Source organism: Macaca nemestrina, chromosome 20 (genome assembly GCF_043159975.1).
Source record: "Macaca nemestrina isolate mMacNem1 chromosome 20, mMacNem.hap1, whole genome shotgun sequence".
Taxonomy (NCBI): Eukaryota; Metazoa; Chordata; class Mammalia; order Primates; family Cercopithecidae; genus Macaca; species Macaca nemestrina.
In genome coordinates this window covers 50,860,051-50,930,833 of record NC_092144.1, presented here as the reverse complement: position 1 = coordinate 50,930,833, position 70,783 = coordinate 50,860,051, and the positions used below count along the sequence as shown (strand labels likewise).

The 70,783-nt window shown below is 45.9% G+C and overlaps 2 protein-coding genes across 4 annotated transcripts; one reads left to right on the top strand and one right to left on the bottom strand.

The window, feature by feature from the left end:
- Window positions 1-10,078: 10,078 nt before the first annotated feature.
- Window positions 10,079-28,700, bottom strand: LOC105495621 (CEA cell adhesion molecule 5). Of its 2 annotated transcripts, none has more exons than XM_071088193.1 (10): window positions 28,520-28,700; window positions 27,271-27,630; window positions 22,085-22,363; window positions 21,430-21,684; window positions 19,597-19,875; window positions 18,942-19,196; window positions 17,106-17,384; window positions 16,443-16,700; window positions 12,235-12,363; window positions 10,079-10,719 (listed from the first exon to the last, which is right to left on the bottom strand). In XM_071088193.1, exons 1-9 carry the CDS (start codon window positions 28,581-28,583, stop codon window positions 12,275-12,277), a joined length of 2,118 nt encoding a protein of 705 aa, XP_070944294.1. In that variant the 5' UTR covers window positions 28,584-28,700; the 3' UTR covers window positions 10,079-10,719; window positions 12,235-12,274. The 2 variants fall into 2 exon arrangements, with proteins under 2 accessions (XP_070944294.1, XP_070944293.1); XM_071088192.1 differs by having other exon boundaries at window positions 12,239-12,363.
- Window positions 28,701-44,754: 16,054 nt separating this feature from the next.
- Window positions 44,755-60,298, top strand: LOC105495286 (CEA cell adhesion molecule 7). Of its 2 annotated transcripts, none has more exons than XM_011764639.3 (4): window positions 44,755-44,936; window positions 45,817-46,176; window positions 49,625-49,903; window positions 56,124-58,960. In XM_011764639.3, exons 1-4 carry the CDS (start codon window positions 44,873-44,875, stop codon window positions 56,213-56,215), a joined length of 795 nt encoding a protein of 264 aa, XP_011762941.2. In that variant the 5' UTR covers window positions 44,755-44,872; the 3' UTR covers window positions 56,216-58,960. The 2 variants fall into 2 exon arrangements, with proteins under 2 accessions (XP_011762941.2, XP_011762942.2); XM_011764640.3 differs by having other exon boundaries at window positions 44,756-44,936; window positions 58,867-60,298.
- Window positions 60,299-70,783: the final 10,485 nt, after the last annotated feature.

Below are 70,783 nucleotides of genomic sequence, written 5' to 3'. Positions count from 1 at the left end.
TTATAAGAAGTCCCATCTATAAGGGGTTTTTGTTGTCCCAACCCTTGTTGCCTGGTTAGTGCTGTAGAAACAAGAGTCTTTTGCTGTCCTGTTCTATTCCTGGGAGGGAATCTTTTATTCTGTTGGGGGGCAGATCTTTGGGATTGCTTCATCACTGAAGAAACTGCTGGATTGAGTCATGATTGGGATCAGTACACCACTGGAAATTCTAATTGCTAACGGCCAGACGATGGATCCTTTAAATTGGACTCCTACTTTAAAAAAAGATTTTGGAGATCTTTTATTTCAAATAAGTGATGGAAAGATAAAACTAAAAGAAAAAGACACATCATAGTGTTATGGCTAGCTTTAAAAATTCCTCTTGAGTAAATTACAAAAATTTGACCTAAAACAAAGTTAAAATCCTTTGTGAGCTCAAACTACTTGCTATAGATCTTCTGAGAGAATATGAATAAAAGCCACTCCACGTTCTCTTCTAATAGTTAAAAATCTATGATTTAACTACTGCAGCCTGGGTTTAATTCTAGGTCAGGAAACTAGTCCCTTTTAGTTTTATATTTGTGTGATTTTTTACTGTTTTTGGGGGGTACTCATTCATCTCTTTGGATATGCCTTGCACATCTGTGGTTAAGTCACAACCCTGGCTAAGGCTTATTAGTTTTAATTGGGAGTGTGGCTTTGGTAAAACAAAATTCAAAAAATCAGAAATACCAGTTGTTTGTCCCAGCTAAAATCTGATAACAAGGAACCTAAAGGAATTTTTTTAAAAAAGAGATCTATGGTTAAAAGTCAGCTTAATTAAAAACCAACACTCAAGACCTCACTTTTTCTTTTTTGTGTCCTTTTAAAAAATTCTGTCTCCAGTTGACTGAAATATTTTGAATTATGTGTTTTGCCTTTCTTTTTGCTTCCTTTCTTAAAAATTATTCTTCCATTGATTTCTATGTGCCCCTCCTTCCTGTTGCTACCCTGGATGCCACATGAGTGGACCTAAACAATTTCTAACAACTTGAGACCCCTTAGGGAAAACAGAAAAGATGCCACAGGCTCCTAGTTTTGGGAGAAACCTCTGTTTTCCCTCATGGAGCCTCAGGAATTTTAAATAAACAGATTTCTGTTAGATCTCACACTCTTTTCTGTTGTGTTATCTGATGTTTTTTGGCTTCTGGAGGCATCAGAGATTACTTCATACTGTAAAAATATTTGAGCTTGTGTGTGTGATGGTTGCTGGGTCAGGGGTGAGAGCTACAGTTTTGGAGATGACTGACAGTGGTTACAATAAATATGATTACTTCAGAGGGCTACTCATTTCTTTGCATGTTTAGATAAGAAAGACACGGTTTAAACAATTAGAAAAATGCCTTTGCAGCAAAGTACACTGTGGAAGCATTGTACAGCATGGTCATTTTTGCATTTTACTTTTTTGAGGGGGACCTGGGATTCAGTGGAATCCTTAATGTTTAAAGATCTAAATACTCTGCTTTCCAACTGTGCCCACTTTTCCCATATTTAAATTATTAGGCCCCACAAACTGCAAGTACTTTTTTGGCCCTTCTCCTTAATGGGCTCCATCCTGAGCTCAGTGGTCCAGCTGGAAAACACACACCTATCTAAAGAAAATAAATCTCCTCGTAAAATCCTAACGTAAATATCTATCATTTTGTGTTAACGGGTGTCTATTTTTTTCTAAGCTAATTAACACAGGTGGCATCTATTTTTAGTGTTCCTTTAACACACCTTAATTCCTTGAAGAGGCTTAAATTCTCTCTCAGTGCTTTGAGGTGTAAATTTGTTACCCATTTTATCTTAAAACTTGGTGAGGACTTCTCCAGATAAATGTTAACTATTTCCATTTATCCAACTGCTCTTTTAAACCAGTGAGTTCTACTGGTCCCATGGCTAAAGAAAAGCAAAACTCTGAAGTCTTTGTGTCTGTCTCTGTCTTTATGTGTGTATGTGTATGTTAAATGTTGTGTCAGACATATAAACATATGTCCGTACATATGTTTATACATTGTCTACACATGGTATCAAATTAATATAAAGATAAAATGAGTACTCATAAATTAAACAAGACCAAATGCTTTTCAAGTTCATGCGATTTTAGCAATCTTTGGTAAACAAGAATAGTTTCAGAATTGTTGGTAAAAGAAAGTAGAAATGTCTTCAGAATTTAATGTAGACACTTTTGCCTGGGTCTATTGGACAGACAGGCCTATACTCTCTCTAATAGATGTTTTAAAGTCATAAAATTGTTGCTTCTATTATGTTTATATACATATATACATAAAGCAAAATATATATAAAACAACAATTATATATAAATTAAGCAACAGTTACATATATTACATATTTATATAATAAATTGCTTAATTTGTCTGTGAGTGTACGTATTCGGATACAAAGGACCGTGATGAGGTCTGCGGGCAATACCGGGCCTATCTCCCAGCTGTGCCTCTTGCCCATGCTGAAAGAAATTAGACCCTCCAGGCATGATCATCAGAGGTCTGACATTTGTCCTGCATTCATTCTACATCTGGTACATGACTAAGATTGCTTACTTCCTATGTTTTTCACTGAAAATAAGGGTGTCTAAGAGTTAACAATGTAAAGTAGGTATTTAAGACTGTTAGATATAAGAGAAACAATTCTATAGCAGTGTATAAGGAAAGTTAGGATGTGTTTTTGGTCAAACAAAATGTATAAGAAGTGATAAAAGTATAATATTTGTTAAAGGAAGAGTAATTTTGCCTAGTTTAGAGCTTTTTAAGGATTATTTTAAATTGAAGGAATAAAAAGAATGGTGGGTAATACTGAGTGGAGTCAGAAAGTTGGAGAAAGAAAGAGAATGAACAAAATTATAAAGGCTATAAAATGTCTTATGGAAATCTTACATTGTAGTCAAAACTGATACAAATTAAATAGACTTGTTTATAAGGTTTTATTAAAATTAGCTTCAGCATTAATGATACATTAAAACAAAGGTAACACTTGTTTTTTTTCTTTTGGACAAGATTTTCATGTAGCATTAATAGGAGATAGTAAATTCTTTTTGTTTACCTTTTGAGAAAAAAGCGGGGGCAGAGACAGATTCAGTTTGCCTCGTGATGTCTTTATTAAGCCTTATGATTATTTGGGAAATAAAATCTCCTGTCAGAGTACATTTTCCTCAAAGAATGAAAGTTTTTGCCGGTCAGGCATGGTGGTTCAATGCTTATAATCCTAGAACTTTGGGAGGCCAAGGCAAGGAGATGGTTGGAGTGCAGGAGTTTAAGATCAGCCTGGGCCACAAATAGAGACTCTGTCTCTAGAAAAAACAACAATAACAAAATTAACAAGGTGTGGTAGCATGCACCTGTAGTCTCATCTACTCAGGTGTCTGGGTTGGGAGAATTGCGTAAGCTCTGAAGGTCAAGGCTGCAGTGAGGTATGATGGTGCCACTGCGCTCCAGCCTGGGTGACAGAGCGAGACCCTGTCTCAAAAAATAAACATAAATAAATAAATAAAATAAAGATTTTTCCCTCTTAAAATTTTTGAACTATCACTTTGACTAAATTAATAACTATTATTTTACAGTGACCTATGACCAATTTTGAACAGGTGTCTTAAACCTTTGATATTTGACAAACTTTCCAAAATCAAAATTTCAGGCCAAGTATAAGACTAAAACTTATTTTGCAAATAATTTGGGTCCTACTACAATTTGCCTTTGGTACAAATGGGGAACTGGCAAGAGAAAACATTATGTTTCAGAAGAAACTACAGTACAGCTGTTATTAAATTCTGGTGTTGCTCATTGTTTTTGAGTTTTGTTATTTCCTTACAATTTGTACTGAATCCTGAATTCTTTCCTGGATACAAGTCTTGAAACTAACATTTTCTTTTTTCTTTTTCTTTTCCTTTTTCTTTTCTTTTCTTTTTTTTTTTGTGAGACGGAGTCTCGCTCTATCGCCCAGGCTGGAGTGCAGTGGTGCGATCTCAGCTCACGGCAAGCTCTGCCTTCCGGGTTCATGCCATTCTTCTGCCTCAGGAGCCCGCCACCACGCCTGGCTAAGTTTTTGTATTTTTAGTAGAGACGGGATTTCACCGTGTTAGCCAGGATGGTCTCGATCTCCTGACCTGTGACCCGCCCGCCTTAGCCTCCCAAAGTGCTGGGTTTACAGGCGTGAGCCACCGCACCTGGCCGAAACTAACATTTTCAAGTTTTTCTTCCATTTTTCTGACTTGGAATCATTAGAAATTAAAACTGTGCTTTTTCCTAAAGCCATGCAACCTGAAGCTAGACAACTTAAGTGAATTTCAGGAGAAATTACAACTTATATAGCAAGAACCTTCGTGCCTGCTAATATATGGATGACTCAAAAGGTTCACTTGACATCTCGTTCGGACTACAATCCAGAGCAACCTGCCACTGCAATCTGAGGGTGCTTCAGAGGCTCTAGAAAAACTAGTCTGTAGGCTGCTCCAGATATTACAATTGAGCCAACATACAACTGAAACGGTTGGGGTGATGATTGCTCAAAGAATTGCTTTAATCGAAGAGGCAGCTGTGTAGCCTGAATAGGGCTCCACGATTACTTTCCCTTTGTTCCTGTAACTTGGCTTTGGTCCTTTTCTGAGGCGACTTCACTCTCTTCTCCATGAGACACAACTTCCTAGGAATGAGCCTTCCTAGTGATGTGGGATCAGATGAAACATACAACCACAAACTCATATTTTCCATAATGCGTTCTCTGAAAGATTTTGAGGAATAGGGGTTGGCCAGGTGCAGTGGCTCACGCCTGTAATCCTAGCACTTTGGGAGGCTGCAGTGGGTGGATCACTTGAGCTCAGGAGTTCAAGACTGGCATGGGCCTGTAGTCCCAGCTTCTACTTGGGAGGCTGAGGTAGGAGGATTGCTTGAGCCTGGGAAGTGGAAGTTACAGTGAGCCATGATTGCACCACTGCACTCTGGCCTGGGTGACAGAGTGAGACCCTGTCTCAACAACAACAACAACAAGAAAAAAAAAAAAAAAGAAAAGAAAAGAGAGAGAGAGAGAATAGCAGATCAGGGAGCGGGTAAATGTAAAGGGAAAGAAAAACTTCAGGACCCTCTTCAGGTCACAGGGAAAGTTAAGCTTTGAGACTGAGTCGTGAAACACCATCATCATTTCCGCAGATGGATCGCTGTTACTACAAAACCTTTTGTAAAAATGTTGTGCATTAGCCAGACCTCCATAGGAAGGCAAAAGGCCTTAGGTATTTCTGGATGACCGCCCTCACAAATTGCTCTTTGCTGGCCTTAAAACTTTCAAGATGTATATCCTCCCATATAACAAGGACATGTCGATTGTATCTTCGGTTCTAAAATCTAAGTCTGGTTCCTGAGGCTTCAGTCTTAGTCCTTAGGATTTCAGGCTGATAATGCTTATCTTTCTAGGCACAGAACAAGGACAAGAGCAATCATTCTTCCACCTACCTGCCTCTTCCTACCTGCCTCCCCCACTTTAAGGCCTCCTGAAAACTTCTTCAGAGAGAACACAAGCCACAGAGATTTTCTGTGACTTGTGTTTTCCTAGGGCGTACCCTCAAGGTCTGGCTCAGTAAACAATTCATTTAGACGCTTGCCTCAGTCACTTATTTTGGGTAACCACCATTAGTTCTGCACAGCCCTTCAATAAACCATTCCCTGCCCAGGTGACGTGTACCTAGGTGACTCAGGTCTCCATAAGTCAAACACGCTTCTCCCTTTTCAGCTCCTCCACCCCACCACTCAGTGCTGTGTGCACTGGTCTGGCCCCGATTCCAAGCTGATAGTATTGGCTTAAGAAAGCAAGGCCGGGTGGGGCGGGTTGAGAAGGAAGTCAGAGGCCACCAGCCATGGAAAGAGGCAGGTGGGGCTGTCACTGCTTAAAGATCTCACACTCTAGGTGTGTTTTATGACTGTTTCTGGATTTGAAATCTCCTCTTTGTGACCATTCCAGTGACTCATGCTTTTCCTACTTCCTTCTCATTACACTTACTGTTCCTAGTACACCTCATTTATGGACAGGAATGGCTGGGCAAATAGTTGACAGTGGAGTAAAAATGACTTTATGATGACTGGGAACCTGGACCTATTTTTTCTCCAAAGAGACTGAGGTTCATAAAAGCTAGTTCTTATTCAGGGCTGTGCAGTTGTGAGTGTGGCGTTAGGGAACAGCTGCATAAGTGAAGGGTGAGACAGAAAACAAAATGCTGGCTGTTTGTCAAATCCTGAGAGTAGAGGGGGCAAAAATCACTCTGGAAGGTGGATGTCATTCAGGAGACCTTGGAAATCTTAGGATGTCCTCTGCCCCATGGGGAGGGGAATGAGGTTAAATTATGGGGCTGGGTGACAATGGGTACACTACTTCACGTCTCTCCCTCAGTTTTAAAAATCTGTAAAAAACGGGGATGGTGGCACTCAGGATGTTTTGTGAGGACTGTGCTAGCTGGAAAGCTCTTAGGATAGTGCCTGGTGCATAGTGAGGGCTGCATCAGTCTGAGCTATTATAATAATGGGAATAGGCAAAGGTACCACCCTGGGCATGGAGGATGGGGAGGTATTTCCCAGCCATAGTCCTGGCAGGCCAGCTGGAGATGAAGATGGTGAAGGGGGAGGCTTAACCTCCAGGAATGGAAGGATTGGGAAACAGTAACTCATGCACAACATTCTGTGAAAATGCAGCAGGTATACTTGGAGTGGGTGTGGCTTCTGTCACAGTTATTACCTCCTGGGGTCTAGAATGTGTCCTAGAGTCAAATGATTTTTCTAAAAGCCAAGCCTAGAAACAGGTTTCTGGGGTGCCTTGCAAATTAGCATTCTTTACGCCAAAAGAAAGCATTCATCTTTTTAAAGGGAAGCATTCATCTTGCTAAAGGAATCCCCTCTTTTGGCCCAGCTCGTTATTTTTGTACTATCCAAATGTATAAGGTGTTAAGAGAAAGACTGAAGAAGAGTGAAATAAGAAAGTGCATGTATAAATTAACAGGGCAGAATTGGGACTGGTATGTGTAAATTAAGAGGAAACATGTATAGGTTTTACATGAACATAAAAAGGACTTGTTTTAACCAGACATCTCCATATAAATAATGTGGGCTCTCTCTCATGGATAACAGACTTCATCATGAGAACATTCCAGCAGAATCATGAGAGAATGGGAAGTGTGGCTTCTTTCCCAACTGGCAGCTTAGACTGAGTAAGTCACTGAAGAGAACGGAGATGAAGGAGTAGATGGATGAGGGTGACAGAAATAAGGTGGTGAAAGTAAAGAACTGCAAAGAATGTTTACCAAAGGCTCATCAGGTACCAGGCTCTGTGTCTAATGCCTTACACATCTTAGTTTACCCTTTCATGTAAATTTTCTGATGCAGTAAGAATCACTCTTGTGCTTCAGATGAGAAGAGGCTGAGAGAGGTGGAGTGAGTGGTCCAGGGTCATCCAGCCAGTTCATAGCAGAGCTGGTGTGTTTCACCCTCAACTTTGTGCAGAGACAGAAAAGTGAGACACAGAAGGCAGGCAAAGCAAATTTTTGTTGTGGGTGAAGTTTATAAAAGGTACCTGTGTTGGGCAGAATAATGACCTCCTAAAAATGTCCACATCCTAATCCCTGGAGCCAAGGCATAATACTTTTATTTGGCAAAAAGACTTTCCAGATGTGATGAGGTTAAGAATCTTGAGATGGGAGGTTATTCTGGATTATCTGTGTGGGCTCAGTGTAATCAGAAGGGTCCTTGTAAGGGAAAGAGGAAGGCAGGAGGGTCAGGGTGAGAATGATGCAGCCTGAGAGACTCCACTGGCCATTGCTGGCTGTGAACTCATATCAAAAGACAAAATTACAGCAGCTTTGGTTATAAATCTAATTGGCTTTTATTTGGGATTTATAATTTGGGGCAGGTCCCACTTTACAAAAACAGTGATAGTTCCCCTTTGGCAATACAATAAACAGAACAGTGGGTTTTGTCAAATTTGAACAAGAAAAGAGAGCAGTAGAAATAAATGTATTGGTTAACATCAGGTTAATTCAGGTTACTTTTTTATAAAAATTAAAGTAAGGGGGACCTCAAGTAGATTGGAATCTCTTTTTTTTTTTTTTTCTGAGGTGGAGTCTCACTCTGTCATCCAGGCTGGAGTGCGGTGGCGCAATCTTGGCTCACTGCAATCTTTGCCTCCCAAGTTCAAGCAATTCTCCTGCCTCAGCCTCCTGAATAGCTGGGATTACAGGTGTGTGCCACCACACCCAGCTAATTTTTGTATTTCTAGTAGAGACGGAATTTCACCACGTTGGTCAGGCTGGTCTCAAACTCCTGTCCTCGTTATCCGCCTGCTTCGCCCTCCCAACGTGCTGGGATTATAGGCGTTAGCCACTGTGCCTGGCCATTTTTTTTTTTATTGATCTGTTTTGGGATCTATCTGCTTTCTTAAAATTTCAGTTGGAGTATGTAACATTTAACATCAGTGGCCCTATTTTGGAGTCTTTATACACTCACTTAGGTGAGAGTGTGACCGAAACTTAAAGCATTGACATTACTCTCAGCTACCATCATTTTGGGCTTCCATCATTCATAGGTTATGATGTCTTCCTGATCACACATTCCTTTGAGTTTTGTCACCAGCCAAAGAGAGACCATTTGACATTTGATGGATAGCTGCATGCAAACATTTAAAGCTTTTAGAGATTACAGCACACCAGGGAGACTACTAGTGTGACTATCAGGAGAATAATACCAAGAGTTTGGAGTATGCACCTTAGGCAAGATGCAAACCAACTAAAATGGAATAAAGAATGAGCCAGATGAATCTACCCATTTTAACCAAGCAGGATGTTTGTTAATTTCTGCAACTGAGTCTCTATATACCCACTGTATTTATTTATGTGCAACAAGAAGTGTCAGAAACAGCACAGGCTCTTTCCTGTTCAGCTAGTAGGTAGCAATTCTATTATCTAGCATCTCATGCCTGGGTTACATTAAAACAGGGAGTGAGAACAGGTGAGTCTAGAAGTGTAACTCTAAAATGGACCACCATACATTTGAACCAACAGTTGTATTAAAGATGCTGCTAATGTCAGCCATTGAGTGGACTAAAGGATCTCTTATGTAAAAATTTGGGAGTGATATGAGAGATCTGATACTCTGTTAAGCTACCCTCAGAAGATACTTCCTGTGAAATTCTAATGACAGCATTATCCTGCCAAGTGAAAGAGGCAGCAATGAGCAAAGACAAATTAAGAGGGGTAGGAGCCTCATATGGTGGGAAGCCTTGTTCTGACATCTTGAGAAAAGCTGTCCACAGTGTGAAGTTGTCAATTTCTTGTCCTGGTTTGCAGTTTCAGTGTCTCTAGTTATGGTGTTGAACATATTGGTGAGCTCTGAGTGGCCCACACCTTAGGCATGAGCGTTTTCTCATGAAATTTACATTGAGTTATCCATCTGTAGCTTATAGAGCTTCAGGAACAGAGCAGACTTTGTTCTTAGTGATTCCATGACAGAAAATGGGATTGAAGAAAGTGAAAGAACGCAGGGTCCACTCTAGCCTACAGGTGGATAATAAAAACTCAGTAACAATGTACAAAGTGACAGCCTCATAACAGGTGTACTATAGTTTTTCTTTTCAACATAATTTCTCTCCATAGGCATCTCTATTTCTACCAAAGATAATCCCAATAAGACAAATTTGTTTTCTTTTAAATAAGTTTATTTTCATCAAACTTGGCCTCATTCTTTTCATAACTGCGGCAAGAGTAGCGACTGACCCCATAGACTTTTTAAAAGTTGCTTCGCTGGAAGTTTTAATAGGGAATCTCAGATTAAACTTTTAGAAGTTTAGTTGACACTAGGAAGCCAAACCAAGGCTGACTTCAGACTTTGTCTGCAGTACCTATGGGTTTATTACCTATGGGTTTATATCCTCAAATAATGACATTATAGTCAAAGTCTTAGTAATATAATCAATGTTTTCAAATGTATTCTGTTATACAAAGAGCAGAGTTATTGAACTTGTACAATAAACATATTACCATACAATATAAATATTCATGAATAGTTTCCCAAGTCTGGAGCGATCACATAGGGAGAAAATGTAAATGTCTCAATGTTTATTCACAAAAGTATATTTTATCAAATTGTTGTAAGCTGTAGATAGCGCAAAGGAAAAAAAGTTTCCTGAAATCTGGGAAACAAGACATTTAAAGAATCAGCAAAATTTCAAAAAAAATTTATGAAAATATTATCCTCATTAGTTCATTTGGTCCCATGAAATTAATTATTTTCTCTGCTTGATCTTGGTCGGCAGTTTCATGAAGCTGTCAGTTTGTTCATTACGTTTTGGAAATTCTCAGACAGTCCAGTGGTATCAGAAACTTTCATTCAAGAGTACAGGTCAGAGTCTTTTCTTTCATATATATATATACTTTTTTTTTTTTTTTGATATGGAGTCTTGCTCTGTCGCCAGGCTGGAGTGCAGTGGCGCGATCTCGGCTCACTGCAATCTCTGCTTCCCAGGTTCAAGCGATTCTCCTGCCTCAGCCTCCCGAGTAGCTGGGACTACAGGAGCACACCACCACGCCCAGCTAATTCCGTAGAGATGGGGTTTCACCATATTGGCTAGGATGGTCTCGATCTCTGGTCAGAGTCTTTTCTATAAATATCCTTGGTAAAGAGGCAATTTTAGACTGTAGCTGTTGCAAATGCTTTAAGGAAGAATCAAAACAACTGTCTGTGAATGACAAAGATTTAAAATGAGTATGGTTAAAAATCTGATGAGAATTTATTATAGTAAGAACACAACTCACATAGAAATTTAGTTACTTCTGTGGCATATGACATTATGGCTGACAACCTGTTAGATTTCTAGAATTTCTTATATAACTTTTGGAACACTCACATCAATAACATACCCATAAATATAACTTAAAGAAGGTTTAGCATCACTTATCATTTGACAGTGCTTCCCATATAATTTAACATGTCAAATAAGATGGCCTTTCCATTTAGCTTCTGTTTCTCAACTGGATTCCTGAGTTCCTGATGGAGCCCATTAATGAACAGGGCCAACAAAGTATAGGCTTATGTATGTTGAAAAACTCCATAGGCAATTCTAATACTCCTAGCTGAAAGTCATGGGTTTAGCCCCAAGTCCTGCCTATTTAGAACAGGGTTTCTCCACCCTGGCTACACATTAGTAGCATCTGGGGAGGCTTAAAAACTATAAATGCCTGGGTCCCACTCCAGATCAGTAAATCAGAATTTAGGAGTGGGGCTTAAGTATCCATTTTATAAAATGTTTCTGAGTGATTCCCACGTGTAGCTATATTTTCCATCAGATTTCTCTGATTTCTCGTGACGTTCACTCCTTTCTATTTTGGTATTACGATTATTTTTCCGGTTTTGTCTCCTGTCATAGAATTAAGGACCTTGCCTTCTTCATTTCTGTATCTGCTATGAACACATGAATTGGTTATCAGGAAAAGGTTCTCAGCCACAGGCAGATTGTGTCCTGAGCTTAAGACTCATATGTTAATGCTACAGTCTTTGTTCTTCATGAGGTCAGAAGTTGCTTGTGATGAAGGGTGTGGGTAACTCCACAGTGCAGGTGGTGGAAGGAGGTCACCCTGTTTGACATGTTTTTAGGTGTAACATTGGAACTAAGAATTCTATGTTCATATGGGGTGGAGAGGCAGGGATGTGTAGGGAGATAGATCTAATTCGGATGACAGAATTATACAAGGGAGTGGTGGTAAAGGAATTGAGAAAGCTTAGTAAAGAGAAGAAATGTGAACTTATCTAATAGACCACAGTAGGTCCCTGTGTCTTCTTGAGTAGGCGAGTGAACTAGATTTTAGGAAGGTAATGAGGCAGTCATATGCAAGAAACATTTCAAAGACTGGCAACAAGGGGTCAAGCAGGACTTTGAGCAGTTGTTGAGGTTTATGGGAATGGAGAGAATGACACAAGTGAGAGATGTTAAAAAAGGACCCAGAGGCTTTGACAATGTATTGAATTTGGGAAACAAATGAGCAGAGGCTGGGGATAATTATGTCTAAGAGACAGTGGGGTACAGGGAGCATGAAGACCAAGGAAGAAGAGACCTGCAGGAATTAGTGCTGAGAAGCAGGAGCTTGGGGGTAGGAGGAGGAGATCCAGTCCCAGATACAGGCGAAGAAGTCCTTTCTCTCTCCCAAGCATGGCAGTCGCACTGCAGGAAACCGAACAAGAGGAAAGGCTGTCATACCTACCAGTCTTTCTTAATTGCAGAAACTACACCACGGCTGCTACATCAGAGCAACCCCAACCAGCATTCCAATTATGATGCCGACAGTAGCCCTAGCTGAGAGACCAGAACTTCCAGGTGCTGAATCGCCTGTCATGGAAAGAAAAGAGAAGGAATGAATGTGATGTTATTTTGCAGTGGAGTGCCCCAGGTTCCAGCTCTCAGCATGAAGTAGCCTCTACTTGTTCCTTCAAGGAATGCATTCGTTTTGTGGGAAGGTTGCAACTTTTTTTCTCTCTCACTGTGTTTCCAGTTGGTGATCAGTCTTCTGTCAATTCCACCCTGGCCTTTCTGCACTCAGATATTTCCGAAGGCTTTGAAATTTGAGAAAGACTGATTGCTATTTTTGCGTGGCATTGGAACTTTCTATCTTTTCATGGTTGCATCTTTTTCTCAGTGTCTCAGTTGTGGTAGACAAAAATAAGAGTCTGTTGGGTCTCCATGGCAGAGACTTGATTGACAGAAAGCCCAGGCTAGTGCATTCTGTATTTACTGAGTCCGTTGCACAGAGAACTCGCTTCTCATGGGTTCCCAGCAGGGGAATGAAAAGCCCAGTTTTGGGAAACTCTGCTTCTCTCTCATGGGTGAGGGGCTTGAGGATGCCCCACCAGCCTTGTGGAAACTCTGAGAACTGCATCACTATCTAAAACTCTCTCCTCTTTCTCCTTTTCAGGAATCAGATCTGCATCGTGGTCTGAGGTCTCTCTTAGGCTCCTCCCACTTCCCACTTTTCCTCATGGTGGTTTTCTCCAGTAAATTATCTTGCATCTCTAATTCCATCTTGGTTGCATCTCAGTGGATGAAAACTAACATACCAGGCTTGATTCTTTGCACTTAACTTTTTTTCTCTCCCCCATTTTTAGCCAGTAACCATGTCCTAGTGGGTTTTCATTTGGGGCTTAGCTCTCACCAGTCAACTCAAGCTGGTGATTAATGCTATGTTAGCTACTTTAAATGTTTTTCTGGTACCTCATTTGATCCATACAATAACCCTGTTGGGTAGGCATGATTTCCATTTTACAGATGAAATGACAGAGGCTTGGAGTAGTGAAAAAACTTATCCAAAGTCAAATGATTAGTGAGAAGTGGATCTAGGATTTGGCTCTAGAACTGCCTGACTTCAAGCTAATAATACCAGTAGTGATAATAGCAGCTAATATTTATGAAGTTTCCCTCGGTGTGTGGCATTTTGCTGAAGGCTTAATCGAATATTACGTTAAATCTTTAAAACAATACTATTGAACAGTCACTCTTATTGCAATTTTCCTTTTTCCCTCCATTTCCTGGTGATGAGAATTATTACAATTTTCAGTTGAAGAATTGAAGGCTCAGAGAAGTTAAGAATCTTGTGTGAGAAATTTAAAATGGTAAATACGTTAAAAATAAAGAGAGATCTCATATTAACAACCTAACTTTACAACTTCAGGATATAGAAAAAGAACCACCTCAAACCACAGATAGTACATGAAGGAAATAAGGATTAGAGTTGAAATAAATAAAATGGAAAATGGAAAACAATAGAAGGAATCAATGAAACCAAAAGTTGGTTCTTCAAAAAAGATCAACAAAATTGACAGTCATTTATTAGACTGGCTAAGAAAAAAGAGAGAAGATTCGAATTACTAAAATCAGAAATGAAAATGGAGGTATGGTGCCTTACATAATTAATCCCAGCACCTTGGGAGACTCAAACAGGAAGATTGCTGGAGGTCAGGAGGGCGAGACCAGCCTAGGCAACATAGGGAGACAGTCTCTACAAAATTTCTTAGAAAACTATCCAGACATGGTGGCACATGTCTGTAGTACCAGCCTCTCAAGAGACGGGGATAGGAGGATCACTTGAGCGCAGGAGTTGAGGCTGCAGTAAGTTGTGATGGTACTACTGCACTCTAGCTTGGGCTGGGCTACAGAGTGAGACCCTGTCTCTTGAAAAAAAAAAAAAGAAAAAATATTGAGATATTGCCAGCAATGCTACAAATTCTACAGAAATATTAAGGACTACAAGAGTGCTATGAATAATTGTATGCCAGCAAACTGTTGAATGACCAAGATGAAATGGACAAATTCCTGGAAACACACAAAAAATTTAATTTTAATAGACCTATAATTAGATAGAACCAATAAAAGCATTTGACAAAATTCACCACTCTTTCATAACAAAAACACTCCAATTATGAATGGAAAGAAACCACCTCAGCATAATAAAGGCAATATGTGGAAAGCCCAATGCTAACATGATGCTCAGTGGAGAAAGACTGAAAGCTTTCCCTGTAAGACCAGGAACAAGACAAGAATGCCTGCTTTTGCCACATCTATCCAACATAGTATTAGAAATCCTAGCCAGAGAAATTAGGCAAGAAAAAAAAAGACATCCAAATTGGAAAGAAGAAGTAAAATGATCTCTGTTATCAGATAACTTGAACTTACATGTAGAAAACCCTAAAGATTAAAAGAACCTGTCAGAGTTAATAAATAAATTTGGTAATGTTGCAGGATACAAAATCAACATGCAAACATCAGTTGTACTTCTATATATTAACAATGAACAATCTAAAAGGAAATTAAGAAAAAATTTCCAATTTACATTAACATAAAATAGTATAAAATAGTTAGAAATAAGTTTAACCAAGGAGGTGAAAGGATTGTACCCTGAAAACTATAAAACATTGCTGAAAGAAATTAAAGACAACATCAATAAATGGAAAGACATTTTTTTCATGAATGTGAAAACTCAATATTGTTAGGAGGACAATACTGCCCACAGTGAGCTGCAGGTTCAATGCAATTCCTACCAGAGTCCTACTGACATTTTTTGCAGAAACAGAAAAACCTATCCTAAAATTCATATGGACTCTCAGGACTCTAAATTGCCAAACAACCTGGAAAATAAAGAATGAAGCTGGAGGACTCACACTTCCTGATTTCAGCATTTATACAAGAGTATAAAGATACTTGATTTATTTTTCCTTTTTTTTTTGTGACAAGAGTATCATTCTGTCACCCAGCCTGGAGTGCAGTGGCACAATCTTGGCTCACTGCAACCTCCGCCACCCAGGTTCAAGCAATTCTCCTGCCTCAGCCTCCCTAGTAGCTGGTATTACAGGCATCTGCCACCATGCCTAGCTTTTTTTTTTTTTTTGTATCTTGAACTCCTGACCTCAAGTGATCCACTTGCCTTGGCTTCCCAAAGTGCTGGGATTACAGGCATGAACCACCACACCGGGCAATATACTTGATTGATATTTATGCTGTGTCACTTAACTGTACACTTAGAAATGGTTAATGGTAAGTTTTATGTTAGATATATATACTGGCTGGTAGACTTACCCTCTCTATAAATCCACACTTTCTGGCACTGCCCCTTCCCTCCCATGCAGAGCCCCTGTGGCTGAATCTCCCTATTTCTCCAAGTGTGTGCCACTCACTGTCCTCTGTGCTGTGTCCCATGTGCTGGGTCCACAGCCTTATACAGCCAGTGACTTCAGAGCCAGGACACAGCTCAGGAGTCTGTCCCGAGGCTCCCTCTTTTCCCATTTCCCTGCAACCTGACCCGAGGGAGGCTGTGCTGTGGATTGGCAGCTCGATTTAACCAGATTCAGAACAGGCCACCTTTACACCTTCTCCACATGCCCCGGTCCCACACCAAGTGGAGCCAAGGCAGAGCCAGTCACCAGGTGAGCCGGGCGCAGAGCAGGGAGCAGAGTCTGAGTTGCTCCACCTTCATCCAAGGGGCTTCCTCCTCTCATTTGGGGAAAAAGTGTGAGCTTGTTTCAAAACCTCCTTGTTCCTTGTAGCTCGTAGAGTAGGTTAAAAAAACACAAAGAGGTGACAGAAAGGGACATATTGGTGATAGAGAGGAGAAACTCGACCTTAAGAACGCTTCTTTCTCCTGGACTATGAAGCCCCTTTCACTATAGGGGGCCTTCTGGGGCTAAGGGAGCCCCCTCCCCACATTCCAGGCTGGACCCGAGGTCAGCCATGAGATATCAGAGAAGCCGGGGAGGAAAGAGTCAGCCGAGATGGAGTGAGAGGGCTCAGGGTAGAATTTGGGATTTCCTTGTGCCCATGGAACACAGACTGGGCAAGAAAATGTCTTCCTGGCTCTTTTGTGAGAACCAGATAGACTCCACCCCAAAACGTGATGCTGGTGCTCTAGAGAAGCCACTTACCAGAGGAGACTGAGATGTTCTTGACTATGGAGTTATTGCGACCAGTAGCCAAGTTAGAGACAAAACAGGCATAGGCCCCGTTATTGTTTGATGTGATTTTGGAGATAAAGAGAACTTGTGTGTGTTGCCGCAGTGTCCCATTGATAAGCCAAGAATACTGCGGGGATGGGTTAGAGTCCGAGTGGCAGGAGAGGTTGAGGTTTGCTCCCGAACGGTAAGACAAGTCTGGGGGGGATATGATGGGGGTGTCTGGGCCATCTGGAACAAAGAGAACAAAACCACAGGTGATGTCATCAGAGGAAAGGGGAAGCTCCTGATTGTAGAAGGGCCACAGTGTCCTTCTGAGTCCTGTCCCAATCCTGTGTTAAAAAGTCCAAACCATAACCCTCATGTTCCCTGAGTCTGGGTCTGAGACATTCACTTGTTTCTCCCATCACAGGCTGTGGACCCTGAGCCTCCCAAGACAGGAGCAGCTCCTCCCCTCTTATTCTTGGTCCAGGCTGGGTTTGCCCTAGTTTTCCCAGGGCAGGAAGTTATGGCCAGCCTGGGTGTCCAGGAGTGGCGGTCTGAATCTTTGGACCTGAGGAGAACTGAGAGTCCTAACCTCTGGCTGTATGGATTTGGATTGGAAACCAGGGCCACAGAGGAACAGAAGATACTCACAGGTGACATTCAGGGTGACTGGGTCACTGCGTTTTGCACTCTCTGAGTTCTGGATTCCACATTCATAGGGTCCTGTGTCCTTCCGTGTGACACTGAGTAGAGTGAGGATCCTGTTGCCATTGGAGAGCTGCAGCCTGGGACTGACCGAGAGGCTCTGATTGTTTACCCACCACAGGTAGGTTGTGTTCTCAGCCACAGGTTCACAGGCTAAGGTCACAGCATCCTTGTCCTCTATGGGGTTGGAGTTGTTGCTGGTGATGTAGGGCTTGGGCAGCTCCGCTGTGAAGATAACAGAGAGAAGATTGCCCTGTGTGGCACCTTTGATTCCTCACAGGCATCTTTCAATCAGAGTTGGCATCTCCCACCCCTCAGCCCACCTGAGTCCTTAAAAGCTCAGGGCAGGTGTGTGTGTGTCACAAGACAGATGCACAATGATCTGAGGGCTCAGAGACTGTAAGGCCGGCTGCTTTGTGTGGGAGAAGCACAGACTTTTCTCAAGTGTGAATTGGGCAGTAACGTTGGGTTGTGGACAGACACAGGACCGGGGGTCACAGCCCCCAGCACTTCTGGTCCTTTCCTGACTGGCTGGCTGCCTGGCCCATTGGGGTCCTCACCTGGAATTGGAAGGAGCTGAGTTTCTTCCAGCTGCACGGTCCCACACCACCCACCCAAGGTGTGTTCTCTCTGAGGCTTTGCTATTTAAGGACATCCTAGAGATGGGTGATGATGGGGATGGGTGTTTGAGCAGAAATAGTGCAGGAGACTAGGAGCAAGTCTAAAGGTGACAAGTCAAGGGTCAGACTGTGGGCCACAGGTGGGGCAGCTCTGCCCAGGAGTTTGATGGGAACAGAGTTTCATTTTGGGAGGAAGAAGAGTTGTGTGGACAGATGGTGGTGATGGTAGCAGAACAAGGTGAATAGATTTAATACCACTGAACTGCACGTGTAGAAAGGTTAAGATGGTAAGTCTGTGATAGATATGCACTGTTACCTTCTGTATAAATACACAATTTTTGACACTGCCCATTCCCTGCCATGCAGAGCCCCTGTGGTGCATTTCCTGATTTCTCCAAGTGTGGGTCGCTCGCTGTCCCCTGTGCTGTGTCCCATGTGCTGTGCCCACAGCCTCATATACCTGATGACGTCAGAGCCAGGACACAGCTCAGGAGCCTGCCCTGAGGATCCCTTTCTTTCCATTTTCCTGCAGCCTGACTGGGACGACGGGAGGCTTTGGTGTTGATTGGCAGCTTGATTTAGCCTAATTCAGGACAGACCACCCGGGCTCCTTCTCCACACACGTGGGTCCCACCCCAGGTGGAGTCAGACAAGGCCAGTCACGGCGGGGGGGAGCCCAGAGCAGAGCAGGGAGCAAAGTCTGAGCTGTTTCTCCCTTACCCAAGGGGCTTCCTTCTCTCATTTGGGAAAAAAGTCTGAGCTTGTTTCAAAGCCTCAAATGTTCCTTGCAGTTCACCGAGTAGGCAAAAGAACACAAAGAGGTGATAGAAAGGGACAGATTGGTGACAGAGAGAAGCAACTTGACCTTGAGAACCCTTGCTCCTTCCCACTCTGTGAAGCTTCCTCCACTATACAGGGCTCGGGGGCTGAGGGAGCCTCCTCCCCACATTCCAGGCTGGACCCGGGGTCAGCCATGAGAAATCAGAACAACACAGAGAAGAGAGTCTGTAGAGACACACTGGGGAGGTCCAGCGGGAGAATCTGGGATTTGCTTGTGCCCATTGGACACAGGCTGGGATAGAGAATTTCTTCCTGGCTCTTCTCTGAAAACCAGACAGACTCCACCTCAAAACGTGATGTCAGCGCTCGTGGATCCACTTACCGTAGACTGTGATTGCCGTGACTGTGGTCCTATTGAGGCCAGTGGCTGAGTTATGGGCTTGGCACATATAGGATCCGCTATTATTCACGGTGATGTTGGGTATAAAGAGCTCTTGTGTGGATTGCTGGAACGTCCCATTGACAAACCAAGAGTACTGTGCAGCTGGGTTAGAGGCTGCGTGGCAGGAGAGGTTCAGATTTTCCCCTGCTCTGTAAGGTGTGTTTAGAGGGGAAATGGTGGGCGCATCCGGGCCATCTGGAGCAAAGAGAATAAAGTCACAGGTGATGTTGTCAGAGGGAAGTGGAAGTTCCTGGTCTGTGGAAGGACCATGGTGTCCCTCTAAGCTGAGTCACAACCCTAAAGTCTCAATCAAATCCCTCTTGTATCTACTGAGCCTGAGTCTGAGACATTCACCTGTTTCTCCCATCACAGGGTGTGGACCCTGAGCCCCCCCGGACAGGAGCAGCCCCTCCCCTCCTATTCTTGATCAAGACTTGGTCTGCCCAGGTTTTTCTGGGGCAGAAAGTCACAGACAGTCTGGATGTCCAGGGGTGACGGTCTGTGTACTTGAACCTGAGAGGGACTGAGAGGCCCGGCCTCTGATCCTGTGGATTTGGACCGGCAGCCTGGGCCAGAGAGGAGCAGAGATACTCACAGAGGACATTCAGGGTGACTGGGTCGCTGCGTCTGACACTCACTGGGTTCTGGGTTTCACATTCGTAGAACGTTGTGTCGTTTCTAGGAATATTGAATAGAGTGAGGGTCCTGTTGTCATTGGACAGCTCCAGCCTGGAACTGACCGAGAGGCTCTGATTGTTTACCCACCACCGGTAGGTTGTGTCCTGAGTCTCAGGTTCACAGGTTAAGGTCACAGCATCCTTGTCCTCTATGGGGTTGGAGTTGTTGCTGGTGATGTAGGGCTTGGGCAGCTCCGCTGTGAAGATAACAGAGAGAAGATTGCCCTGTGTGGCACCTTTGATTCTTAAACAGGCATCTTTCAATCAGAGTTGGCATCTCCCACCCCTAGCCCATCTGAGTCCTTAAAAGCCCAGGGCAGGTGTGTGTGTGTCACAAGACAGATGCACAATGATCTGAGGGCTCAGAGACTGTAAGGCCGGCTGCTTTGTGTGGGAGAAGCACAGACTTTTCTCAAGTGTGAATTGGGCAGTAACGTTGGGTTGTGGACAGACACAGGACCGGGGGTCACAGCCCCCAGCACTTCTGGTCCTTTCCTGACTGGCTGGCTGCCTGGCCCATTGGGGTCCTCACCTGGAATTGGAAGGAGCTGAGTTTCTTCCAGCTGCACGGTCCCGCACCACCCAGCCAAGGTATGTTCTCTCTGAGGCTTTGCTATTTAAGGACATCCTAGAGATGGGTGATGATGGGGATGGGTGTTTGAGCAGAAATAGTGCAGGAGACTAGGAGCAAGTCTAAAGGTGACAAGTCAGGGGTCAGACTGTGGGCCACAGGTGGGGCAGCTCTGCCCAGGAGTTTGATGGGAACAGAGTTTCATTTTGGGAGGAAGAAGAGTTGTGTGGACAGATGGTGGTGATGGTAGCAGAACAAGGGGAATAGATTTAATACCACTGAACTGCACGTGTAGAAAGGTTAAGATGGTAAGTCTGTGTTAGATATGCACTGCTACCCTCTGTATAAATACACAATTTTTGACACTGCCCGTTCCCTGCCATACAGAGCCCCTGTGGTGCATCTCCTGATTTCTCCAAGTGTGGGTCGCTCGCTGTCCCCTGTGCTGTGTCCCATGTGCTGTGCCCACAGCCTCATATACCTGGTGACGTCAGAGCCAGGACACAGCTCAGGAGCCTGCCCTGAGGCTCCCTTTCTTTCCATTTTCCTGCAGCCTGACTGAGACGAAGGAAGGCTTTGGTGTTGATTGGCAGCTTGATTTAGCCTAATTCAGGATAGACCACCCGGGCTCCTTCTCCACACACGTGGATCCCACCCCAGGTGGAGTCAGACAAGGCCAGTCACGGCGGGGAGCCCAGAGCAGAGCAGGGAGCAAAGTCTGAGCTGTTTCTCCCTTACCCAAGGGGCTTCCTTCTCTCATTTAGGAAAAAAGTATGAGCTTGTTTCAAAGCCTCGAATGTTCCTTGCAGTTCACGGAGTAGGCAAAAGAACACAAAGAGGTGATAGAAAGGGACAGATTGGTGACAGAGAGAAGCAACTTGACCTTGAGAACCCTTGCTCCTTCCCACTCTGTGAAGCTTCCTCCACTATACAGGGCTCGGGGGCTGAGGGAGCCTCCTCCCCACATTCCAGGCTGGACCCGGGGTCAGCCATGAGAAATCAGAACAATACAGAGAAGAGAGTCTGTAGAGACACACTGGGGAGGTCCAGCGGGAGAATCTGGGATTTGCTTGTGCCCATTGGACACAGGCTGGGATAGAAAATATCTTCCTGGTTCTTCTCTGAAAACCAGACAGACTCCACCTCAAAACGTGATGTCAGCACTCATGGATCCACTTACCGTAGACTGTGATCGCCGTGACTGTGGTCCTATTGAGGCCAGTGGCTGAGTTATGGGCTTGGCACATATAGGATCCGCTATTATTCACGGAGATGTTGGGTATAAAGAGCTCTTGTGTGGATTGCTGGAACGTCCCATTGACAAACCAAAAGTACTGTGCAGTTGGGTTAGAGGCTGCATGGCAGGAGAGGTTCAGATTTTCCCCTGCTCTGTAAGGTGTGTTTAGAGGGGAAATGGTGGGCGCATCCGGGCCATCTGGAGCAAAGAGAATAAAGTCACAGGTGATGTTGTCAGAGGGAAGTGGAAGTTCCTGGTCTGTGGAAGGACCATGGTGTCCCTCTAAGCTGAGTCACAACCCTAAAGTCTCAACCAAACCCCTCTTGTATCTACTGAGCCTGAGTCTGAGACATTCACCTGTTTCTCCCATCACAGGGTGTGGACCCCGAGCCTCCCCGGACAGGAGCAGCCCCTCCCCTCCTATTCTTGATCAAGACTTGGTCTGCCCAGGTTTTTCTGGGGCAGAAAGTCACAGACAGTCTGGATGTCCAGGGGTGACGGTCTGTGTACTTGAACCTGAGAGGGACTGAGAGGCCTGGCCTCTGGCCCTGTGGATTTGGACCGGCAGCCTGGGCCAGAGAGGAGCAGAGATACTCACAGAGGACATTCAGGGTGACTGGGTCGCTGCGTCTGACACTCACTGGGTTCTGGGTTTCACATTTGTAGGATGTTGTGTCATTTCTTGGAATATTGAATACAGTGAGGGTCCTGTTGTCACTGGACAGCTCCAGCCTGGGACTGACCGGGAGGCTCTGATTGTTTACCCACCACAGGTAGGTTGTGTCCTGAGTCTCAGGTTCACAGGTTAAGGCCACAGCATCCTTGTCCTCCACGGGGTTGGAGTTGTTGCTGGAGATGTAGGGCTTGGGCAGCTCCGCTGTGCAGGTAACAGAGAGAAGATTGCCCTGTGTGGCACCTTTGATTCCTCCACAGGCATCTTTCAATCAGAGTTGGCATCTCCCACCCCTCAGCCCACCTGAGTCCTTAAAAGCCCACGGCAGGTGTGTGTGTCACAAGACAGATGCATGATGATCTGAGAGCTCTGTGTGGGAGAATCACAGACTTTCTGTGAATTGAGCGGCAGCACTGGGCTGTGGACAGACACAGGACTGGGGGGAGTCACAGCTCCTGGTGCCTCTCCTGGTCCCTCCCTGACCAGCTGACTGCCTGGCCCACCTTGGGGTCCTCACCTGGAACGTTCAGGTGCTGAGTCCCTTCCACCTTCAGTTCTGCTTTGTTTCCCTAGGTGTATTTTTTCTGCAACTTCCCTGTCTAAGGACATCCTAGAAATGGATGGCGATAGGACTTCCCATTGTCCTTAAACCCTGTAGATATTGTACAGGCTGGCCTGGGACTGGATGTTTCAGCAGAAATAAGACAGGGGACACCAGAGGCAAGCCTGGAGGTCAGCTCAGTCGTCAGGCAGTGGAGGCACAAGGTGGGGCAGTTTTCCCCAGGTGTTTGATGATGACTGACTTGAGCCAGTGACCCCTAAAGATAGAGTGGAGTCCAGGGAATGATCTAGAAAAGAGTGAGGTGACAGGCAGGAGCTGCCTGGATTTAACAGCAGAACCATATGTATGTTCTTTGTCTTTGGTCTTTTTTTGTTTGTTTATTTTTCAAGATGGAGCCTTGCTGTGTCGGCCAGGCACGATCTTGGCTCACTGCAACCTCTGCCTCCCGGGTTCAAGCAATTCTCCTGTCTCAGCCTCCCAAGTAGCTGGGACTACAGGCGCCCACCACCATGCCTGGCTAAATTTCATACTTTTAGTAGAGATTGGGTTTCACCATCTTGGTCAGGCTGGTCTTGAACTTCTGACCTCAGGTGGTCTGCCCACCTCAGCCTCCCAAAAGGCTGGGATTATAGGCATGAGCCACTATGCCCAGCCTGTCTTCAGTCTTTAATGTCCCTTCTCCCCTTGCAGAGGGCAGGCGAGGACCTGTGGATCTCTCCATAAATACATGTAGACATTTGCAAATGCAGAACTGACTGGTGGAAAAGAGAAAGCATGAACTGCTGGAAATCTGGCCCTCAAGGACCACGTGTTTTTGACAGTTATGAGATAGAACTTTGAGAAGAAATTTTGCAATTATTTTCTCCCATTCGACATTATGCTAAATGAAATAAGCCACTCACAGGGCAGATACTGTAGGATTCCACTTACATGAGGTCCCTAGAGTAGCCACACTCGTGGAATCAGAGAGTAGAATGGTGGTTATCAGGGCCTGGGAGGTGGGGGAATGGAGAGTTGTTCATGGCTTTGCAGTTTCAGTTACTCAGGATGAAGAGGTGCTAGAGATCTGCTGTTCAGCTTGGTGCCTATAGTTCATACAGATTGAGTATCTCTTATGCGTAAGGCTTAGGACTAAAAGTGTTTTGGATTTTTGACTGTTTTTGAGTTTTGAAAATATTTGCAGTATACTTACCAGTTTAGCATCCCAAATCTGAAAATACAGAATCCAAAGTGCTCCAGTGAGCTTTTCTTTTTTTCTTTTCTCTTCTTTTCTATCTCTCTCTCCCCTCCCCCCACCTTTTTAAAAATTTGAGATGGAGTCTCGCTCTGTTGCCAGGCTAGAGTGCAGTGGCACGATCTCAGCTCACTGCAACCTCCACCTCCTGGGTTCAAGCTATTCTCCTGCCTCAGCCTCCCAAGTAGCTGAGACTACAGGCACACGCCACCACACCCAGATAATTTTTGTATTTTTAGTAGAGATGGGATTTCACCATGTTGGCCAGGATGGTCTTGATCTCTTGACTTCATGATCCTCCTGCCTCGGCCTCCCAAAGTGCTGGGATTACAGGCGTGAGCTACCACTCCCAGCCTCCAGTGAGCATTTCTTTTGAGCATCATGTCAGTGGTCAAAAAATGTTGGATTTTGGAGCATTTTAGATTTTGGATTTTTGGATTTGGGATACTCAACCTGTAATACTATAATTTGCCCTTAAAAATTTGTCAGTAGTTTTGATCTCATGTTATTTTCTGACTATAGTTAAAAAAAATGAAAGACATTTGGGGGAAACATTAAATTTTTTCCAGAAGTGGAAATTGTTGTTAATGGCCTAAAGATCTAAGATCAGTTGCTGGAAGTAGTACTTCTCTTGATATTATACGAAGGTTTAGGTCTGCTCTCAATTCCAGTGGGATCACATTATGCTCAAAGGCAGATGCTGAAGGTGGTTTGAAATCAGTGACTCCCTGAGTAGAGAGAAGAGTATGAGTCCTGTTAGGAGGACAGAACTGGTCAGAGAGGAAGTCTTAGGTGTGTCAATTACATAAAGGGAGAAATGATGCCAAATTAGGAGAAGCGATGTGTGTTATGTTAGTAAGTTTAGAAAGCGCTCCCTGCCCCTGGTTCCTGTGCAGAGTTAGGCAAAAAGAGGAGAAGCCCCAAATTAGGCATGTGAAAGATTTTCTTCCTCTCCTATCAACCTCAGAAAGCACAACTAGAGTTTAAGTTTGTATAACTGGGCAAAGTCTAAGTGAGACGCCAGTGGCTGGTGCACTTCTCAGTCCAAGGGACCCCACCTTATGACAATGGCATCATCACGAGGACACAGGTATATGTAGAATGGACAGCAAACCCATCAGACAGCACCTGCTTGGCCAGCTGCACCTGGGGGAGGCCCCAGGATCCACTGGAGGATGTGAGCCCCACACCAGGATGAAGATGGAGTAGGTAGTGAAATGGGTGGAATAACCATGTGGGCTTTGGGGACTGCAGACCTGTCCTTCTGCCTCTGACCTCCTGGTGAGTCAGTGTAGGAAGTGGATGGAGGAGTTGCTCATCCTTGTCCTGCTGCCTGTTCTGCATGTTGGCCTCATGGAGGTAAAGAGCCCTGGGCGGGGACACAGCGGAAGCTCATTCTCCTGGTGACCTGTTGACATTGGCTTGTGATGGAGCCTGGCAGGAGCGGCTGCTCCAGCTGATTTCTATGCCTTCCCTATTGCCTGGGAAGTGGGCCAGGCCACAGTGTGAGCGGGAAGAAAACAGGACAGCCAGCCTTGTTCGAGGGAGTGTCTGGGGAAGGCCTAAGAGTGGAGGGAGATGTTCAGGGATAGGCATCTCAGCTGGAATGAAGAGGGAGGAGCATGGAGGAACAGGAGACAGTCAGAAATGCCCATGGCAATGAGACATGCGGGGTAAAGTGACCTCAGAGACCCCAGGAGCAGGAGTCCCTTGGCTGTCCTGACCAGGACCAGGGAGCCTTGAAAACCCTCCCATGGCCAAGGAACCCCAGAGTCACATGAGATAGGGTTACTTTCAGGACAGGGAGTCAGAGGAATGGTACATGGATCTTAGCCCCTGACGGACAGGCAACCGGCCAGAACTTCCTAGGATTCTGCATCCAGGATCCAGTCTCTATAGAGATTATGGATCATTCCTTCATTCATTCCCTCCTTCATGAGAGAGCTACTGAGCAAGAGTGTGTCTCAATTTGGGCCTGTGTTGGCGCAGGGATGTGAGTGCGGAGAGAAAGCGAAATCCTTTCCTTTATCCTCCCATGGGAGTGACACTGACAAATCGGGAAACACAGGATTTCAGGTCCAGTGAGGGAGCTGTGGATCTAAGGGAGAGGCCTGGACAATCCTGGCACTGACCCTGACAGTTGAGGTGATTTAGTTCTAGAGTAAAACTGATTAGCTCTCCATTTACTTCTCACTCTCCAGACCAGAATCTCCACTTCTGAGCTGTGGATGCACAAGACAAAAGGAAGCAGACCCATGACTGGTCTCAGGTCTGCAAATGCCTGACAACAAACAGCCCCGCCCACCCCGGGTTGAGGAGAGGAGGCGGTTCTGGCTGCAGACAGACCTCATATGTCTCTAATCTGCTGCCTATGGCCTGTGTGACCCTTGTTAGTGACTGTCTCCCTGTCCCTCAATTTCCTTTCAATAAGTAGGATAAGTGTTATTTGGCTGTGAGATTGTTTGTGAATTAACCTCAAAATATTTACGATCACTTGATCTCAGCTCTGCACAGAGGAACTGCCCAAATGAAGAGCATTTATGTTGATTTGCCTCCAAGAGAGAGGGCCCTGGGCCTGATCCCTGGTGGACAAGGAGCTGCCGGGAGCATCTTCTCTCCTCTGTTCCTCCTTCTGAGGACATTGAACTTCCCATGGAGTCACCTATGTCCCCAGGGCAATGGACTGATGCCCTAGTAACCTTGTCTATCTATCCTCCCCACATTGAGTCTCAAGTAAAGGACAAGGCTCTGTCCTTGCCCAGATGAGACTCTGGGGACAGGGAACAGGTGTGGCCAGAAACTCCAATTCTGCATCCAGAATCCAGCTCCAGGAGCCACGGCCCTTGGACAAGCTGGTAAGTCCTTCCTCCCAGTCAGCCCTGCCCAGGAGGCCACAACCTAGCCCTGGCACAGGCTCCCCTGGGTCACCTGGAGTCAGGAGCCCTGGGGCTGAGCTTCTCTGTGAAGATCCCAGGAAGTCCTTCAGGCCAGGCCCTGATCCAGTTCTCCAGGGTCTTTCTCAGGGTCAGGTTTATGGGGAAGGCATGGGGTGCTAGGCTGAGACTGACCTCCCCCTGCTGAGTCCCCCCATCAGACTGTCCTTCCTCTGCAGTGAGTGTCTGCAGGATCTGGATGCCAGAAAGGAATTCTGATCTGTGGAAGTTTGCCTCTTCTGTGTGTGTCCTGCACTAAATGTCCAAACCCTAACACGGCACGTAATACAGAGAGGGCACAGGCACAGCCCAGGCCTGAGAATCCCGTATGTGGGAAGTAGAACTGAACCCCAACACCCAGAGGTCATGGGGAATCACTCACGGTATACCCGGAACTGGCCAGTTGCTTCTTCATTCACAAGATCTTCCTTTATGACTTGTATGGTGTAGGATCCTGTGTCACTCTGGGTGACATTGTGGATCAGCAGGGATGCATTGAAGTCTATTGTCTCTCGACCGCTGTGTGCGGGCCCTGGGGTAATTTGTTGAGTTCTTATTACACATGATCCAATTCGACGGCTGGCATCCACTCTTTCTCCCTTGTACCAGATGTAGCCAAAAAGATTCTGGGACACATTGTGGGCAAGTAGAAGAACCTCCTTCCCTTCTGCAACATTGAACGGCCTGGATTCAATAGTGAGCTGGGCAGTGGTGGGCGGGTTCCAGAAGGTTAGAAGTGAGGCTAAGAGAGAGGAGAGAGCATCGGTCAATATTGAGACCTATGCATTAGGGTGGAAAAACGGGGCCCTGGGTCCTGAGCAGGTCTCTTCATCCCCCAGCCCCGGAGTGAGTGAGTGAGTGTGTGTGTATATGTGTGTCCTACTGGATCAAGGTCAGCAGCATGACTCCTATTTCCTTAGCACCTCCGACCTTGGCATTTCCCTCTGTGGAATGCAGCTCCCCAGGGGTCTGCGCGACTGCCTCCCCACTGGCCTCAGGTCCTGCTCACATCAGGGCATTCTTGGGAGACTCCGTCCCTGACACCTCCTCTAGAGACCCTGGTTCTTTTCTTTCTGACCTTTCCCTGCTGTGTTCCCACCAGGGCTCTTGTCAACACCTGACCTCACATTCTAGATCTCTTTGCCTGTCTGCCTTCCTCCCCATGAGAGCATGAGCTTCATGAGGGCAGGGACTTGTGTGATCTTGGGTGCACCTCAGTGCCTGGGCCAGGCTGCAGACTCCTGTGATGAGCTCATGAGCCTTCTCAGGGCCCTCAACGGCCTGGGGTTTATTTTCCAATGTCTGCGGTAGGCAGGTGAGGACAATGTTTCATGCCCTGGTTATGTTTTTATTTAAAGTGTCATCTGATGCAGTTATTACGACTTTTAAAAATGTAGTGGCCAGTGACAATTAACTAGGAAAATAGAACGCTTGAGATTTTCCCGCCCCGTTCCAATTCCAGTTCAATTTGATTTTTCTGGTGTGACTCCTGTCCCTCTCTGATGTCCTCTTCCCTATTCAGGCTCCAACAGGAGCCCTCTGTCCATCTCAGAGCCCTGTCCTCCCCGGGAGACCCCAACCAGTCTCTGTGCCGCCTCCTCCCACCCTCTCCCAGGTTGTCCTCCCCTCACCTGTGAGCAGGAGCGTCTGCCAGGGGATGCACCATCTGTGAAGAGGGGCTGAGGGAGACCCCATGGTCTCTGCTGTCTGCTCTGTCCTCTTCTGTGGAGAAGATCCTGAGTTCTAGGAACGCTCTTGTCAGGGCAGCTGTGACTGCCTGGTCTGCTGTCCTTCCTCCCTCTGTCCTGAGTCTCCTCCTACAGCAGGAGTACTTCTCGGCATCATGTGGGTCATGGGTGTGGTCTCTATTCAGGTGTCCTCTGTCCCCTCCCCTCTCATTTCTGCCTCTTTTGTCCCTCCTCCTTTTTCCCTTCTATTTTCAGTTCCCCAGACAAAGCTTTTTGGCAAGGTGGATGGACTCCCGTCTCCTGGGAGGACAACCTGCCTTCCCCAGTGCTGAACTCTACTGTGTTCTGGCCTTGGGTCTGTCACACCAGGGGGATTATTTTCCTTTGTCACAGAGAAACCCAGCTGGGCTCCGGGTCTCCCCACGCTCTCCAGTGCTCTGGGAAGGTGGGATTGATGTTCAATAGGAAGGTGACGGAGGTGGCTCTGGGAGATAGAAAAGGGCTCACTGGGTGGTGACTGGGGAGGGACCAGCCCTCTGTCTCTAGTACCACCAGCCCGGCCTCTGACCCAGGGATGGAGACCCAGGCCCAGAGGTCTCAGGAGTCCCCAGCTCCGGCGTGTGGAGAGGGAGGTGTCTTGTGTGTCCTGGAAAGAGAGGACTGTGGTGGAGGGAGGTGGGTGGCTCTGAGCTCTGCTGTCCTTGGGGAAGGCTCCAGGGGGACCCTCCCTCTCCGTATCTGTGGGCTGAGCTGTGACTTAGGGCCTGTCCGTGTTCTCCCTGACTGTCCTGGGTGGTCTCCGTCCTCTGCGAGGCTGACTGTCCTGTGGTCACCCCACGTTCCCCATGGTGGTACGAGGAGGGAGTCGGGAGTTGCACAGGGACCCCTGGCAGAACATGGTACTCATAGAACCCAGAAAGGTACGAGAGAGAGATCAGAAGGGTCTGTTGGAGCAAGGGATGGAAACCAGGCTCCACCTACACTTCCTTAGCAAAGCCAGGTTCCTGTCCAGGGGAATCCATTTTCTGAGTGTTGTCTGTCTGCGATGTCGCCCCCTGGAGGGCAAAACGAGACCTGCGGCCTTGTCTGGAACTGCCCTAGGGATGCTGACCAGGGTCCACGTGGTGTGAGCTGACCCTGAACCCTGGATTAGGCTGCAGGGTCGGGGCGGCCCAGGTTCTATTCCATGCAGGCCTCTGTCCTCCCTTCTGAAGCTCCGGGAGTTGAGGACTCGTCCCTGGGGCAGCCGTGGGCACTTGCTGGCCTCCTCCCGAGCTGGTGCCAGTGCCCCTGTGTCCACAAGGAACAGACTCTGACTTCCGGGGGCCACACGGAAGTGATATGCTTCTTTTTAGATATCTCCCACACATTTAACCAGTATTTATTGAGCATCTGTCTCATGTCAGGCACTGGACTGGGCCCTGGGATTCCACAGAGAGCAGGACAGGCGTGGACCCTGCATCCACAGAGTTTTCCTGTAACAGGGAAGCAGGCGCTCAGTGAACTTCGTGGGGCTGAGGAGTTAATGGTAATGAGAGAAGGGCTGTGAGATGACAGCATTGGGGGCGTCGGAGCCTGTGAGAGACTGAGCTGTCCGGACATCACAGGGAGCTGCCCTGGGAAATGCCCTTTCAGCTGAGCCTTGGGAAGAAGGGGGTGTCGGGGACAGGAGCTGCCTGCAGAGGGAGCGGCCTCAGGTGGGCGGCCGCCGGGCTGCAGGGAGGAGCTGACAGAGTCTGTGTGGGGAGCTCGGAGGGCGAGGAGGACGTGGGCCGAGGTGACCCTGGTGAGGGTGGACCCTGCTGGGCTGTGGGACCGGTTGAAGGAGGTCAGCAGCCTCTGGGGAGGCTCCAGGTTGTGAGGAACTCTGCCGCCCTCTGGTGGACGGGGAGGGAAGTGGGGACAGCAGCGACCCCAGACCAGGCTGTTTTACTCAACACTGATCTGTAGACATTGAACACGGGTCATGCACGTGTTGTGACTTTGTTTTTATCTGCAGGAAGCTGCACTGTGCATGCCCCCAGGGGCAGTGATGTCTGGGGCTGAGCGCTGTGCGGGGATCTGGGAGTAGAAGATTGTATTAGTCTGTACACGCATTGCTATCAAGAAATACCTGAGACTGCGTAATTTATAAAGAAAAGTGGTTTAATTTGCTCATCATTCTGCAGTTGTACAGGAAGCATAGTGGCTTCTGCTCCTGGGGAGGCCTCAGGAAACTTACAATCATTCTGAACGGTGAAGGGGAAATAGGAACGTCTTACATGGCAGAGCATGAGTAAGAGAGAGAGAGAGAGGGGAGAGGTGCTACACATTTTTAAAGAACCAGATCACGTGAAACCTCTATCACAGAAACAGTGTCAAAGCAGAAAATCCACCCACATGATCCAATCACTTCTCACAAGGCCCCACCTCCAACACTGGGGTTTACAATTTGACATGAGATTTGGGCGGGGACATAGATCCAAATCATATTAGAGAGGGAAGGGCATGAGGGGAAGGTGAATGTCAGGGGAGCAGAGAGGAGCAGGGGCAAGTCAATCTCACTTCTTATTCCCTGGGGACCAGAACAGGGGATCCCGACTCTGGGGGCACAGCACCACACACTCTCTGTGTCCCTGCATCAGGGGAGGTGAGAGTTTGTTCCCTGTTCATGGGACCTGGCCTCACCTGCTGAGATGTCTTCACACTTACAGTCCCACCCTGGGCTGCAGCCACAGACTGGCCTGTGTCCTCCTCTCCTCTCCTGCCCATTCCTGGGGTTTTCTTCCTGCGCCATCTTCTCCCATCTGTGGCTTCATCTGCCCCTGTTCCAGGCAGCTACCCCTGGATCATTGCCCTGTCACCATATCTGGGCTCACTGGCCTCTGCCATTTGTTCTGAGCCATGAGCCCTGAGCCCTGTGAGCGAGGAAGGGTGAAGCTGGAGGGGGTGGTGGGGGGTGGTGGTGGGAGCTGTCCAAGGTGCTGCCCTCTCTGGATAGCCTGAGTAAGGGACCCTGATGTGTCAGCAGGGAGGAGGCTCCGGGAGGGAGCTGTGTCAGGGATGCCTGGATCAGGGGGTGGGGGCACCTACGCCAGGGTGAGCTGGACTTGTGAACTGCAGGGACCCCGTTCTGTGTCATCCATCAGCTCCTCCAGCCCATCTTCCTCTCTGTAGCTGATTCTCTGGTGTGATCCCTGAGCCCATGCTAGAGTCCTCCTCACAATGCCTGATGGTTAGAGCTGTGTGTGGAGACTTAATGGGGCGGGGGGTCTTGTGTGCTCACACAGAATGCCCCGGGAACAGGCTTCATGACCTTCCTTGTCCCAACCCCACAACAAGATCTGGACAGTGGGCTGGGTCAGATAAAGTCAGAATCCATGAGAAGGGGGTATGTCCTGGCAGTGCTGAGGTTTGTGCCTCAGTCTCTTTGCAGATATATTTGTGTTGTGCATCTGCAGTTGGCTGGGAAGCCTCATGTCCTTACATCCTCGGTTATTGCTGTGCAGAAGGTCATGAGGGGCCTGTACATGGGTACAATGAGGACCGTCTGATTAAGACGGATGTATTTTACATGGTGGACTTTCCCTCTCCCAGTGTTTTTTAGATGTAGTAAAATATATAAGATAAAATATGCCACATTAATCACGTTAAGTGTACAATTAAATGCCATTAATTACATTCACAATATTCTACTTTCTCACCGCTATATTTTTTTCCAGAAAATTTTCATCATCTCACATAGAAACTTCATACTATTAATCAATAACTCCCCACTTTCCCCTGCCCCTAGTCCTTGGTAGCCACTGATGCTACCTCTATTTTTTTTTTTCTTGAGGCAGAATCTCATTCTGTCACCCAGGCTGGAGGGCAGTGGTATGATCTCGGCTCACTGCAACCTCTGCCTCCCAGGTTCCGGCAATTCCCCTGCCTCAGCCTCCAGTGTAGCCAGGATTACAGGCATGTGCCACCATGGCTGGCTAATTTTTGTGTTTTTAGTAGAGACGGGGTTTCACCATGTTGGCCAGGCTGGTCTCGAACTCCTGACCTCAAGTGATCCACCCACCTCCGCCTCCCAAACTGCTCGAATTACAGGTATAAGCCACCGCGCCCAGCCATTGATGCTATCTCTATGAATCTGCATAGTCTACATGTTTCATATAAGTGAAATCATACACAGGTATCATTTTGCTTCTTGGCTATTTCTCTGAGCATAATGACTTTAAGGTTCACCCACATTATAGCTTCATTCCTCTCTATGGGTGAGTAATATTCCAACGTACCTCATTTCTTTACCCATTAATCAGTTGAAGGACATGTTTTTTTTTTTTCCTACATTTTTGCTGCTGTGAATAGTGCTGCAATAAACATATACCTAGAAGTATCTTTTTGAATCTTTGTGATTATTTCTTTGGGGTATACTTAGGAGCAGAATTGCTGGGTCATATAATTCAATGTTTAATTTTTTTGAGAAACAGCCAACTTGTTTTCCACAGCTTGCTGCGCAATTTTATCTTCCCACCAGTAATGTACAAGAGTTCCATTTTCTCCACATCCTTGTCAACACTTGTTATTTAACATCTTAAAAAAGTACAGCTGTCCTTGTAGATGTGAAGTGGTATCCCACTGTGAGTTGGATTTTGATTTCCCTGATGGCTAATCAAGTTGAACATGTTTTTGTGTGTTTATTGGCTATTTTCATATCTTTTGTTGGATAACTGTTTATTCCAGTTGTTCACTCATTTAAAAAACTGGTTGGCCAGGTGCGATGGCTCACACCTGTAATCCCAACACTTTGGGAGGCCAAGGCGGGTGGTCTGGAGTTCAAGACCAGCCTGGGCAAGATGGTGAAACCCCTCTCTACTAAAAATACAAAAAATTAGCCAGGCATGGTGGTGGGCGCCTGTAATCCCAGCTACTCAGGAGGCTGAGGCAGAGAATTGCTTGAACCTGGCAGGCAGAGGTTGCAATGAGTTGAGATCATGCCACTGCACTCCAGCCTGGGCGACAGAGTATAACTCTGTCTCAAAAACAAACAAACAAGCAAAAAAAAAAAAAAACCCACAAAAAACAAAAACAAAAACAAACCAACAACAAAAAAACTGGTTATCCTTTTATTATTGAGTTGGGGTAATTCTTTATATATACTTGATACAAATCTCTTATGAGATATATGATTTGCAGATTTTTCTTATTCTGTGGCTTTTCTTTCCACTTTATGATATCCTTTGAAGCACAACACATTTTTAACTTTGATGAATTTCATTTATCTATTTTTTCTTTTGTTAGTTGTGCTTTCGATGCAATATCTAAGAAATCATTGCCTTATCCAAGGTCATGAAATTTTACCCTTATTTATCTGTTCTTCTAAAAGCTTAATACGTGTTTCTATTACATTTTCGTATTTGATACAGTTTGAGTTAATTTTTGTATGGGCTGCAAGGGAAGTGTCCAATGTCATGACTTTGCATGTGGTTATCCACTTGTCCCAGCACCATTTGAAGGGAGTATTCTGTCCCCATCGAGTAACCTTGCCACTCATGTCAAAGATCAATTGACAGCAGTTGTAAGTGTTTATTTCTCGTCCCTTAAGTCAATTCCATTGGTCTATATGCCCAGGCTTATGCCAGCACCCACACTGTTTTAATTAGTATAGATTAGTAGTCAGATTTGAAACTGGGAAGTGTGAGTCCATTGCTTTTGTTTTTTTCTCCCCAAGATTATTTCAGTTATTTTGTTTTTTTTTTAAATTGTGTAGCTCAAGTTTAATGGTTTTTAATAAGGGGCCATTTCCCCCTTTCAGGAGAATTTGGCAGTGCCTGGAGACAATTTAAGAAACCTTTATCTAAGTAGATAAAATATCTTCCGTTTATTTGCTGAGTTGCTAGGTGAAAGCGTGCATTGCCTCCCATGGAAGAATTGAGAGACCCTGGAAGCACTTGTCCACATGGTGAGGGACAGTCAGTTTCATGATGATGGGCACAGAGGACATTGTTTGGGACACAATGTTGTTGGTGGAGCTGTACGCATCTCTACCCCTTTGTTTCTCCTTATTGCCTGTGTCTCCACTAGACATAGTAGATGCTGAAATCCTTGTTTATCTTCTGGAGTCTGGGTTTTGTTCGATCTGTCAGCTGGAGCTGGAGGAGGCACCTGGCAGGGCAGTGACCCCTGTAGGGAGAAGGGCTCTGTGGTGTGAAAGTAGCTGGGACCCAGAGGCACCTAGACGGCCTAACTGTTAAGAGCCTTGGCCAGCAGGTAGGTGTCCTAGGCACAAATGTGCCCACTGGACTGGAGGAAGGTGAGAGGCCATGGGTATTCCATGTCCTCTCCCAGCTTCCCAGCTCCTGGGTTGGTGCTGTCCTGCAGTAGGCAGGGGGTAGATGGGAATGGCCGCACATTAGGCTGGAAAACATGTGGTTCTCTCAGGCACTGTCACTGCAGAGGCCCGGTATGGGCACATGGGAGAGACCACCCTGTTCTCATCAGGGGCTTAGACACTGGTGTTCCCGCTCCTGGTGCTGCCTGGCCCTCAAGGAAGAGTGGCTCCTGGTCAAAGCTCCATCTCTCTCTCTGAGGCCTCAGCATGGTTTCACTGGTGCAGGGGTCTGGATACACCTCAGAGAGAGAGGCTCTGCAAAGCTTAGACACTGGTGTTCCCGCTCCTGGTGCAGGGGTCTGGATACGCCTCAGAGAGAGAGGCTCTGCAGAGCTGGACACCTGCTGGGGATGCAGAGGGGCCCCCACCACGCTCAGGGGGAGTAATCCTGAGGGTCTCAAGGCTCCTCACCACTACCAGGTGCCAAGAAACTCCCAGCAAATTGGGGCTGCCTTGTGGCAAAGCACCTCCAAGCCTCGCTGCCTGCCATGTGCAGTGATTGGTGGATCCCAGTTGGGGGCTTCTTAGCAGGTGGTCACAGATTCAGGGCTGGACCTGGTGCTCACAGTCTCTGTGTAAAATATGTGTTGTAGGCCCCAGGCAGGGTTCTGTGGTGCGGTTTCAGATGTTCACGGATATCTGCCCCAGAGGAGTGGGCAGTAATTTGACTTCCAGAAATTCCTGACGTCTGCAGATCTGGGCGACAGCCAAGTGTTCAAGATTCCAGCGACCATTGGTGTGAGGGCACAACGTAAGCATAAGGGGCACTGCTGAGGCTCACCACCCTCCAGGTTGGTGCCCCTGGGAACAGGAGCGACATTCTGGGAACACAGCTCTACTAAGGTTAGGCTCCCTAGCCCCCTACTTTAACCAGGGAAGTTCAGGCCTCTGCTCTTCGTGATGCTGGTTGCAGACAGCTAACTTTGGGGAGGGGGCCCAGGAGCTGCCTTTAGTTTTGCATTTAAGATTTAAAGGGAGAAAGGTCAATACATTCTGCCAGGGAACAAAAATTACAGGCAGCATATTGACTGAAGGGCACTCCTGTCATCACTGCAACACACATGGAATGCTTTTTCTAAGAAAAAAAATATCTGATTTAGTTTTACCAGCAACTGTGATACATGCTTTACTATTCTGGTTTGCTGTTAATGTAACTTTTGTAGTTTTAGCACTGGTAATAATTTTTTGTGGGCTGTCTTAGGATTTTAGACTCTCATTCATTCACATAAAGGTCTTCTTCTCTCTGAATAGTAATGCAGAGTCTCTTTTTCTATTTTCTCTGCTTATTCCTATACAGATTACAGTCACATTTTCCCCAAGAGGTGGAAAGCATCTGACTACCAGAAAAAGGGTCCAAATGCCGGTAAGGTAACGATGATGGGGCCACAGGTGGAGGTAATTCAAAGAGGTGTGACAAAATTTATCTTGAGAACCTTCTCCTCAAAGTCACATGCAGAAGGCACCTCTTAGGCCTGTCACATTGTTGGAACGGATAAGGGACAGAAATTCAAGGATCAAATCCAAGAGTAGGCAACAGATTCTTCCCAGTGTCTAAGAGGTGGACGGGTGAATGGTGAGAATGTTAAAAATACCCTTCTTCTCTTCCTCCTAATGAGGGAGCACCCAAGGTTCTCAGGAAACAGAGAGGGACCAGGGCTGGGGACGCAGGACACTGTCACCACACAGGGGCTGGGAGTGAGATGCCAACACTGTCCGGTCAGTGATTACATTTATTTAGGGGGATAGATTCCTCTTTAAGGAACAATATAAAAGTATATGAATTTGAACTTAAAGAGAAAAAAAAGCATAAAGCATTTCTAGCCTATATTTTTCCTCTTAATAAGACATGTTTTCTAATGACAGATGTGGTTATGTTCATGTCTGAGATGTCTCCTAGATGGTGAGAGCATCAAAGTGGACAGTCCACTGCCTTGGACTGTGGGCTCATGTCACACATTTCTCTTTCCAAAGTCTACAGAATTCCCCACATCCCACTTTGTAATGTAACCCAGTGAGTGTCATTCCAGTTTGTGGTTACAGGCCCTTGGAAAACCCACTCTGTTCCTGTTGTGAGGTACAGGCAGCCGCGTGGCATCAACTCTAAATATGTCTTCTCCTGGGACATCAAACTGCTGATTAAGTAAAACTGTTTTGAAAGATGTTGAAGTCTTCAGTTTCTACCCCTCTCACACTTGTGATTCTTCTCCCAAGAGGTGAAGGATTTCACTGGTGAGTCACTTTTAGAGACTGATGTAGATCGGTGATTCCGCCAGAGGCAATTTCGCCCTCTAGGGGACATTTGGCAAAGTCTGGAGACATTGTTGGTTGTTAGAGCTTGGGGAGAAAGTCTTGCTGGCATTCAATGGGTAGAGTCCCCATATGGTGCTGAACACCCTACAACTTACAGAACCCCACTAGCACGACCACCCCAAATGTCAATGCTGAGGAGTGGAGAGCTCTGCTGTACCCTCTCCCGGCCTCCCTAGGGCTTCCCCTTACTTGCTCCTCCCATCTCTCCAGACCACTCCCCTACCTCAGCCCCCTCTTTGCACCTCAGTCCTCTCCACCTGAGCCTTAGTACAAGGCCAGCCCTGATCTCTCAGCTCTCCAGGTCCCTTTTTGCTCATTAACAGGAGGCGCCCACTAGAGGGCGCCCTGGCCCTTCTTGGAGCGCACGTCCTCCCTTTCCTTCCTGAGACAAATGTGGCTGCTTTTACTGCCACAATCCCAGCCCTCCACACTCTAGATTTGCTCAGGGGGCAGCTCCTGGACAGGCATCAGGGACTCAAGGGAGGACCCTCAATCTGGAGATTTTGGTGGCATGGACTGGAGACCCGGAGCCACCCCAGAGCTCATGTCATTGGGGGAGGGGCTGGAGCTACACACTCAGGGTCCAGATGCCCCTGCTCTGTGTGGGCACTGGAGACATAGCCGTGCGCCTGTGTCCCTAAAAATTCTGTCACTCAAGGTCTGTGTCCAATGGCTTTAGCTAGGCTGCTGTGGAAACTTTCACACTGGGACTTTCCCAGTGGGGGATGAGTCTTCCCTGGGATTTCAAGGTGGGCCCTCAGCTGGAAGAATCAGGAGGTATGTGGCAGCCTCCAGGGTGCAGGATCTCCTCAGGGACAGAGGGAACCGGTGGCCTCCAGGCCAATCCGTTACCCCGAGAGTCAGGCTCCCAGGCATGGGGGGCGTGTGATCTTCCCGACCCCACCTCCACAGGACCCCGTTGCTGGGTGGTCTGTGGGAATGTGACCTCCACTCCTTGCAATGCAGGAGAGGGACCCCAGAGGCCCTTTTGTGTGGAGTGAGACAGGAAGGATGCACTCTGGGGCAACAGTTGTGTCCCTGGAGGTGGGAGCTGTGAGAGGATGGGCAGCGGGGAGGCGCACAGCCCACCTAGTGCTGCAGGCTTCATCAGGGGTGGGAGCATTTCCTTGAAGCACTCAGCCTTGTCCAGAACATTCCAGAACTTCCCACTTCAGTACTTCTTTCCCACTGAGGCTCCTCAGGTCTGTCCCTGAACTCTCAGCTGAGCCTCCTGACCCGTCTGAAGCCCTGAGCCCTGTGTCACCCTCTGCCCCCGTCATCTTGTGAGGCTCTGTGGGACTCCCAGCTCTCCTGACACCCCTAGTCTTCAGAATGGAGGCCGAGTCCTGCCTTCCTGTCAGTCATGGGGCCAGCTCTAGGCTCCCTCGTCCTGACCATCAGTCACCCCCAGAAGGGGCGACAGTTGTGCTGAGGGGAGGAGCAGGGACAGGTGTCAGCCACCCTGTGCACCTGCAAGTCAGAGTGGGGGAGTGGGAGGACCCCAGGAGTGACTGAACTTCCTGATTTAGAGAGTGCTAGCCTGTGCTTAGGGAATTTGAGATTTAGTAGAAAAAGGAGGGTTATTTCCTATTTCGTAGGCACAGTAGTTTAAGTTTGGAATCACAGATTCCCCTTGTATGTCACTGTCAACCGCAGTCCCACCCACTGGGGCACGAAATTCGGAATCCACACCCTGGCCCAGGGCGGGCACAGGGGCTCCTGTGTCTGTGCAGCTGCGCAGGAAGATGTGGTCTCTGTTGGGAAGAGTGCTCTTGCCTCCCTGGAGGGCAGTACCCAGCTCCCTGCAGCCCCCTCCCTGGAGGCCCCACCCTCTCTGAGTTTACCCCCTGCCTAGCCCCATCTCAGCCCACCCAGGGTCTCTGAGTTGATGGGGCCCAGGGCACTGTGTGGGTCATTCACGCTGTTTGCTCTGCCCGTGAAGCCTGCCTGGTGCTGTCCAGGATCCTGCACTTTCCCAGAGTGTGTGTGTGTGTGTGTGTGTGTGTGTTTGTATGTGTGATGGGCCTACACACAGGTGAGCTCTCAGGGTGAGGGAATTTGAGTCATTTAACAAACATTTATGTAAATGCAGGAATCATGGAGCAGGGCTTCTTCTTATGATAGACGATAGTTTGTGCTGTAGGTTGGACCACCCTTCCTAACTGCTCATGGCCTCTCTTTGCACCGACTTTGGGTCCCATCACTAAAGGGGATGCTGTTCCCCTCCTTCCACATTGGTCTTGGGCTTGGCCATGTGACTTACCGAGGCTGATGCATGCAGAGGAATGGTCTGGGTCAGTCACAGCCTTGCCATGGGGGCCTGGCATGGTGTCCCCACTCTCTCATGATCTGCCACGAGAACAGGGTCCCCTGGTGGCCCCTTCATCTCGGGTGCATTCAGGGATCCTGCTGTGTGTCACATCCCTGAGGTCCCCTCAGAGTCACCCTAGGAAAGGCCTAGAGTGCCGGCTCTTCCCATGCGGGCTCTGAGGTCGGAACCTGGTTGCCCCCATCCAGGGAGCCGCCTTCCCTTAGGCCTGGGTGTCCTCAGGAAACTCTGACCCCAGCAGCTCTGCTCTCCAGCCCCCATGTCTCTGGCCTCAGCTCCTGCCATGTGTGGGCATCACAGGGCTCTGTCCTGACCTCATGCTCTCCCCACGTGGTGGCCAAAGGAGAGCCCCTGCGGGAGGTTGAGGCCCATGGGTTGGAGCCTGTGTGGCCATCACAGGCAGCCTTGCCTGGGGCTGACTAAAGGGACGTTATGGTGATTCACTGGGAAGATGGTGCTTGCTGGAGCTGTATGGACATGTTTACCAGGTGACAGAGGTCCCTGTTTTCATTACTTGCCATTGGCGCCTGCACTGTCTCCGTCATGATGGAATGATGTGGAATTTCAGGCAAAGCCAAATTGCTTCCGTTCTGCTAGTTGTATTTTTTTCTAGCTAATCTGTCTATGTAGTAAAGGCAATGACTGATTTTCCGGTGTTAAAATCATCTTGCATACCTGGGGAATAAACTCAACGCAGTAAATCCTGGCTCCTTTTGGTCATGTTTTGTTTGTGGATTTTCCCTCTGTTCCCAGGTAGGGCCTGCAATTTTACTTCCTCATTGTGTCCTGGTCTGCTTTTGACATGAAGGTTTTACTGCCACAAAAGTGAGTTAATGAGTATTTGTGTTTCCTGTCCTCTGGGAGAGTTGTGTAAGTTTGATAAGAGCTGGTGTTTGTTTTGTGGATCTTTTTTTGTTTAACCCAAAGAGATTTTATCCTTTTTTTTTTTTTTTCCTAGTCTGGCTCTGTCGCCCAAGCTGGGGTGCAGTGGTGCAATATGCTTATGCAACCTCCGCCTCCTGGGTCCAAGCGATTCTCCAGCCTCAGCCACCCTAGTAGCTGGGATTACAGTCACACACCACCATGCCCAGCAAATTTTTGTATTTTTAGTAGAGGGGAGGTTTCACCATGTTGGCCATGCTGGTCTCGAACTCCTGACCTCAAGTAATCTGCCCACCTCAGCCTCCTAAAGTGCTGGGATTACGGACATGAGCCACCACGCCCAGCTGATTTTACACTTCTTTTCCAGTGAAGTAAAATGAACATAGCAGTAATGTCTGCATTCCTTTGTGCTCATGAAAGCCCTGCCCAGATTAAGATATGGCACATTGCCTGCACTAAGTGACACTCCCATGACCCTCACAGCCATTGCAGGGCACAGGTCACCTCCACTCTGATCTCTAGCAGCAGAGTTGGATTTTCCTCTTGGAAACTTTATAGAGGTGGAATTGGTGATCATTTTCTATCAGCGATTGACTCCTTTCTTTCAACTCTATGTGTGAGATCATCCATGTTCTGTGCAGCAGCAATCCCTTCCTTTCTCATGTTCTAAAATATCCCTCAGTTTGAATGCACCACAGTTTTATCCCCTGCACTGTTGCACATTTGGACTGTTACACTTTTTGATTCTTCTGAACCATGCTGGAATTTGACACAGATTCTCCTGCCCGATAGCTGAACACATCTAAATTTCCACAAGCAACATCTCCACGTCCAGTTGTTCCAACTCTTGGTGTTGTCAATTCATTGAGTTTTAAGCTTTCTCATATGGATGGATGAAGATTTGATGATGAGATTTGAGACATCTGTTTGTTGGTTGAGATTTGGGAAGGAGGAGGAAGTCAGAGGAGGGGCAGGAGCTGCTTTCATCTCTGGACAGAAGGATCCTTGCTGTGCCTCACAAAGCAGAGACCCTCAAGGTCCTGAGTTCTCAAGGACAAGCATGTGCTGCCCCTGCCTGCCCCAGGCACAGCCTTGAGGCCTGGTCTCCCAGGAAGAAAGAACTGGCCTCCCCTGGGTAGGGACTGTCCGCACATGTACTGTACCTGCAGGGCCTAGGGCTGGGGTTTTGTTGTGGTTTCAGGGTAACTGGGACGGATGCAGAAGTCACTGTCACCACCCAGTGTCGACCCTCTCAGTGGCAAAGGGAGGAGCTGGGGTTCTGTCCTCATTGCCCAGTCCTGGAGACCAGGGGTGTTTCCTGATGTGCCTTTCAGACTCTGATGAGAGTGTCCCCAAAGACTCAGCTTCTCCCAACACCTCTCAGGGAACAGGTCCAGGTCAGGGCTGTCCAGGGCACCTGGAGAAAGACCCAGAGTGGCTGGAGCAGAGAGGGTAGGAGGTGGGCAGAACCAGCAGCATCTGGCTGGGTAGAGGCACCCCTTCTTGGGCAGTGTCCCTAGGTTGTGACTATGGGAGGGAACACGGCAGAGCCCAGGGAATCCCATGTGCCCACTCCCACAGACCCCCCATTCCTATCCCCCTCTCTGATGGGGCAGCCTCTCCTGACATCCATCTCCCCATCTGGGCTCCTGTGCCTCTTCAGACCAGGTCCTGCCTGCCCTTAGGCTTCTCTCTTGGGTGCCCCCAGCACATGCCATGACCCCTCCCAGCAACACAAGCTCCTGGCTTTACATGGACTCCCCAAAACCCACTGGGTAGATGTGGTCGGATTCCGGATGTTCCTTGAGGGAATCCCAATGGACAAAGGGAGAGGCCAGCCCAGGTGGGCCCTGCACGCCCATTCATCAGTCACCTGCCTGGGTGGGACACTGGGGTCCTCCTATCCTGGGATCCCCTGTCCTGCTCCTTCTCTAGCTGAACCCCGGCCAGCTGGTTCTATGGGGCATGGAATCCCCTACCCCATATACAGAGCAGGAAGCCACATGTTCCCACTCTCGTTCGTGGGACCTCATCTTACTTGCTGAGATGGCTTCACACTCACAGCCCCACCCTGGGCTGCAGCCCCACAGAGCCTGTGTCCTCCTTTCCTGCCCATTTCTGGGTTTCCCTTCCTGCATCACTTCCTCCCTGTGGCCCCACCTGCTCCTGCTCCGGGCATCTGCCCCTGGGTCACTGCCTGTCACCATCTCTGGGTTCACTGGCCTCTGCCATTTACTCTTTGCCCTGAACCCTGTGCGGGAGGAAGGGTGAAGCTGAGATGGGTGCTGTCCAAGGTTCTGTCCTTTCCGGACCGCTTAACAGTGAGGGACCCTGATGTGTCACCAGAGAAGAGGTGTGTGTCAGGAGTGCCCAGATCATAGGGGGCAGGAAAGGCTCGGGGAACGAGGGAGAAATCTATGATGGAGGAGAATCAGCGTCCTATTTTGGGAAACATATGCTGCTTGCAAGAGACTCTACTTATTCATAAAGATACTAACACACTGAAGGTAAAGGGGTAGAAAAAATATTCCATGCAAGTGGAAACCAAAAGTGAGCAGGAGTAGCTATATTTATATCTGTCTCTGAGGATGGGTGTGGGGAGACTTGAGGGGTGACAGGTGGCCCTGAAACCTGATGTCTCTGCTAAAAAATCTCTGGGTGGGTCCTTAAGGAGGCCCAGGAATTCTGCTGAGGAAGAGGAGGGGGAACTCCCCAGAGAGAGGGAGGAGGAGGAGGCACAGAGCCCCAGCCCCATCCCTGGATTCTGATTTCATCAGCCTCTGCTCCCTTATTCTGAGGACTTTTGGGGTCAAGTGGAGCCTTATCCACTCGGACACCCTGCCTCTTGTGAGGATACACGGACACGAATCCTCCCTTCTACCCACACATGCTCCAGCCAGCCCTCAGGTGTGAATACTGTGCAAGATTCCCCTAAGTGCACACAGAACTTGGCCTGACATAAGACTACAAATCTGATTTTGATGATTCGTTGGGGATAGACTAGAGAAGAGCTTGCGTGAGAGACACCTAGAATGTAAAGCATGCAGCAAACATGTGATCAACGCTTAAAGATCATGCTGAGTTAAACCCATCCTTTCTCCGTCTACACTTTCTTCATTGTCCACCAGAGGGCGGCAGAGTCCCTCCCGGCCTGGAGGCCTCCCCAGGGTCTGCTGGCCTCCCTCAGCTGGACCCACAGCTCCCCCAGGGTTCACCCTCATCAGGATCACCACCTCGACTCACCTCCTCCACGCCCTCCAAGCTCCCCAGACGGACTCTGTCAGCTCCTCCCTACAGCCCCGCAGCAACCCAACTAAAGTCACTCTTTCTGCAGGCAGCTCCTGCCCCTACATCCTCTCCTCCCCAGGGCTCAGCCGAAAGGGCATCTCCCAGGGCAGATCCCTGTGATCCTCAGAGCACATTCACAGCTCTACTCTCATTATCGTTAGTTCCTCAGTCCCACGACGTTCACGGAGCGCCATGCCTTGCTCCAACAGACCCTTCTTGTCTCTCATGTTCCTGCTGTGTCCCACCTCTTCCTTCCTGGGGCCTCTGAGGACCCCGCTTTGCCAAGGGTTTCTGTGCAGCTCCCCATTCCCTCTTGGCACCACCCATGGGGAAGGCGGAGTGACCACAGGACTGTCAGCCAGACAGAGGCTTCCAGGTCAGGTAGAACATGGAAAGGACCTGAGCCACAGCTCATCCAAAAGACAGGGAGAGGGACGGTTTCCCTGAAGCCTTTCCCAAGGACAGCAGACCTCAGAGCCATACACCTCCCTCCACCACAGCCCTCTCTTCCCAGGACACACCAGATGCCTCCCTCCATACCCAGGAGCTGTAGCTCCTCCTGAGACCCCTGGGCCTTGGTTTCTGTGCCTGGGCCAGAGGCCAGGCTGGTGATACTGGAGACAGAGGGCTGGTCTCTCCCCAGTCATCCCCCAGTGAACCCCCTTCTATCCCCCAGAGCCACCTCTGTCACCTTCCTGCTGGGCATCATCCCAGCAGAAACCCAAGGCCCAGCTGGGTTTCTCTGTCACAAGGGAAATAATCCCCCTGGTGTGACAGACCCAAGGCCAGAACACAGCAGAGGTCAGCGCTGGGAAAGATTGGTTGTCCTCCCAGGGGACAGGGGTCCATCAGCCTTGCTTCTCATAGCTTTGTCTGGGGAACTGAATATAGACAAAAGGGAAAGAGGAAGAAGGACAAAAGAGGCAGGAATGAGAGGGGAGGGGACAAAGGACTCCTGAGCAGAGACCCCACCCCTGGACCATGTGATCTTGGAAAGTGCTCCTGTCCTGGGAGGAGGCTCAGCACAGAGGTAGGAAGGACAGCAGAGCTGACAATCACAGCAGCCCTGACAAGAGCGTTCCTGGAGCCCAAGCTCTTCTCCACAGAGGACAAGCAGGCAGCAGAGACCATGGGGTCCCCTTCAGCCTGTCCACACAGAGCATGCATCCCCTGGCAGGGGCTCCTGCTCACAGGTGAGGGGAGGACTTCATGGGAGTGGGTAGGAGGAGGGCCAGAGAGACTGGCTGGGGTCTCCTTGGGGGAACGGGGCTCTGAGAGGGACAAAGGGCTTCTGTTGAAGCATGAATATGGGAGAGGACACCAGAGAGGGACAGGAAACCAGAACAGGAAAATCACATTGAACTGGAATTGGAAAGGGTCAAGAAAATCTCACGTGTTCTCTTTTCCTGGTTAATTGTCACTAGTTGCTACATTTTGAAACATGGTAATAATAACTATATCAAATGACACTTCAAATAAAAACATAACCAGGGCATAAAACATTGTCCCTTGCCACCAACCTCAGACATTGGAAAATAAGCCCCAGGATGTGGAGGGCCTTGGGAACTCTCATGAGCTCATCCACTGGAGCCTGCAGCCTGTCCCAGGCACTGGGGTGCAATCCAGATCACACAAGTCCCTGCCCTCACAGAGCTCACACTCTCATGGGGAGGAAGACAGACAGGCAAAGAGATCTAGGATGTGAAGTCAGGTGTTGACAAGATCCCTAAAGGGAATAGAGCAGGGAAAGGTCAGACAGGGAACACCCAGGGCCTCTAGAGAAGGTGTCAGGGGAGGGGTCTCCCAAGGATGCCCTGATGTGAGCAGGTCCTGCAGTGTGGAGAGAGCCATGCAGATCCCTGGGAAAGAGGATTCCAAACAGGGAAATGTGAAGGTCAGAGATGCTGAAGGAATGGGGTCATGGTGCTTACATTGACCCAGTAGGACACACACACACACACACGCGCACACACACACTCTTCAAGATGGGGGTGGGTGAGGAAACCTGCCTGCTCAGGATCCAGGGCCCCATCTTTCCACCCAATATTGACTGATGCTCTCTTCCCCTCCTAGCCTCACTTCTAACCTTCTGGAACCTGCCCACCAGTGCCCAGACTAACATTGAAGTTGTGCCGTTCAATGTTGCAGAGGGGAAGGAGGTCATTCTGCTAGTCAGTAATGTGTCCCGCAATCTTTATGGCTACAACTGGTACAAAGGGGAAAGGGTGCACGCCAACTATCGAATTATAGGATATGTAATAAACAAAGGGGAAAATGCCCCAGGGCCTGCACACAGTGGTCGAGAGACAATACACCGCAACGGATCCCTGCTGATCCAGAACGTCGGCCTCAGTGACCCAGGAATCTATACCCTACACGTTATAAGCGAAGATCTTGTGACTGAAGAAGTAACCAGGCAATTCTACGTATTCTGTGAGTGATTCCTCCACGACATCTGGGTGCTGGGGGTCAGTTCTACTTCATACACACGGGATTGTCAGGCCTGGGTTGTGCCCGTGTCCCCATCTACACTTTATCCTGTGTCGGGGTTTGGGCATTTAGTGAAGGACACATACGGGGGAGACAAACTTCAACAGATCAGAATCCCTTTCCTGCATCCAGACCCTGCAGATACTTGCTGCAAAGGAAGGACAGTCTGATGGGGGGCGGGGGACTCAGCAGGAGGGGATCAGTCCCAACCAAGATTCTGTGCTCTCCCCCTGAAAAAGACCCTGGAGAACCGGGTCAGAGCCTGGCCTGAGGGGTCCCCTGGAATCCTCACAGAGAAGCTCAGCCCTGGAAGCACAAGTCCCAGATCCCTGTCCCAGGGCTCTTGACTCCAGGTGACCCTAAGGAACCTGTGCCAGGGCTGGGTTGTGGCCTCCTGGGTTGAACTGACTGAGAGCAAGGATTTGAGCTGTTTGAGGATCATGGCTCACGGAGCTGGTCACCAGCCTGGTCAACCCCAGGGCCTCATCTGGGCAAGGACAGAGCCTCATCCTTCACCTGAGACTCAGCCTGGAAAGGACAGATGAACAGGATTACTAGGACCTCAGCCCCCTGGATGAGGAACTTAAGAGAGGTCCTAGGGGAGTCAGTGTCCTCAGGGGGAGAAAGGGAAGAAGAAAGATTCTGCTTTAAGTTCCTTGTACACCAGGAATCAGGTCCAAATAACCCACTCCTGGGGGCAAACAATCAGAGATGCTGCTTATTTGGGCAGCTCTTCTTTTTTTTTTTTTTTTTTTTTTTTTTTTGAGACGGAGTCTCGCTCTGTCGCCCAGCCCAGGCTGGAGTGCAGTGGCGCGATCTCGGCTCACTGCAAGCTCCGCCTCCCGGGTTCACGCCATTCTCCTGCCTCAGCCTCCCGAGTAGCTGGGACTACAGGCGCCCACAACCGCGCCCGGCTAATTTTTTGTATTTTTAGTAGAGACGGGGTTTCACCGTGGTCTCGATCTCCTGACCTTATGATCCGCCCGCCTCGGCCTCCCAAAGTGCTGGGATTACAGGCGTGAGCCACCGCGCCCGGCCTTGGGCAGCTCTTCTACGCAGGGCTCTCGTCCAGGTAATCGTGATTATTTCAAGGTGAATTCACAGACAACAAGGCAAGCCAGAGACCATTTACGCTTTATCTCATTTTGTTAAAGGAAACTGAGGCAGAAGGAAATACAGCCACTGAGGCAGGCTTTCACAGACTGGACAGACACATCAGAATCCCCAGGTCTGTGTCTGTAGCTACAGAGCTTCCTTCCTAGGCATCCATGCCAGAAGTGGGAGATTCCGGTCTGGAGAGTGAGGAACAAATGGAGGATTAGTTTTTACTTAGAACTGAATCTCCTGCCTCAACTATCAGAGTCAGTGCTGGGAATGTCCAGGCCTCTCCCTTAGATTTACACTCCTACCCGCCCTGGACCTGAAATCCTGTGCTTCCTGATGTGTTGGTGTCACTTCCACAGGAGGATAAAGGAAAGGACTTTGCTTTCTTTCCCCACTCACACCCTGCCCAAGCCAGGGCCCAACGTGAGACACAGTAGTTCTCTCATGAAGGAGGCAGGGAATGAATGGAGGAATGCATGATCCATAATCTCTTCAGAGACTGGAACCTGATGCAGGATCCTAGGAGGCTCTGGCACCTGTTCCCTGTCCCTCCAAGGGGCTGAGGCCCATGTTCCACCCCTTTTATCCCCTGCCCCTAAAGCCATCCCAGTGGGAGACTGAGACAGGAGGGTGTCTTGAGCCTAGGAGTTCAAGACCAGCCTGGGCAACATAGCAAGATCCCTGGCTCTTAAAAAACAAAGAAGCAACCCAGGTGTTGATTCTTATGACTGTGTAAATGCTTGGTCATGGGACGGGGATGAGCAACTCCTCTCTTCGCTCTCTACACTGACTCACCAGGGGGCCAGAGGCAGGACAGGTGTGCAGTCCCCAAAGCCCATAGGTTCATTCCACCCATTTTACTACCAACTCCATCCTCGTCTTGCTGCGGGGCTTAGGTCCTCCAGTCATTCCCGGGACCTCCTCCAGGTGCAGCGGGCCAGGTGTGTGCTGTCTGATGGGTTTGCTCCCCATTCCACATACACCTGTGTCCTCATGATGACACTATCATCATAAGGTGGGGTCCCTTGGAATGGGAACTGCACCAGCCCCGTCTCACTTAGACTCTGTCTAGTTTGGATGAATTTGATCAAACTCTAGTTGTGTTTCCTTAGGTTGAGAGAAAAGGAAGAAAGTATTTCTCATGCCTGTGTTGGGCTTTCCTCCGTTTTGCTGGCTCTGCACAGGAGAGCTGGGGACAGGGAGCTCTTTGTAACTTTCCTAATATAACATACATCTCTTTTCCTAATTTGCCTTCATTTTTCTTTTTTTTTTTTTTTTTTTTTTTTTTTTTTTTTTTTTTTTTTTTTTTTTTTTGAGACGGAGTCTCACGCTGTTGCCCAGGCTGGAGTGCAGTGGCGCGATCTCAGCTCACTGCAAGCTCCGCCTCCTGGGTTCACGCCATTCTCCTGCCTCAGCCTCCTGAGTGGCTGGGACTACAGGCGCCTGCCACCACGCCCGGCTAATTTTTTGTATTTTTAGTAGAGACGGGGTTTCACTGTGGTCTCGATCTCCTGACCTTGTGATCCGCCCGCCTCGGCCTCCCAAAGTGCTGGGATTACAGGCTTGAGCCACCGCGCCCGGCCTTGCCTTCATTTTTCTTGTTATGTCATTGAGAATCCTCAGATTTTCAGCCAGCCCCTGCTTGCCTCACTCACCCTTTATCTTCTTTTGGACTCTGCTGTGCTTTCCTGGCGGTCACTAGCTCTTGTCAGTCACCATCAAACACCCGGGCACTATCAAACACCTGCCCCACCTGGAGGCCCTGCAGTCTGAGTACTAAACTCACCTCTAGACTTTTTCCTGGTTTCCTCTGCTATGTCTCCTCAAACACCCATTGTTATCATCACCCGTCTCTGGGATACCCTTGAAAAAAAAAGGCTCAGAGAAACACGCCATGGCTGGGTGGTATAGGAGTGTTCAGCTGGAAGGAACTCAGCTCCTGCACATTCCAGGTGAGGACCCCAAAAGGCCAGGTAGGCAGTCATCAGGAAAGGACCAGGAGAGGCACCAGGGGCTGTGACTCATGGTCCTGGGTATGTCCATGACCCAAAGCTGCTGCACAATTTACACTTGAGAAAGTCTGTGCTTCTCTAAGACAAATCAGGCAGCCTCACAGTCTCTGAGCTCTCAGATCATTGTGCACCTGTCTTGTGATACACACACCTGCCATGGGCTTTTAAGGACTTGAGTGGGCTTAGAGGTGGGAGATGCGAACTCTGATTGAAAGATACCTATAGGGAAACCAAGGGTGCCACACAAGGCAATCTTCTCTCTGTTATCTGCACAGCGGAGCCACCAAAGCCCTCCATCTCCAGCAACACCTTCAATCCGGTGGAGAACAAGGATATTGTGGCTTTAACCTGTCAACCTGAAACTCAGGACACAACCTACCTGTGGTGGGTAAACAATCAGAGCCTCCAGGTCAGTCCCAGGCGGCTGCTCTCTGTTGACAACAGGACCCTCGTTCTACTGAGCATCACAACGAATGACAAAGGACCCTATGAATGTGAAATACAGAACCCAGTGGGTGCCAGGCGCAGTGACCCAGTCACCCTGAATGTCCGCCGTGAGTATCTTCTGTTCCTCTGTGGCCCAGGCTGCCAGCCCAAATCCACGCAGCCAGAGGCCAGGCCTCTCAGTCCCTCTCGGGTCCAAGTACACAGACCCTCACTTCTAGTCACCCAGGCTGGCCATGACTTCCAGCCCCAAGCAAGCCTGGGCAGACCCAGCCTTGACCAAGAGTATGAGAGGAGGGGCTGCTCCTGCCCTGGGAGGCTCAGGGTCCACAGCCTGTGATGGGAGAAACAAGCGAATGTCTCAGGCTCTGCCTCAGTGAACACAGTCGGGGTTTGGTTGGGACTTCAGTACTGTGATTTGGGTAAGGGGGATACTGCGGCCCTTCCACAGACCAGGAGCTTCCGCTTCCCTCTAAGGACATCACTTATGGCTTTATTCTCTTTGCTCCAGGAGGCTCGGACACCCCTGCCATTTCTACCCCAGACATATCTTACCAGTTAGGAGCAAACCTCAGGCTCTTCATCCCACCCACACAGTATTTTTGGCTGAGTGATGGAAAGCTTCTGCAACACATGCAAGAGCTCTTTATCCCCAAAGCACTGCAAAGAATAGTGTATCCTATACCTGCCATGCCCACACATTGGCCACTGGCCACAATAGGACCACAGCCAAGATGATCACAGTCTGTGGTACATCGACCCCTGGACCATTGGCATCGTATTTTGAGGTGGGATCTCTCTGGTGTTAAGGAAGAGCTGAAGAAAATTTTCTTTTCCAGCCTGTGTCCCAAGGGCACAAGCAGATCCCAAATTCTCCCCTCTGAGCCCTCTCACCGTGTCTCTGTAGACCCTCCTCCCTGTGCTTCAGTAATTTCTCATGGCTGATTACGGATCCAGCCTGGAATGTGGGGAGGGGGCTCCCTCAGCCCCAAAGCCCCATGTAGTGGAAGGAGCTTCACAGAGGGGAAAGCAGGAAGGGTCCTTAAGGGTTCTCTCGGCCATCAATACGTCCCTTTTTGTCACCAATTTGCGTTCTTTTGCCTAATTCATGATCTACAAGGAACAAGGAGGCTTTGAAACAGGCTCACACTTTTTCCCCAGATGAGAGGAGGAAGCCCCCTTGGATGAGGGAGGAGCAGCTCAGACTCTGCTCCCTGCTCTGCTCTTGGCTCACCTGGTGACTGGCCCTGCCCTGACTCCACCTGGGGTGGGACCTGGGTGTGTGGAGAAGGTGCTTGGGTGACCTGTCCTGAATCTGGCTAAATTGAGCTGCCAATAAAAGGCAGAGCCTCTCCTGGGTTAGGCTTCAGGGAACTGGGAGGAGAGGGAGCCCCGGGGCAGACTCTTGAGCTATGGCCTGGCTCTGAAGTCACTGGCTTTATGAGGCTGTGGACACAGCATAGAGCACAGCTAGTGATGAACATTTGGAGAAATAGGGAGATTTAGCCACTGGGGCTCTGCATGGGAGGAAAGGGGCAGGGCCACAAGATGTGTATTTATAGCGAGGGCAAGAGTACCAGCCACTATATATTCATAAAGGTGAAACCCTCATAACCTGAAATTTACCATATTAGCCATTTTACATGTACGGTTTAGGGCTGGGCGCAGGGGCTCACGCATGTAATTCCAGCACTTTGAGAGGTTGAGGTGGGTGGCTCGCTTGTGCTGAGGAGTTCAATACCAGCCTGCACAACATGGTGAAACCCTGTCTTCACAAAAAATTAGCAAAACATGGTGGCACATGACCTGTGGTTCCAACTACTTGGTAGGCTGAGGCGGGAGGACCACTTCAGCCCAGAATGTTGAGGCTGCAGTGAGCCTTGATTGTGCCACTGAATTCCAGCCTCAGTAACAGAGCGAGACCCTGTCTCCAAAAAGTATGGTTTAGTGATACCAATTATATTTATACTGCTGTGCAACCATCACCGCTATCCATTTCCAGAACTTTTTCAACTTACCATACTAAACCTCTGCACTCAATAAACAATAACTCTCCACTCCTTCTAACCCTAGTCCCTGGTAGCCATTATTCTACTTTCTGTCTTCCTGTAATTGACTATTTTATTAATAAGTACCTCACATCAATAGACTTACACAAAATTTGTCCTTTTGTGTCTGGCCACATTTCACTTAGCATAGTGTCTTCAAGGTTCATTCACGTTGTAGTATGTATCAGAATTTGAGTCTCATGACTGTGTAAATGCTTGGCATTTTATTTTATTTTATTACTTGTTAAGATTGGATGAGTTTCCATTGTGTGAATATATTTCATTTTGCCTCTTGACTTATCATTCAGTGTACTTTTGGGCTGTTTCCACATTTTGGCTATTGTGAGTAATGCTGCTATCAACGTGGGTGTATGAATATCTTTTCAAATCCCTACTTTCAGTTATTTTGGGCATATGACCAGCAGTGGAATTGCTGCATCAAATGGTAATGCTTTGCTTAATTTTTTTGAGAAACGGCTTTGCCATTTTCCACTGTGCCTGCACCATTTCACACTCCCATCAGCAATGCACAAGAGTCCCAATTTTCCTACCTCCTCAAAACACATGTTTTGTGTTTTCTTTTCTTTCTTTTTTTATTAAATCCTAATGTGTGTGTGGTGGTGTGTCATTGTGGTTTTGATTTGCATATCTCTAAGTATTAGTGATGTTGAGGATCTTTGTGTGGGCTTATTGGCCATTTGTATATCTTACTTGGAGAAATCTCTGTTTTAGTCCTTTTCCCATTTTTAAATTGGGTTTTTGGAATTTTGTTGTTGAGTTATATTAGTTCTTTATATATTCTGAGAATTAATCCCATATCAGATATGTGATTTGCAAGATTTTTCTCCCATTCCATGGGTTGCCTTTTCACTTTCTCGATAACGTCCTTTGATATAGAAAAGATCTTACTTTTTATGAAGTCAAATTTATCTATTTTTTTTTGTTGCCTGTGCTTTGGGTGTCATAGCCAAGAAATCATTGTGAAATCCAATGTCATGAAATTTTCCCCTATGTTTTCTTCTAAGAGTTTTACAGGTTTAGCTCTTACATTTAGGTCTTTGATTCATTTTGGGTTAAGTTTTGTATATGGTGTTAGGTAAAGATTCAATTCATTCTTGTTCATGGATATCCAGCTTTCCCAATATCATTTGTTGAAAAGACAACTCTTTCCCTATTGAATGACCTTGGTACTCTTGTCAAAAATAATTTGACCATATATGCAAGCATTTGTTTCTGGGCTCTCCATTCTATTCCATTCATTTCTATGTCTTCCTTTATGCCAGTACCACACTGTGTTGATTACTGTGGCTTTGTAGCAAATGCTGAAATCAGGAAGTGTGAGTCTTCCAGCTTCATTCTTTCCTATTGTTTGACTATTTAGAGTACTGATATTCCATATGAATTTTAGGATACATTTTTCTATTTCTGCAAAAAATGCCACTGGGATTCTGGTAGGGATTGCATTAATATTGTCATCTTAATGATATTAGATCTTCCACTATGAAAATGGAATTTCTTTCCATTTATTAATATATTCTTTAATTTCTTTTGGCAACGTTTTATCATTTTCAGCTTACAAGTTTTTCACCTCCTTGGTTAAGTTTGTTCCTAAGAACTTTATTCTTTTTGATGGTAATGTGAATCAATTCTTTTCTTAATTTCTTTTCAGATTGTTCATTGTAAGTACATAGGAATACAACTGTTTTTTGGCTGGACGCGATGGCTTACACCTGTAATCCCAGCACTTTGGGAGGCTGAGGTCGTCAGATCATTTAGGGTCAGACGTTCGAGACCAGTCTGACCAACATGGTGAAACCCCGTCTCTATTAAAAATACAAAACAAAACAAACAAACAAAATTAGCCAGATGTGGTGGCACATGCCTGTAATTTCAACTACTTGGGAGGCTGAGGCAGGAGAATCATTTGAACTGGGGAGGCAGAGGTTGCAGTGAGCCGAGATCGTGCCACTGCACTTCAGCTTGGGCGATAAAATGAGACTCTGTCTCAAAAACAAAACAAAACAAAACAAAAGACAGAGGAAAAAAAGAAAAAAGAAATACGGCTGATTTCAACTGATTTTTGCTTGTTGATTTAGTACCTGCAGTTATACTGAATCTGTTTATTAGTTCTAAAATTTTGTTTTAATCTTTAGGGTTTTCCACACGCAAGTTCCTGTCATCTACAAACAGAGTTCATTTTACTTCTCTCTGATTTGGATGTCATTTCTTTCTTCTTGCCTACTTGCTCTTACTAGAACTTCCAATACTACATGGAATAGAAGTGGCAAAAGTAGGCATTCTTGTCTTGTTTTTTGTCTTAGAGGGAAAGCTTTCAGTTTTTCTTCCTGGAGTATGATGTTAGTGTTGGGCTTTTCAGATATTGGCTTTATTATGTTGAGGTTGTTTCCTTGTTTTTACAATCTGAGTGTGTTTATTATGATAGAATGTTGAACTTTGTCAAATTCTTTTATTGGTTCAGTCTCCCTAGTAGTTATTAGTCTATTCAGATTTTCTGTTTCTTCATGGTTCCATTTAGAAGGTTTTATGTTTCTAGGAATTTATTTTATCCAGGTTCTCTAACTTGTTGGCACATAATTATTCATAATACTCATAACACTTACTATTTCTGTAAAATTGGTAGTAATCACTTTCATTTCTGATTTGAGTAATTTCTATCTTCTCATTTTTTTTTCTTAGTTGATCTAATTAAAGGTTGTGAATTTTGTTGAACTTTTTTGAAGAACCACCTTTTGGTTTCATTGCTCTTCTCTACTGTTTTTCTAGTCCACTCGAAACTTTATTATTTCCTTCATTAGCTATCTTTGGGTTTCATTTGTTTTTCTCATATATCCTTACGTTGTGAAGTCAAGTTGTTGATTTGAGATCTTTCTTCTTTTTAAATGTAAGTATTTATAGTTATACATTTCTTGCACAAGATTCTTAACTTCTATGAGCCTTAGATTCCACAATTGAAAATTGCAATAAGGTGCCTGCTTCACAGTACTGTTTTGAAGATTTAATGTAATGATCAATGAAACATTCAGCAAAGTGCCACATGCAGAAGAAGTGTTTCATAAATGTTAGCTACTGTTAAAGCTACCATTATTATTAGCCTTGAAGTCAGGTAGTCTTAGAGTCAAATCCTAGATCCACCTGTCACTAGCTGTATGACATTGGGTAAGTTTTTTCACCACTCTAAGCCACCTCTGTTTTCTACCTGACACTGTTATTTTACAGCTCAAATGAGATACATGTAAATAATTTAACATAGGGACTGACACATAGGAAGTACCCCTCAACAGTAGCTAATATTAGCGATTATTAATCATCGGTCTGAGTTGACTGATGACTGATGAGAAATTAAGCCCAAATTATTGCAACAGAAATAAAGAAGAAACAGAGGCAGAAGGTATTATATATACATTATATATATATTCACATATATACACACATATATACGTATACATATACATGGGAGAAAGAGGCATTTACACAAAAAATCCACTTGGATATGGTTACTGATTGATATGGGAGAGGGAAAAGAACAGAGTTAAATATGAAGTCTCAAGCCTGGTATGTGAGTTTTCATTCAGTGAGATGCAGCCAAGATGGGATTAGACACACAATATAATTTTGAGAGAAAAACACCTGTGAGGGAAAGTGGGTTGGGAGGGGGAGGAACCTGGGAGAGTCCTCAGATCATGATGCAGATGTGATTCCTGTGGAGGAGAAAGAGAAAAAAAAGAAAGTTTTAGATTGCAGTGCAGTTCTAAGAGAGTTTGTGCAAGACTGTTGGGAATTCTTCAAGCCCATCACCCTTCAGAGCAAAACAGAGTCTTACAGAACTTGACTTGCTTTCACACACCTGCTGGGAGCCTGTGGGAAGCGAGGTCTCTGTGCAAAGGAGGTGGTGAATTCAGAATGCACTAACTGCCACAACTGAGACACGAAGAAAAAAAATGCAACCATGAAAAAGTGGGAAGTTTTAATGACATACAAGATTAGCAGTCAGTCTTTCTCAAATTTCAAAGCCTTCAAAAATATCTGAGTGTAAAAAGGTCAGGATAGAATAGACAGAAGACTGGTCATCAACCTGGAAACCTGGTGAGATGAAAAACCTGAAAGAATTTAGTTGGCAAATCATCTCCCAGCAACCTTCCCACAGAAATAATGTATTCCTTGAAGGAACAAATAGAAACGACTTCATGCTGAGAGTTGGTTCCTGGGGTACCCCACTGTAAAATAAGATCACCTTCATTCCTTCTCTTTCTTTCCATGACAGATGAATCAGTACCAGGAAGTTCTCCTGACCTCTCAGCTGGGACCGCTGTCAGCATCATGATTGGAGTACTGGCTGGGATGGCTCTGATATAGCAGACCTGGTGTAGTTTCTGCATTTCAGGAAGAGTGGCAGATATTATGACCTCTCTTCTTATCCTATTTCCTGCAGGACTGACTGCCGTGCTTGGGAGAGGGAAAGGACTTCTTCACCTGTATCTGGGACTAGATCTCCTCCTCCTCCCATTACACTCCTGCTTCTCAGCACTCATTCCTGCAGGTCTCTTTTTCCCTGGTCTTCATTCTTCCTGTACTCCGCTGTAACTTGGACATGACTACTTCCAGCCTCTGCTCATTTGTTTCCCCAGTTCAATACACTGTGAAAGCTTCTTGGTCCTTTTTAAAACATCTTTCACTTGTGCTTTTCTCTCCACCTCAACAACTGCTTGAAGTCCTGCTTGACTTCTTGTCTCCAGTCTTTGAATGCTTCCTAGCATATGACTGCTTCATTACCTTCCTAAAATCACCTACTCAAGAACCTGCAGGGGCCTACTATCTCCTATTAGATAAGTTCACTTTTCTTCTCTTCACGAATCCTTTTTACTTCCTTTACCACTACTCCCGAGTATAATTTCTCCATCCTAATTAGATCTGTCTTCCTATACATCCCTGCCCCTCTGCCCCATATACACATAGAATTCTTAGTTCCAATGTTATGCCTAAAAATGAGGTAACCTTCCTCCACCACCTGCACTGTGGAGTTACCCACACCCTTCGTCACAAGCAACCTCTGACCTTGTGGAGGACAAAGACTGTAGCATGAATATGTGAACCTGAGAGGAAACAACCTAAGTGTGGCTGAGAATCTTTTCCTGATAACCAATTCATGCGTTTATGAAAGATGCAGAATTGAAGAAGACAAGGTCCTTACTCCTGGGAATATAAAGCCTAAGACAGAAGATAAGACAAATGGCCAGGTGCATTGGCTCACAACCGTCATTCCAGTGCTTTGGGAAGCTGAGGTGGGAGGATTCTCTGAGCCCAGGAGTTCAAGGTTACAGTGAGCTGTGATTGTGCCTCTGCACTCCAACCTGGGCAACAGAGCAAGACCCTGTCTCCAGAAAATAAGATATGAAAAAGAACTGTAATACCAAAATAGAAAAAGATAAATTCCATGAGAAGAAAGAGAAATCTAATGGGAAATATGGCTACACACTGAAATCACTAGGAAAGAACAACTGATTCCCAGGCTCCACTCATACATTTTGATTTAATGGTCTAGAGTGGGACCAAGGCATTGTTATTTAAGCTTTCCCACATGCTACTAATGTGCAGACAGGATGCAGAAACCCTGCTCTTATAGGGAGAACTTGGGCTTAAATCAATGGTTTGTAGCTAGGGTTATATATCAAAATTACCTCTGGCTTTTTCAACATACATAAGCTTATACATTGTTGGTCATGTCTGTTAATGGGCGATGCCCTGAACTCAGTAATCCAGTTGAGAAACAGAAGCGAAATGGAAATTCACCTTATTTGATTTGTTAAATTATATGGAAAACACTGTCAAATGACGTGATGCCAAACCTTCTGTAAGTTATATTTGCGGGTATGTTATTGATGTGAATGTTTCAAAAATTACATGAGATTTCTAGAAATCTAATATGTTATCGGTCATAGTATTACATGCCACAGAACTAACCAAATTTGCTTGCGAGTGGTGTCGTTATCATCAAATCTATCAAATTTGAAGTCCCATCAGATTTTTAACCATTGCCATCTTAAGTCTTTGCCATTCACAGACAGTTGTTTTGACTCTTCTCTAAAAGCATTTGGAAATGGTTACAGTCCAAAACTGCTTCTTTTCCGAGGATATGTATGGATAAGACTCTGACAAGTTGTCTTGAATCCGGGCTTCTGATAACTGTAGAATCATACCGTTGGGCTAAGAATTCCCAAAACTTTAATGAAGAGTCGTCTTCATGAAACTGCCAACCAAGGTCAAGCAGAACAAAAAATTAATTTCATGGGACTAAATGAACTCATGAGGGTAATGTTTTTATGAATTTTTAGTTGAAGTTTTGATGATTCTTTAAATGTTTTGTTTTCCGGATTTGAAGAAACATCTTTCTTTTAAGCTATCTATGTAGCTTACAGAAATTTGGTAAAATACAACTTGTGAACAAAAATTGAAACATTAATTTTTCTCCCTACGTTTTCCATCCAGAATCAGGCAACTGTTCATGGCTGTTCACATTGTTATGAGAATAGTTGTTTTCATAAGTTCGCTAAGAATCTGCTCTGTTTATAACAGGATACATTTTGAAAATACTGGTTATATTACCAAGACTTTGGCTGGGATGCCATATTTGGAAATATACGTAGAATGAACCCATAGGTACTGAGATGCTGCAGGCAAAGTCTGAAGTCAGCCTTGGTTTGGCTTCCTAGTGCTGAGAGGTTTTTAAAAGTTTGATCTGAGATTCCTTATCAAACCTTCCAGCAAAGCAACCTTAAAACGATCCTATGTAGTCAATCGCTATTCTTGCTGTACTTCCTATATAAAGAATCAGACCATGTTTGATGAGGCTCTACCTATTTTGTAAACAGGTTAGTCTTACTCTGATTAACTTTGGTAGAAACAGGGAGAGATGGAGAAAAGTTATGTTCAGAAGAAAAACTGTAATACAACTGTTATTGAATTGTAGCCCTGTATTTTGTTTTCAAGTTTTTATTATCTACTTGTAGACCGGACTGCCTGTTCCTTCAATGTCGTTTTCTCCTGTGGAGCCACTAATTATAAGACCTGCTCTCATCCTGAAGACTTATAAGCTGGAGGTGGACAACTCAATGTAAATTTCAAGGGAAAACCCTCATGCCTGAGATGTGAGCCACTCAGAGCTCACCAAAATGTTCAACACCATAACTAGAGACACTCAAATTGCCAACCAGGACGAGAAGTTGATGACTTCATGCTGTGGACAGTTTTTCCCAAGATGTCGGAACAAGACTTCCCATCGTGATGAGGCTCTTATCCCACTCAATTTTTCCCTGCTTATGCCTGCCTCTTTAATTTGGCAAGATAATGCTGTAACTACAATTTCACCATCAGTGCCTTGTGTAGGTAATTTGACAGAGTGTTGGATCTGTCATGTCATGTCAAACCCAAATCTTTACATGACCTAACGGATCCTTTATTCCACCCAGTGGCTAACTTTAACAACATCCCTAATACAACTGTTTGTTCAAATGTACGGTGGTCCCTTTTAGAGTTAGACCTCTAGACTCACCTGTTCTCACTCACTATTTTAATGTAACCCAGCCATGGGATGCTAGATAATAGAATTGCTCCCTATTAGCTGAACAGTGAGGAGTTTGTGCAGTTGCTGACACTTCTTGTTGCACATGGATAAATACAGCAGGTACTATAGATACTCAGTTGCAAAAATTAACAAACATGCTGCTTGGTTAAAATGGGTAGACTCCTCATGTGGCTCATTCTTTAATCTATTCTATTTTATTTTGTTTGGCTCATGGGGTCTCTACCTATGGATCATACTCCAAACTCTTGGTGTTATCCTCCTGATTGTCACAATATTAGTTACCCTGGTGTGCTGTATTCTCTAAAACCTTTACATGTTTGTAGGCAGTCATTAGTCAAATGTCAAATATTCTCTCCTTGACTGGAATGACAAAAACTCAGATAAATGTGTGATTAGGAGGACATCATAACCTATGAATGATGGAAGTCCAAAATGAGGGTAACTGACAGTAGTGTTAATGCCTTATTTAGTCAAACTCTCATCTAGGTGAGAGCCTAGTGACTCCAGAATGGAGCCTGTCATTCTAAAGGCCACATACTCACACTGAAACATTGAGGAAGCAGGTAGATCTCAGAACAGACAAATTTTTCCTAAAAACAGGACAGTCCAGGCTATGTCAGCACAGTAAGAAAGTCCTTTCTGCTTTAACTCTTAGAAAAAAGTAATATGAAGTATTTTGAAATTAACCAATCAGTTTATTTAAATGAGTTTATTTATATTCTTCTGTTCCTGGATTCCCATTTTACAAAATCCAGTGTTCCACTATTGTATTGCCCAGTGGAAGCTATCACTATATTTTGCAGAATGGAAACTGCCCTGACTCATGAATCACAAATAAAAGCCAATTGGATCTATAATTGATTGTGTTGTAATTTTGTCTTCTGATGCATGTTCACAGCCAGGGACAGCCAGTGGGATCTCTCTGGCTGCATCATTCTCACCCTGACCCTTCCGCCTCCCTCTTTCACTTACAAGGACCCTTCTGACTACACTGAGCCCACCCAGATTATCCAGAATAACCTCCCATCTCAAGACCCTTAACTTCATCTCACCTGCAAAGTCTTTTTTTTTTTTTTTTTTTTGCCAAATAAAGTAGCATGCACAGGTTCCAGCGATTAGGATGTGGATATTTTCAGGAGGCCATTATTCTGCCCAACACAGGTACCTTTTGTAAACTCTACCCACAACAAAAAAAATTGCTTTGCCTTTCTTCTGTATCTCACTTTTCTGTCTGAATCACAAAGAGCACACATTTCGAGGTGAAACACGCCAGCTCTGCTATGAACTGGCTGGATGACCCTGGACTTCACTTCACCCCCTTCAGCCTCTTCTCATCTGCAGCACAAGGGTCACTCTTACTGCATCAGAAAATGACAGTGAATGGATACATTAATATGTGGAAGGCATTAGACACACAGCCTAGTACCTGATGAGCCCTTAGTAAACTTTTCTTTCAGTCTTTTCCTTTTGGCATCCCACATTCTCTCACCCTCACCCATCTTCTCCTTCACCTCCTTTCTCTTCAGTGACTTACGCAATCTAACCTATTTAGCAAAGAAGCCACACAATCCCTTCTCTCACGACTCTGCTGGAATGTTCTGGTCATGCAGTCTGCTATCCACTCAAGGCAGTGGATATTATTTTTATTTTTATGCAGAGGTCTGTTTAAAACAAGAAGTTCTTTTTTTTTTTTTTTTTTTTTTTTTTTGAGACGGGGTCTCGCTCTGTCATACAGGCTGGAGTGCAGTGGCGAGATCTCCACTCACTGCAAGCTCCGCCTCCCGGGTTCACGCCATTCTCTTGGCTCAGCCTCCGGAGTAGCTGGGACTACAAGCGCCCGACACCATGCCCGGCTAATTTTTAGTAGAGACGGGGTTTCACCATGTTAGCCAGGATAATCTCGATCTCCTGAGCTCGTGATCTGCCCGCCTCGGCCTTCCAAAGCGCTGGGATTACAGGCGAGAGCCACCGCACTGGGCCAACAAGAAGTCCTTTTTATGTTCACATAAAATATATACATGCTTTGCCTTAATTTACACATACTAGTCCCACTTCTGCCCTGTTAATTCATACATACACTTCCTTATGTCACTCTTCTTTGGTCTTTCTCTTTATAATTTATGAATAAGGATAGTACAGAGGCAAAAAACACTGACCCAGACCATAAGAGGGGATTTCTTCATTAAGATGAATGCTTTCCTTTAAAAAGATGAATGCTTTCCATTGGCAACATAAATGCTAGTCACAAGGCACCCCTAAAGCCCATTTCTAGACTTGACTTTCAGCAAAATCATTTGATCCTAGGACAAATTCCTAGACTACTAGGAGACAATATTTGTGACAGAAGCCACACCCACTCTGGCTGTTCCTGCTGTTGGGTAAAGGTATTTTTCACAGAATGTTGTGCGTCATGAATATTGCTCAAGATTCCAAATCCAGAAACATATAAAGAGGGCGAGTCCCTGGAATGATCACAAAGGGGAGAAGATTTCAAATCCAGAAACAGTCATAAAACACACCCAGAGTGTGTGGCCTTTGAGCAATGACAGTCCCACTGGCCTCTTTCCATGCCTGTTGGCTTCTGAGTTCCTTCTCAGCACTGCCCCCCAATCCTTCCACTGTGGAGTTTAAGCCCCCTTAACCATCTTCATCTCCAGCTACCTGCGGGGACCCTGACTGGAAGGCACTCTGAATGCTCCGGGTGGCACCTTCGCCTATTTCCATAATTATAATAGCTCACACTGATGCAGCACTCACTATGCACCAGGCACTATCTTAAGGGGTTTTCAGGTAGCTACAGTCCTCATAAAAAATCCTGAGTGTCAGCATCCCCATTTTTACAGATATAAAAAAACTGAGGCAGAGAAGTGAAGTCATGTGATGAGTGTCATTCAACTCCATAATTTAACCTCATCCTCCACTTCATTTGTGCAAAGGACACCCTAGGGCTTCCAAGGTCTCCTGAATGACATTCACCTTCCAGAATAATTTTTGGATTATTTTAGGATTTGATCTACTTTCAGGATTTGATGAACAGCCAGCATTTTGTTTTCGGTCTCACTCTTCACTTATGCACCTGTTTCCTAACACCACACTCACAACTGCACAGCCCTGCATTAAAGATAGCTTTTATGAACCTCCAGTCTCTTCTGGGAAAACACAGGGCGGGCCTGGCTGTCAGTCAAATTACTCACAAAAAGTAACTTTTACTGAATTGTCATCTAGTCACACAGCCAGTCACTGGCCATAAAAAGGGTGCACTAGGGACAGAGGGTGCACTAGGGACATAAAAAGGTGCACTAGGGAGAAGGAAATAGGAGGAGGGTGAGTCCCTGGAATGGTCACAAAGGGGAGAAAATTCCAAAACCCAGAAACAGTCATAAAACATACCCAGAGTGGATGGCTTTGAGCAATGACAGCCTCACCTCTCTCTTTTCATGCTTGGTGGCCTCTGACTTTCCTCTCAGCTGCCCGTCCTGGCCTTGCTTTCTTAGACCAATACTAATGGCCTGGGAACTGGGGCCAGACCAGAGCACACAGTAGTGAGGGTAGGGGAGCTGAAAAGTGGGAAGAGTATCTCACTCATGGAGATCTGACTCACCCATGCACACATCACCTGGGCAGAGAATGGATTAGTGAGGTGCTGTGCAGGACTCATGGTTTAAGGGATTGTACTAAGGAGTTGCATTTCTTTGATCCTGCCTGACTGAGAGCAAACAGGTAGGTTCAGAAGGCATCACAGCTTTTTCCTACGAAGGCATGGGTGTTATTTGAAACCATTGTGCTTCCCTTCTCCCTCTCTTGGGTTACATTTTTCTATCCACTTGTTTACTGAGTTGTGTTCCAGGAAAAACAAATCTCGGTTGAATTTTTTAAAGTCCCAAACATTCAGTTCAGTTCAGTTCAAGGTTGTCTCTCATCTTAGTGATGGCCAGACACAAGACTTTTTAAAAGGCCCTGCAGAAAATTTTGATAAAAGCCTTTGCATCACCCATAACACCTTTGGGGATCACTGAGCAACAAAAATGATGAAGAAGAAATCTGTTATGTGCTGGAGACCTTTGTTTGCACCTCATCTAATGCTCACAACGACCCTTTAAGTAGGTACTATTATCCTTCTATCCCAAGACATCATTAACTAGTATTTTATCTCAGAATTGGTGAAAGGTGGAATCAGAATTCAGACTCACATATTTCTGAATCTAAAGCTTATATTTCAGTCCACACCACTGTACCTCCCAGAATTCAAAGAAACAAAGGATGACGGCTTCTAACAGAAATAACCATACCAGCTTCAGTGAAGAGACAGGGACTGAAATGAGCTTTAAGATGAAGAACAATTTAGGAGGTGAGCAGGCAGGTAGGCATTTTATATGAAGGAGTCAAATAATTGGAAAGTGTTTAGACATGAGAATGTCAAATGTGGGTCAAGTCCTTCCATGTAGATCAAGGAAGTAGATAGGGGTCGTGTTATGGGAGCTTTGAATGAGAACTTAAGAAATTGGAATTTCATCCTATAGATGATAGGAGTCACTGGAAAGCTTTGAGAAGGTAAGTAACATCACAAACAATATTTCCAGGAAGATTACTCTGACAGTATTGGGCAAGATGACTTAGGGAAGTGGTCTTCAACTCTGGGGACTCAGGATTATCTGGAAGTTTTTTCCCCTTTCTTTTTTATAACTTTCATTTTGAAATAATCTTCCACTTCCAAAAATGTTCCAAAAATAGTCAGAGTTCCCATATTCTTTTCATTCAACTTTCCCTAGTATTAACTTTATAGATAACCAGAGTATAATCATCAACATTAGTAAAATGATCACTGACATCTTACAACGAATGAATCTGCAGACCCTATTCAAATCCTCTCTGTCTTCCCACTAATGTCCTTTTTCTGGATCAGGATCCATACAAGAACACACACTGCATCTCATTGTTCTGTCCTTTCAGTCTCCTTCAGTCTGGGACAGTTCCTCAGAATTACTTTTGCCTTCATGACCTTAACATTTTAAAAGAGTATTGGCGAGTTTTTTTGTGGAATGACCGTCAGTTTCAGCTTACCTAATATTTTCTCATGATTAAACTCAGGTTATCCACTTTGGGCAAAAATGCCACAGAGGCAATGCTGCACCTTCTACATCTGTCATATTAAGATGCCCAGAATTTCTTTATCTTTGATTATTGGGAATGTTAACTTTGAGTACTGGGCTAAAGTTCCTTCACTGTAAAATGACTATTTTCCTTGGAAACATTTTTAAATGACCAAATCCCAAGCCACACCATGGGGCAATCAAATTAGACTCTCTTTGAGGAAGGCACAGGCATTGGTATGTTTTAAATTCCCACACGTGGCTCTAACCAGTAGCCACAGTTGAAAACCAACAACTTATTCAGTGAAAATTAGAAACCTAGAAATCAGCTAGGAAACCGTTCCTCAGGCCCCTCTTTTTAAAAATAACATCAAGTTCCAGGCACAAGTAATTATATCTGGACTTCAGTAATTATATCTGAACCCACGGTAGGAGAATGGGAAGGTCAAAAATGATGGGTGAGTAGACTGCTGCTCAATAAAAAGAGAAGGCAGGACATCAAGTAGTGTCCAGCCCTCTTGTCCCATTGTTTCCTTAAACCTCAGAGAAATCTTTGCTGCAGTGAAACAACACACCATATAATTTTACTATCCTAAGCTTTATGTGAGTTCCTAATTGCCACTGACAGGGAGGGAATTATGAAGCATATGATAGAAATGTATGACTGCACATGCAAATATGCACACTTCCAGGTATGATTGAATGAACATCACGGAATCCAGGTCAGAGGTACACAACCTCTCCTAAACAACCTTGTCCTCCCCATCTGGTCTTTTGTCCTTCATCTCTTCTGAAGTAAGAGAGGAAAGACTCTGGTGTAAATTTCACGAAGTAGGAAAGTGAACACAATTTCTATCACCAGGCTTTTTAAGCAAGAGGATACTGTGCTCAACTTCCTTAGAGTTATTATCCTGAGGTTTTCATAAAGAAATGTCAACAATCTCTCCCTTGGAAGAATGTTTAGAAAAACTCTAAAACTCATTTTATCTCATTTCACACCAAAACAATCATCAACACAGAATAATTCTTTGACCAAATATGGGTGTCCAGGCACTATGCACCAGGCACTATCTTAAGGGGTTTTCAGGTAGCTACAGTCCTCATAAAAAATCCTGAGTGTCAGCATCCCCATTTTTACAGATATAAAAAACTGAGGCAGAGAAGTGAAGTCATGTGATGAGTGTCATCCAACTCCATAATTTAACCTCATCCTCCACTTCATTTGTGCAGAGGACATCCTAGGGCTTCCAAGGTCTCCTGAATGACATTCACCTTCCAGAATAATTTTTGGATTATTTTAGGATTTGATCTACTTTCAGGATTTGATGAACAGCCAGCAGTGTTGAAGTGTTCCCTTTTCACCGCATCCACAGCAACATCTATTATTTTTTAATTTTTTGATTATGGCCATTCTTTGGGAGTAAGGTGGCATTGCATCATGGTTTTGACTTGCATTTCCCTGGTTATTAGTAATGTTGAACATTTTTTTCCGTTGGCCATTTGTGTATCTTCTTTTGAGAATTGTCTATTCATGTCCTTAACCCACTTTTTGATGGGATAGTTTGTTTTCTTCCTTCTAATTTGTTTGAGATCCTTGTAGATTCTGGATATTAATCCTTTGTCAGATGCACCGATCGTGAAGATTATCTCTCACTCTGTGGGGTTGTCTGTTTACTCTGCTAACTGTTCCTTTGGCTGTGCAAAGGCTGTTTAGTTAAATTAAGTCCCATCTATCTATCTTTGTTTTTGTTGCTTTTGCTTTTGGGTTCTTGGTCATAAAATGTTTGACTAAGCCAATGTCTAGAAGGGCTTTTCTGATGTTATCTTCAAGAATTTTTGTAGTGTCAGGTCTTAGATTTAAGTAATGATCCATCTTGAGTTGATTTTTGTATAAGGTGAGAGATGAGAATCATTTCATTCTCCTACATGTGGCTTGCCAATTATCCCAGCACCATTTATTGAATAAGGTGTCTTTTCTTCACTTTATGTTTTTGCTTGCTTTGTCAAAGATCAGTTTGCTGTAAGTATTTGGGTTTATTTCTGGGTTCTCTATTCTGTCCATTGGTCTATGTGTCTACTTTTATACCAGTACAGTGCTGTTTTAGTGACTATGGCCTTATAGTATAGCTTGAAATCAGGTAATGTGATGCCACCAGATTTCTTCTTTTTGCTTAGTCTTGCTTTGGTTATGTGGGCTCTTTTTTGGTTCCATATGAATTTTCAGGTTGTTTTTTCTAGTTCTATGAAAAATGATGGTGGTATTTTGATGGTGATATGGTTTGGCTCTGTGTCCCCACCCAAATGCCATCCTGAATTGTACTCCCATAATTCCCACGTGTTGTGGGAGGCACCCAGTGGGGGACAGTTTCTCCCATACTGTTCTTGTGGTAGTGAATAAGTCTCATGAGACCTGATGGTTTGATAAGGGGAAACCCGTTTCACTTGGCTCTCATTCTCTTTTTGCCTGCTGCCATCCACACAAGGTGTGACTTGCTTCTCCTTGACTTCTGCCATGATTCTGAGGCTTCCCCAGCCATGTGGAACTGAGTCCAGCTAAATCTCTCTTTTGTAAATTGTCAAGTCTCAGGTATGTTTTATTAGCAGCATGAAAACTGGCAAATACAGTAAATTGGTACCAGTAGAGTAGAGTAAGGCACTGCTGAAAAGATAGCTAAAAATGTGGAAGCAACTTTGGAACTGGGTGACAGATAGGGATTGGAACAGTTTGGAAGGCTCAGAAGAAGACAGGAAAATGTGGAAAAGTTTGGAACTTCCTAGAGACTTGTTGAATATCTTTGCCCAGAATGCTGATAGCAATATGGACAATAAAGTCCAGGCTGAGGTGGTGTCAGATGGAAATGAGGAACTCAATGTGAAATGGAGCAAATGTGACCCTTGTTATGCTTTAGCAAAGAGACTGGCAGCATTTTGCCCCTACCACAGAGATTTGTAGAACTTAGAACTTGAGAGAGATTATTTAAGGTGTCTGGTGAAAGAAATTTCTAATCAGCAAAGCATTCAAGAGGTGACTTGGATGCTATTAAAAGGCATTCAGTTTTATAAGGGAAGCAGAGCATGAAAGTTCAGAAAATTTGCAACCTGACAATGTGACAGAAAAGAAAATCCTGGCCGGTCACAGTGGCTCACGCCTGTAATCCCAGCACTTTGAGAGGCTGAAGCAGGTGGATCACGAGGTCAGGAGTTTGAGACCAGCCTGGCCAACACAGTGAAACCCCACCTCTACTAAAAATACAAAAATTAGCTGGGCCTGGTGGTGAGCACCTGTAGTCCCAGCTACTCAGGAGTCTGAGGCAGGAGAATCACTTGAACCTGGGAGGCAGAGGTTGTGGTAAGCCGAGATCATGTCACTGCACTGCACTCCAGCCTGGGCAACAGAGTGAGACTGTTTCAAAAAAAAAAAAAAAAGAAAAGAAAAGAAAGAAAAGAAAAGAAAATCCCGTTTTCTGAAGAGAAATTCAAGCTGGCTGAAGAAATTTGAATAAGTAATGAGAAATCAAATGGTAATCCCCAAGACAATGGGGAAAATGTCTTCAGGGCATGTCAGAGGTCTTCATGGTAGCTCCTCCCATCACAGGCCTAGCCTAGGAGGAAACAGTGGTTTCATGGACTGGACCCAGGGTCCCTGTGCTGTGTGCAGCTTAGGGACTTGGTGCCCTACATCCCAGCCGCTCCAGCCATGGCTGAAAGGGGCCAATGTAGAGCTCAGACTATGACTTCAAAGAGTGAAAACCTCAAGCCTTGGCAGCTTCCATGTGTGTTGAGCCTGCAAGAGCACAGAAGTCAAGAATCGAGGTTTGGGAACCTCCATCTAGATTTCAGAGGATGTATCAAATGTATGCCTAGATGTCCAGGCAGAAGTTTGCTGCAGGGGTGAGGTTCTCATGGAGAACCTCTGCTAGGACTGTGCGGAAGGGAAATGTGGGGTCAGAGCCTGCACACAGAGTCCCTACCAGGGCACTGCTTAGTGGAGCTGTGAGAAGATAGCCATCATCCTCCAGACCCCAGAATGGTAGATCCACTGACAACTTACACTGTGTGTATGGAAAAGCCGCAGACACTCAACACCAGACCACAAAAGCAGCCAGGAGCGAGGATGTAGCCTGGAAAGCCACAGGGGCAAGGCTGCTCAAGACCATGGAAACCTGTCTTTTGCATCAGCATGACCTGGATGTGAGACATGGAGTCAAAGGTGATCATTTTGGAGCTTTAAGATTAGACTGCCCCACTGGATTTTGGACTTGCATGGGCCCTGTAACCCCTTTGTTTTGGCCAATTTATCCCATTTGGAATGACTGTGTTTACCCAATGCCTGTACCTCCACTGTATCTAGGAAGTAACTAATCTGCTTTTGATTTTACAGACTCATAGGTGGAAGAGACTTTTCTTGTCTCAGATGAGACTTTGGAATTTGGACTTTTGAGTTAATACTGAATGAGTTAAGACTTTGGGTGGCTGTTGAGAAGAAATGATTGGTTTTGAAATGTGAGGACATGAGATTTGGTAGGAGCCAGTGGTGGAATTATTTGGTTTGGCTCTGTGTCCCCACCCAAATCTCATCTTGAATCATATTCCCATAATTCCCATGTGTTGTGGGAGGGACCCAGTGGGAGACAATTGAGTCATGGGGGCAGTTTCTTTCATACTGTTCTTGTGGTAGTGAATAAGTCTCATGATATCTGATGGTTTGATAAACGGAAATCTGTTTCTCTTAACTCTCATTATCTTTTTGCCTGCTGCCATCCCCATAAGATGTGACTCGTTTCTCCTTGACTCCTGCCATGATTCTGAGGCCTCCCCAGCCATGTGAAACTGTGAGTCCAATTAAACCTCTTTCTTTTTCTTTCTTTTAAAAAACTTATTCTTTACATTCTGGGATACACATGCAGAACTTGAAGGTTTGTTACGTAGGTGTAAATGTGTCATGGTGGTTTGCTGCACCCTTCAACCCATCATCTACATTAGGTATTTCTCCTAATGCTATCCCTCCCCTAGCCCTCCACCCCCTGACAGGCTCTGGTGTGTGATGTTTGCCTCCCTGTGCCCATATGTTCTCATTATTCAACTCCCACTTATGAGTGAAAACATGCAGTGTTTGGTTTCCTGTTCCTTTGTTGGTTTGCTGAGAATAATGGTTTCATTTCATGTCCCTGCAAAGGGCATGAACTCATTTTTTATGGCTGTATAGTATTCCATGGTGTATATGTGCCACATTTTCTTTGTCCAGTCTATCACTGATGGGCATTTGGGTTGGTTCCAAGTCTTTGCTATTGTGAATAGTGCTGCAATAAACATACGTGTGCATATGTCTTTATAGCAGAATGATTTATAATCCTTTGGGTATATACCCCATAATGGGATTGCTGGATCAAATGGTATTTCTGGTTCTAGATCTGTGAGGAATCACCACACTGTCTTCAACAATGGTTGAACATTCCTGCCAACAGTGTAAAAGCGTTCCTATTTCTCCACATCCTCTCCAGCATCTGTTGTTTCCTGACATTTTAATGATCACCTTTCTAACTGCCATGAGATAGTATCTCATTGTGGTTTTGATTTGCATTTCTCTAATGACCAGTGGTGGTTTAGCTCTATGTCTGTGCATATGTTTGTTGGCCGCATAAATGTGTTCTTCTTTTGAGAAGTGTCTGTTCGTATCCTTCACCCACTTTTTGATGAAGTTGCTTACTTTTTTCTTGTAAATTTGTTTAAGTTCTCTGTAGATTATGGATATTAGCCCTTTGACAGATGGATAAATTGTAAAAATTTTCTCCCATTCTGTAGGCTGCCTGTTTATTTTGCTGATAGTTTCTTTTGCTGTGCAGAAGCTCTTTAGTTTAATTAGGTCCTATTTGTCAATTCTGGCTTTTGTTGCCATTGCTTTTGGTGTTTTAGTCATGAAGTCTTTGCCCATGCCTATGTCCTGAATGATATTGCCTGGGTTTTCTTCTAGCGGTTTTATGATTTTAGGTCTTATGTTTAAGTCTTAAATCCATCTTGAGTTAATTTTTGTATAAAGTGTAAAGAAGGGATCCAGTTTCGATTTTCTGCATATGTCAAAGATCATATGGTTGTAGATGTGTGGTGTTATTTCTGAGGCCTCTGTTATGTTCCATTGGTCTACATACCTGTCTTGGTACCAGTACCATGCTCTTTTGGTTACTGTAGCCTTGTAGTATAGTTTGAAGTCGGGCAGCATGATGTCTCCAGCTTTGTTCTTTTTGCTTAGGATTG

Excerpts from the sequence above, each read along its gene's own strand:
- LOC105495621 (XM_071088193.1), bottom strand. The coding sequence starts at position 28,583 with ATGGGGTCTCCCTCAGCCCCTCTTCACAGATGGTGCATCCCCTGGCAG. Across the intron at positions 19,876-21,429 it reads CACGGCGATCACAGTCTACG|CGGAGCTGCCCAAGCCCTAC; the intron begins GTAAGTGGATCC and ends TTATCTTCACAG. Across the intron at positions 17,385-18,941 it reads CACGGCAATCACAGTCTACG|CGGAGCTGCCCAAGCCCTAC; the intron begins GTAAGTGGATCC and ends TTATCTTCACAG.
- LOC105495286 (XM_011764639.3), top strand. The coding sequence starts at position 44,873 with ATGGGGTCCCCTTCAGCCTGTCCACACAGAGCATGCATCCCCTGGCAG. Across the intron at positions 44,937-45,816 it reads GCAGGGGCTCCTGCTCACAG|CCTCACTTCTAACCTTCTGG; the intron begins GTGAGGGGAGGA and ends TTCCCCTCCTAG. Across the intron at positions 49,904-56,123 it reads AGTCACCCTGAATGTCCGCC|ATGAATCAGTACCAGGAAGT; the intron begins GTGAGTATCTTC and ends TTTCCATGACAG.